Below are 72,089 nucleotides of genomic sequence, written 5' to 3'. Positions count from 1 at the left end.
TCATGTAGTTGTTCCACTTCATGAAAAACTGCTTGCTCGAAAGCAAGGATTTCTGGAGGGGCTGTGTGTGGCGGAGGTGTGAACGAGGATTTTAATCTAAAATCAGTGTCACTTTTAGTCATTTCTGTTTGATCATTCTCCCTGTTTTCCCAAGAATTTTTGAGCCGTAGTTTTCTGAAAAATTCATTTAGTTCACATTGCAGTTTAAACCTATCCAGGCGGGGGGTGGGTATAAAGCCCAGACCTATTTCCAGAACATTATTTTCGGCCACAGTAAGATTGTGGGAAGATAAATTGGTAATTAGGGTTTCGCACTGCTTGGGCCTGCCCTCTGATCCCCCTACTTGCTCCGGGTGTTGTCCCCGACTGCCTCGGGTTGCTCCCAGTGAACTTGGATATTGCCCTTCTGTCTCCCCCTTCCCCGTCTGCCTCTGTCTAAAAAAGGAGGTACATAAGGAGGTTGGTTAAACTGTAGGTGTGGCACAAAATGTTGGTTCCAACCCATCATTGGGGAAATGGCGATTGAAAGCCGATTTGATGATATGGCCCCATCCCTTGTTGTGGGAACGGAGGTTGCCAACTCTGAAAGGGGTACTGCTGTTGCTGTTGCTGACCCCGTCCTCTTCCACGACCCCTACCTCTTCCTCTTTTGCCCGTGCTGTCAGTGCTTGACCCACTCGTATTCGAGTCCACAGAGGTATCCGAGTTATACCCCGAGCCTGTTGAGGGTGTATACTCTGGACAGGAGTAGGGGTAGACCTTAGCATAGGACCAACGCTTAAGGTCTTTCTGTAATTTCTGTGACTTGGATTGAGCGAGATTTTCTTTGGACTCATTCTGTTCCTTATTAAGCTCATCAAGCCTTTTCTTATACCCAGTGATGGTGGCTTTGAAATGGGTTTCTGTGGTTTGAATCTCTACCAGGAGAGCCTCAGAAAGACGTAAGGCAGTTTTTATGATTAAAATCCCCCAATCCCACGTGCAGTGCCACGCAATCTGCGCCCATTCCTTGCGGAATACTGCATCATCAAGGAATATCCTTGGGGCATTCTTAACCAGCAGCCCTTTAGGTGCCGCATTGTTGTTCAAATATTCTTTTATCATAGTTCCATGTAAAATGGCCCTAATCCTGCTATGTTTAAGGTCTCCTAATTTCTCCCAGTCACTGGTTTGTGAGATAGCGTGTGCTAATAAAGGGTCAGCAAATAAGGTGTTGTCATTTAATAATGCTTCCACTTCCTCTTTAGAGAAGGAGAGGCCCTGGTCTTCCATGGTGAACTGTATTTTAGACAAAATGCAACTGCTACTTTCAAACACTAGTACTCTCACAGCTGCGCACTGCACAATAACTGAAAATATCAACAAGAGAAAGAGGGCAAGGGTAGGCACTCATGTACCCCAATCAATATATCATAAACAACTAAGGAGTGACTCCGTGGAGAAGGATGAAGAAAAAAATATTTTTTGTTTTATTTGATTGATAATGCCCCCCAAAAACAAAGGTGAATCCAATAAAGGAAACAACCACTAGAGGCAACCAATGCCCCGGTGTGTTTATAAAAAAGGGAAAGTCAAGTCTTTCTCTTTATAAAAGGACCCTCACTCACCACTAGTTGGTGACATGCTTCATCATTGGCTGGGGTGGCCGAGTGCCTCCGCAGCGTGCTACAACACCTGAATTACAGCGGAGCAGGATGGTGTTGAGTGCAACAGTGCTCTAACTGAAATGTGAATGTAACTGTGAGTGCAAAGTTAAAAAATACTAGGTTGAAACCTATACAAAAACTTTTAATAAAAGTCAACCCGTATTGGATTAAAAACAGTGTGAGCGAACAGTCTAGGTTCTATATTAGGAAACCTGCGTCCTCAATAAAAATAGATGGTCAACATGTTTCTGCTGCTAGATGTGCAATTTCGCTCAGCATTCGTCAGGACCTAAAATATGGTAAGAAGATGGTCCTCCGGTGGTGTGCGTGCGCTAAGGCGCACCCTCCCGTGAGGCTCTTAATGTGAAAAAAGATATAACTCACGGTTGTTGCCCGTGGCAGCTCACTGAGATTCACAGGAGCTAAAAAACCTGTGGAGATGGGAGGAAGAAAGACAGAACACAATAACATATAATGACACATGTAGACATATAGTTAATTTTCTGATAGTTGTCAGTTATTCTATAGTCACATGTTACACTCGTTATCAAGTAGTGTTTATAAGCCATTGTAATGTCTTAATAGCCTTTGGCAAAGTCTCCAGTTTAATTGAAAATGGAGCAGTAGGTCTCCCCCTTTATTTGGTTGTTATAAAAAATATAGTCTCCAAAAGAGGGGTAAGAGACCAGTATTGCTTAATTCCAACAACGTCATATTAACATAGGCAAAGTGTCATAGGGCAAATCCATACTGATCACATCGTTATGCTGCCTACCGTATTAAACATAAAAAACCAGTGTAGCAAAAGCATTAAGTCTTCAGAACAGTCGGGCCATCCCAACAAAGTTAAAGAAACAAGGACGTCTCTTAATGGAGGGTACAAAATCATTGTGAGCACATAAACAGATGGACTCACATAGTGAGAGGAAAATACTTTCTCCTTTGGTTCTGACGACGCGGGAAACCTTCACGCGGTGTCAGTTCTGACCAGAGAAAGAAGACAATGTTACCCTACAAGCGGCATCCCCACCTCGTTAATGTAGCATGAAAACCGCTTGATCGTATATGCGGTAACTCGTTACTTACTTGAACACACGCGACTCCCCGCCCGGTACCTACACTCTGGGTTGTGGTCAGCCCGGAAGTGCAAGCTACCAGCCAGGGTCGCATATTTCAATTGGCAGCCGTCCCGATCACGTGCACAGCGTGATCCTACGTCTTTGCGTTGGGATTCTGTTTCTTAAAGGAGAGGGATCTATTTTCCACTCCTGACCGGGGTTCGAATCCCCGAGCAGGATTCAGATGTGCCAGACCGTAAAATAGGGGAGTAATGAAAAATATTTTATATATAGTGGTGGCATACCAAAAAACGACAACTCATGTCGAGCATGTTTGTAGACCAAGCTCTCAAAACCCCAATGTTGCTATGCTCAGATATTTATATCGCAGTAGTATCCACCTGAAGTAATAATTTAAAAGCCGTGTAAGAAATGAAATTTTAATGTGAAAAGGTAGAAACAGAACAGGCTAAGTGTCTATACAAGTGTTCTTATCTCTTCGTATAGATCAAAAGAGCCAGGAAAGCAGATATCTACAGAACTTGTATAGAAAACCTGTATAAGAAACAACAATACAGGGAACACATCTATTGCAAATAAACCTAATCAGAAAACACGGCACTCAGTATTCAAAACAACCAAGGTCTGTCTTTAGTGGACAAGGAGAGTATCTCCTATTCTGCTTGATAGGCTATATATGTCCAGGACACGAACATTGTTTACGCCGCATGACTGAGCCCCATGGGATTTCATCATTCAGCCTATTTATATTAGTGGCCAAATGATAAACCCAGCGCTGCTCTTTCTCAAACAACGCTGCCTCAGAACCTGCTTCCAAATGTTCGAGAATTGTCCAATGCAGATCATTGGGGGTATGTTTTTTCTCCAGAAAGTGTGCAGACATCTTAGTTGTTACTCTTTGACATTGGATATTACTGCGATGTTCACATATCCTTGTCTTGATGCGTCTGGTTGTCATGCCTACATATTGTAGGCTACATGGACATGTTATTACCAAAAAACGACAACTCATGTCGAGCATGTTTGTAGACCGAGCTCTCAAAACCCCAATGTTGCTATTCTCAGATATTTATATCGCAGTAGTATCCACCTGAAGTAATAATTTAAAAGCCGTGTAAGAAATGAAATTTTAATGTGAAAAGGTAGAAACAGAACAGGCTAAGTGTCTATACAAGTGTTCTTATCTCTTCGTATAGATCAAAAGAGCCAGGAAAGCAGATATCTACAGAACTTGTATAGAAAACCTGTATAAGAACAACAATACAGGGAACACATCTATTGCAAATAAACCTAATCAAAAAACACGGCACTCAGTATTCAAAACAACCAAGGTCTGTCTTTAGTGGACAAGGAGAGTATCTCCTATTCTGTTTGATAGGCTATATATGTCCAGGACACGAACATTGTTTACGCCGCATGACTGAGCCCCATGGGATTTCATCATTCAGCCTATTTATATTAGTGGCCAAACGATAAACCCAGCGCTGCTCTTTCTCAAACAACGCTGCCTCAGAACCTGCTTCCAAATGTTCGAGAATTGTCCAATGCAGATCATTGGGGGTATGTTTTTTCTCCAGAAAGTGTGCAGATATCTTAGTTGTTACTCTATACATTGGATATTACTGCGATGTTCACATATCCTTGTCTTGATGCGTCTAGTTGTCATGCCTACATATTGTAGGCTACATGGACATGTTATTAAGTAAATAACATTACTGGTGTTACAATTTGTGCTTGCTTGCTATGAGCCTAAAAGACTCATTGGTCCATACACGTCCTAGGGATGTGACAACAGGAAAACGGGAAGCGACTGTCTGGAATGTGTGGGGCCTACCTGCAGTTACTGGGCACTTTCCCTGCGGTAATTGCAATGTTTGCCACCTCACATGCCACACAAAATCATTAGATCTGACCGATGGTAGGCAATGGGAGCAGCGCAAGCACACAAATTGTAACACCAGTAATATTATTTACTTAATAACATGTCCATGTATCCTACAATATGTAGGCATGACAACCAGACGCATCAAGACAAGGATATGTGAACATCGCAGTAATATCCGTTGTCATAGAGTAACAACTAAGATGTCTGCACACTTTCTGGAGAAACAACTTACCCCCAATGATCTGCATTGGACAATTCTCGAACATTTAGAAGCAGGTTCTGAGGCAGCGTTGTTTGAGAAAGAGCAACGCTGAGTTTATCGTTTGGCCACTTATATAAATGGGCTGAATGATGAAATCCCATGGGGCTCAGTCTTGCGGCGTTAACAATGTTCGTGTCCTGGACATATATAGCCTATCAAACAGAATAGGAGATACTCTCCTTGTCCACTAAAGACAGACCTTGGTTGTTTTGAATACTGAGTGCCGTGTTTTCTGATTAGGTTTATTTGCAATAGATGTGTTCCCTGTATTGTTGTTTCTTATACAGGTTTTCTATACAAGTTCTGTAGATATCTGCTTTCCTTGCTCTTTTGATCTATAGGAAGAGATAAGAACACTTGTATAGACACTTAGCCCGTTCTGTTTCTACCTTTTCACATTAAAATTTCATTTCTTACACGGCTTTTAAATTATTACTTCAGGTGGATACTACTGCGATATAAATATCTGAGCATAATAACATTGGGGTTTTGAGAGCTTGGTCTACAAACATGCTCGACATGAGTAGTCATTTTTTGGTATGCCACTACTATATATAAAATATTTTTCATTACTCCCCTATTTTACGGTCTGGCACATCTGAATCCTGCTCGGGGATTCGAACCCCGGTCCGGAGTGGAAAATAGATCCCTCTCCTTTAAGAAACAGAATCCCAATGCAAAGACGTAGGATCACGCTCTGCACGTGATCGGGACGGCTGCCAATTGAAATACGCGACCCTGGCTGGTATCTTGCACTTCCGGGCTGACGACAACCCAGAGTGTAGGTACCGAGCGAGGAGTCGCCGGTGGTCAAGTAAGTAACGAGTTACCGCATATACGATCAAGCGGTTTTCATGCTACATTAACGAGGTGGGGATGCCGCTTGTAGGTTAACATTGTCTTCTTTCTCTGGTTAGAACTGACACCGCGTGAAGGTTTCCCGCGTCGTCAGAACCCAAGGAGAAAGTATTTTCCTCTCGCTATGTGAGTCCATCTGTTTATGTGCTCACAATGATTTTGTACCCTCCATTAAGAGACGTCCTTGTTTCTTTAACTTTGTTGGGATGGCCCGACTGTTCTGAAGACTTAATGCTTTTGCTACACTGGTTTTTTTATGTTTAATACGGTAGGCAGCATAACGATGTGATCAGTATAGATTTGCCCTATGACACTTTGCCTATGTTAATATGACGTTGTTGGAATTAAGCAATACTGGTCTCTTACCCCTCTTTTGGAGACTATATTTTTTATAACAACCAAATAAAGGGGGAGACCTACTGCTCCATTTTCAATTAAACTGGAGACTTTGCCAAAGGCTATTAAGACATTACAATGGCTTATATACACTACTTGATAAAGAGCGTAACATGTGACTATAGAATAACCGACAACTATCAGAAAATTAACTATATGTCTACATGTGTCATTATATGTTATTGTGTTCTGTCTTTCTTCCTCCCATCTCCACAGGTTTTTTTGCTCCTGTGAATCTCAGTGACCTGCCACGGGCAACAACCGTGAGTTATATCTTTTTTCACATTAAGAGCCTCACGGGAGGGTGCGCCTTAGTGCACACACACCACCGGAGGACCATCTTCTTACCATATTTTAGGTCCTGACGAATGCTGAGCGAAATTGCACATCTAGCAGCAGAAACATGTTGACCATCTATTTTTATTAAGGACACAGGTTTCCTAATATAGAACCTAGACTGTCCGCTCACACTGTTTTTAATCCAATACGGGTTGACCTTCATTAAAAGTTTTTGTATAGGTTTCAACCTAGTATTTTTTAACTTTGCACTCACAGTTACATTCACATTTCAGTTAGAGCACTGTTGCACTCAACACCATCCTGCTCCGCTGTAATTCAGGTGTTGTAGCACGCTGGGGAGGCACTCGGCCACCCCAGCGGGGACCCAATGATGAAGCATGTCACCAACTAGTGGTGAGTGAGGGTCCTTTTATAAAGAGAAAGACTTGACTTTCCCTTTTTTATAAACACACAGGGGCATAGGTTGCCTCTAGTGGTTGTTTCCTTTATTGGATTCACCTTTGGTTTTTGGGGGCATTATCAATCAAATAAAACTAAAAATATTTTTTTCTTCATCCTTCTCCACTGAGTCACTCCTTAGTTGTTTATGACATGTCAGGGACTGTATCAGGACTGAAGTCCGGAAAATGTTGGAGCTGGGAGTGATTGAACCTTCAGATAGCCCTTGGGCTAGTCCAGTAGTCCTAGTACCCAAACCTAGCACCCAGGGTGGTAAGAGAGAGATGAGGTTTTGTGTAGACTACAGAGGTCTCAATGCAGTCACTAGGACTGATGCCCATCCAATTCCAAGAGCAGATGAGCTCATAGATAAGTTGGCATCTACCAATTATCTGAGCACATTTGATCTAACAGCTGGCTACTGGCAGATCAGACTAGCTGATGATGCGACGCCAAAGACAGCATTTTCAACCCCTAGTGGACATTATCAATTTATGGTAATGCCCTTTGGTCTGAAAAATGCACCTGCCACATTTCAAAGGTTGGTGAATAAAGTCCTAACAGGCCTGGACGACTACTGTGCAGCTTATCTTGATGATATTGCTGTCTTTAGCTCCACCTGAGAGGATCACCCGATCCACTTGAAAAATGTTTTGGAGGCCCTGCAGAAAGCAGACCTAACTATCAAGGCTACTAAGTGCCAGATAGGGCAGAGTCAGTTTGTTTACCTGGGCCACCTTGTAGGTGGAGGCCAGGTTCAACTATTGCAGCGCAAAATCCAGACCATAACGGACTGGGTTTCTCCAACCACCGAAACTCAGGTCAGAGCTTTTTTGGGCCTGAATGGGTAATATAGGAGATTTGTCAAGGGGTATGGTTCCATAGTGACACCCCTGAATGACTTGACTTCTAAAAGGATGCCTAAAAAAGTTCAGTGGACAGTCAGCTGTCAAAAGGCATTTGATGACCTCAAGTAGGCCATGTGCACTGCTCTAATTCTGCAAAGTCCTGACTACTCCAAAGAATTAATTGTACAAACAGATGCTTCTGAGTTGGGGGTAGGGGCTGTGCTTTCACAATTGAATAATGAAGGTCAAGACCAGCCAGTAGCTTTTATTACAGAAGGCTGACTTCTAGAGAGAAACGTTGGTCAGCTGTTGAGAGGGAGGCCTTTGCTGTGGTTTGGGCTCTGAAGAAGTTGAGGCCATACTTGTTTGGTACTCACTTCATAGTTCAGACAGACCATAAACCCCTCTTATGGTTTCCAAACTGCTCTGGTGGTCCATTTCCCTACAGGGGAAGTACTATACAGTGGAACATAGACCTGGGAGTAACCATGCCAATGCAGATGGACTCTCCAGATATTTCCACTTAGAACATGAAGACTCAACTGGTTAAGGTTAGTTTAATGTCCCTATATTTGGGGGGGGTTGTGTAGGAGAGTAGGGTCTGCTTCCTATGGTTACCCCCACGTTTTGCTGTGTTTCACTGGTGTTTTTACTTTAGTATGGCTGTGGCCCTGCTGATGAAGTCCACAGCCCAGCTGTACTCTTTCTAAATTGATACCATGTACTTCTGGTACATCTCAGATTGGTTACTGGGTCACCCTTGTGAGACCCTGTATATGGTACCTTAGGTACCCAGGGCATAGGTACCCCAGAGGCCTACCAAGGGCTGAAGCATGTATTGTGCCACCCCTGGGCAGCCTTCCAAAATGACACCACAGGTCTGCACTCGCAGCCTGGGTAAGGTGGTGTAAGCACCTCTTACTTAGATATAGTATACCTATATCTACCTTTCTATATAGGCACATATTAACCTATAAGTCACTCCTATGGCAGGCCTTGACAATCCTGGAGACAGAGTGCTTGGTGTTGTGTGACAGGGTGCCCTAGTATGAGCTGAGCCCCTCTACAGCTTTCGGAACCATCTCCTTATAGCTGTTCTATGATATAGCCATACCATATACTCTTTCGTGCATTATAATCCTCGCGGTTAATGCTAACTTTGAGTTGGCTTTATCAAAACATGCTGTGTAAAGTGTCAAACACTTTGGAATACTACCCCCCCCCCGCGCCAGTTCTGGCGGCAGGGGTAGAATTCCACCCTTCTAGAGGGAGAAGACATGGACACACTGGTATGCCCAGTTAAAGTTTAACCTGTATGCTGCTGCTGTCGGCCAACTGCCATCGCGACATGTCCGTTGGCCGACGTGGCCCCGCCCGCTTAATAGAACATTCCGCACTGGCGCAGAACGTTCTAAGCAGCAAACGGGTTAAAAGGGCCTCAGCATCACAAAATGGATGCTGCTGCTACAGACACGAGTCTGCCCTCCTGCTGCTGGATGAAACTCTGGCAGGGGAGGCCTGGACAATAAGTTTCCTCTCCAGGGAGGTAGTGTTTTGGGGCAGGGTGGGTTGCATTCAGTGATGCTTTTCAGACACTGCCTGGGGCACACAAGGTGCTTCATGCATTTCCCAGTTCCAACCGGTTGCTGGGGCACTCAGCCTCAGCTCTGGCGTGAAACTGGACAAAAGGTAAGGGGTATAACAACCCCCTCCCCAGGTCCTCCATAGGTGGGACCCTAGAGTTAGTCCAACCCCTAAACGTACTAGAAGAATAGGAGCACAGTCCCTAGGACTTTAGATTACCCTGGATGAAACTCTACATCTTGCATAGGTTGCTTTTGCCAAGGCGTGTTGGATCCAATACGGATTCCGATGCTGCAGCACTCTACATCCTGGGACAGCTTGAATCCATCTCCTGGACATCGTTGACGCCTCCTGGTCCTCGTGGCTGAAGAGTTAAGCTTCACCTCTTTCACATCTTTCACCTGAAAACACCCGACATTGGCTGGCATCTTTTCCTCGCCATCCTGGTCACTGGCTAGTGACCCAGACTCTGTCCTCTCTGCTTTCCGGCTCTTCACATCTCCGATCAACCCTTGGATCCACCCGGACACTTTTCCTCTGGTGGCCTGCATCATTTCTTCGCAGCTCTCCATTGGAATTGACTACGAAACCTGACACCAAAACACCTAGGCACCCAGCTACCCTGGGTGAGGTAACACGAGTACTCCGGTGGTCCCGTGGGTCTTGACTCTCGAAGTGTCCTAGTCTAAAAGGGTTCCATCGTAGTTCACCTCTAAGTGCCCTTAATCTTTAAAATTGGAAGTTGTTCGTTCTCCATAGTAAGTCAATGGTGATCCGCGGCTGTATTTAGACACTGCACGCATTCCCCGTGGGTCTCCTGTTTCCCTACCTTGGGTATTTCCTAGTCGCCCCAGCGGTTCTACAGGTGATAGGCCTGCTTTCTATCCCTCACGTGGTTCTCATACCAGTATTTTAGTATATGGTTTGTGAGGCCCCTAGGGCAAAACGTATACTGTGCAACTTTTTGTATGCTAATTAAGTTCCTTGTATTGTACTTTTACCTCTGACCTCATAAAGAGTCCAGAGGGGTTGTGTTTAGATTAAATACATATATATTTGATATATACCTTGTGTGGTGTTGCTTTCATTTGATTAATCAAGAGACTGTATCTAGTAAAACAAGTTGCTTAACTCACCTCTATGTCTTAGCCTGAAGGCTGCTCTCCACAGCTACCACTAGAATATCTTTCTATAAGGTTGACTTTATAACCTACCATCAATAACGGTCGTTTGGACTGGTGCAAGGTGCCCACTAGAATAGTGGACATCATATGCCAGGCCAACTAATCACACTGGATATTTTCGATAGCGTGTACCAACAAGCTTTTTCAGTGGTGCAGGATGCTCTGATGTTTGCCAAATTGCAGGTTCAGTTTTATAAAACTCGCCTCATTTTATATTATACACCATACCGAATTGCAAAGTGGGGAGAAGGAAAGGGGACATGGGGCCAACGTTGTACCCTTCATAGGGCAGATATAGTACATATGTTTGCAACCTGCAATTCTCTTACTCTGGTAATAGGGCAAATTGACGATTTTTTAAGAAACAAGCTGCTGCTGAAAATAGTCAAGCTCCCTGCCCTCATTCTATTGGAAATACAAGAGAATGGTAGTATCAAGGAAGGAAGACGGTTGGTAAGCATAACAATGACTATATTTAGGTTACGTATATCCTCAGCATGGCTAGATCCAGACCCTCCCTCTTTTCAGCTGTGGTTGGCCTGGTTGTTATCAGTTTATAATTTGGAAAAATCTACATATGCTCAGAAGGGTCTTAGGGCAAGGGAAAAGGATGAAAAATGTGGAAAGGTCTTTCTACTTGGGTAGAGCAAAAGGAAGGTCAAATTGCACATGCACTTTATCTAAATGAACTGTAATTTATTGCAAAGGGTATGCATATATTTTTCACCTTTTAGATCTAGTTTTAGATGTATCATAGAATTTATGGAAGGACCTTTATACTTTAATAGAACAAAAGGAAGGGTAAAACTGCATGTGCACTTTATTTTAATAATCTGTAATTTATTGAAAAGTGTATGTATGTATGTATTCCTTTTTTCTTTTTGATCTAGTTTTATATGTATTTCGCCATTGTATCCCAGCTCTAACTTTTTCTTTTGTTTATAATACTTCTGTATGGGGTAGGGTGGGAGAAGGTTTGTATGAAACATTGGATATATAAAACTTTAATAAAGATATTTGGGGGAAAAATGAAATTATTAAGGAGCACCTGTATGGGCAGTTTCTGAGATATGTTTTGAAACACCATTTTTTCTCAGGTAAAATTTGAATAAGACTCAGTTACATTTTGAGAAGAGGCACAAATGCCCATTATAGATTAAGTCACTATTTATTATTACTATATATCTATTTGTTTGCACTAAATATAGATTTATCAAAGGGATAGAGCAACACCACTTGAATACCCAGGCTGGGCAAGATAGCTAAGATTGTTGGTATGGTAGGTGTTATTCTTATATAGAGACGTTATTGTTAACAATGAAATAAAATGTTATAATTATGATATGAACAGAATATTATTTTTATGATGTTTTATGTTCAATGGTTCTGTACGGCATGTTATCTCTGAATTATCTTAATATTTGTAATGTATCTGTTCAAAAAAGTCTGATATCTCTGTTTTAAGAAATCTGATGCTTTTAATTTTCATGATTGTAGTGCATAGCTTAGTGGGTCACTGTTTTTGTCATAAAGACCCTTTTGTGTTCTGTGCAGTTCATAAGTTACAATCATAATCTAGCACAGTGAGCAATCAAGTGTCATCAAAGAGCTGCATGCAAACTACATGGTATAGGTAAGAAAGTTATGTTTTTTTCTGAGTCTGTCATTATACTGATGTTGAAAAAATGTTTTTTGTTTAGGTACAAATGCATTCCTATTAGTAAATGCAACTCTAACCACTGTGTTATGTTCTGAATCCTGAGTTTATGCTTCTCCAGTGCTTAATTTGAGCAGGTGGTTTCCAGTGCTTGGCACCGGCACTTGAATGTCAGCACTGGCACTTATGGCAGTCTGCTGCTTGGTGGTGCTCTTTATCTTATTTAGAGACTAGCATTACAACAGTTGTTTATTAATTCAATGCACATAAAAAGTGACTAATGCCTGCCACCAAAGTTAATCGTATAGCTTTGGGGGTCTGTAATAGTCAGAACTGTCACACTTGTAGGTGTGTGCTTGTTAGTAGTTGTGTTGTTCCTGTTATTGGCAGCGCTGACAGCGGCAGTGGGCTGTGAAAGCAGAAGTGACCTACTGAATAGGGCCCTGGTACTTCTATTTTTACTAAATAAACACTGTGCTTCTCCAGACCAACCACTCTTAGTAAATGCCTACCAGTATGGATTATTTACAACAAGGGGTGGTGATGGATGACATGAATCCTACACCTTGTAAACACCATTTGTCTAATGTAACATTTTCTATACACTGATTTACACATCTATGATTCATTGTCTCTGTATTTGTGTGTGATGTAAAGTGCTCCGGCACCCTACTCTGGTATGAGAGGCGCTATAAAACAAATGAAATACATGTGAGAGAGGGGCTCTGGAGTGATGAGGGGCACTGTTGGAAACTAATAGTGAGGGAATCATTGAAGGACCCCAACTATGATTGTCCTGGCCAGGTGCACATCGAAGGGCCCCACCTATGATTGTCCTAACCTGGTGCACATTGAAGGGCCCCACCTATGATTGTCCTAGCCTGGTGCCCTGTAAGGTCATCATTTACCATGCTTTAAAAGGTAATATAATTGCATATATCAAGAAATATGTGTTGTAGAATGCACCATCTTTGGCCAAATGTTCTTGGGGTAGGACCCTCCCTAAATCCTAAATCCTCCAGGCTTGCTCGCTCCGATCACTATGTACCGTGTTGGTGCTGGTCTGACAAAATTTGCCTGGGCTGCTTTCGGTTCCCAGTCTGGCCCTAGCAAAATATCAGGCATGTAAAGTGCAACTAAACATGACTATTATGAGTGTGGCTGATAATCAGTGCGAACAGCATCTCGTACAATGCAAGATGGCACTGCTTCTTTCTGCTGCTCAAGTCGAAGTTCAACTCAAGCCGCAGCTTCCGCAACACGAATAGAAGGTTTCTCAACATGAGTTGTAGCCAACGTTGAAAAATGGAAAGATGGGAGCACAATGTGCTTGTTAAAATACCCCTCACACTCTAAAAAACCAAGTAGAGTCATGCTTCATCATAGGGGTCTTCCCGCCCCTATAACGGGACGGGACGTGCTACGACCAGACGGAATACGCGGGAGCACTCAGATGTGACAGAGGCTATGTGTAGGTGTATAGGAGTCAGTGAAAGTGTAGGGACCTAACACTAGTGAGTGTGCAAAAAGTGAAAAAATGGAAAAGATTTAAAAATTCCCTGGCTTTGACAAGGTAGTAGCTAATGCTCTACCACACAACCCCTTCTTAATGTTCCCAGCTGGAGAAGTTAATAAATGTTTTTTTCTACTAGCCAGGGAATTTTTAAATCTTTTCCATTTTTTCACTTTTTGCACACTCACTAGTGTTAGGTCCCTACACTTTCACTGACTCCTATACACCTACACATAGCCTCTGTCACATCTGAGTGCTCCCGCGTATTCCGTCTGGTCGTAGCACGCCCCGTCCCGTTATAGGGGCGGGAAGACCCCTATGATGAAGCATGACTCTACTTGGTTTTTTAGAGTGTGAGGGGTATTTTAACAAGCACATTGTGCTCCCATCTTTCCATGTGTAAGAGAGAGCCTAGCACCCTGGTGTAAACGGTAAAAAGTATATATACAAAAAATATCACATATTCACTTTTTTGATAGAATCTCTGTGGTTATAAAAGCTTACTTTGGAGGGTGATTCTATCAGTACCTCTACGCTTCTCCCTTTTGGTTTGAACGTTGAAAAATCCCAGAGAGAAGTGGTCTAGCGTTGGATTTGCCTCGCTCGTGCTCGCCAACTTACCATTGGTGAGCGAGGACAAAACTCTGCTACTCAGAGCAGAGTTGTTTGGGAACTCCGCGAGCTCCACGGAGTGCGACAAACTCCTCAAACTCCACGAACGGAGCAGAGTTTACCACCCAAGCTTAATAGAAACACAGGGGGAGTGGAGTGGAAACATTGATTCCCACATATTATGCCCATAAATCTTGTAAAAGGGAACATTTCTGATATTTCCCTTTCTCCCACTTTCCCCTACTAGAATACCCAACATTGTAAATTCAGTTGGGGAGAGATATTGGGGTAAAATCTGCCTGCTTCAAAATCCTGCACTATTACATGTGTAAGCTGTTCTTATGAAATTTCACTGGACGAAATTCATACGAAAACCAGACATTTTAAGGATCTGATCACACTGGACAAGGCATTATGAAATATGGGGCCCACCAAAGCTGTCAGGAAGTGCCAGGATGTTACGACATATATAGGAATAGATAATGTCATAACAATATTGGACTTGTTGATATTGATATAAAGTAAAAGGGCAGGGTTTGGTCATTATGAAATAGAAAGTGGTTAGGTCCTTTATAAAATATAAACCCAGAAGAGGCCTTTTTCTGAAATCGAATATTATGAAATATTGGTTCAGACAATGCATCTTATAAGATATCAGACTTGGTTTTCGTGAAATATTGCTCCAGGAAAGTCTGCTATGCCATATATAGCCCAAGCTAGAAATATAGGACTAAGTAGGGTTCTTTCAGAGACGATTTAAGGCGTGGGCAAAGTGGGCTGTGGCTCAGGGCCCCAGCCTTTCAGGGGCTCCTTGATAAAGCTAGCGGTATTCTGCACAGAGTCTTGCCCTGATGACCTTGAAAAATTATTAAACAAATAATTTTGAATACAGTTTTCTTTTAATATATTTTTTAAGTAAGTGATGTGTGAGAGTCTATGACATACATTTTGCAGAGAAATGTGTTTATTCTTCATGCAACATTAAAAAAAGGTTTGTTTAAGGTCGCAATAGGCCCAAACATGAGAAATGCGAGGGTGTCACAGATATTATTTACAATAATATTAGTGAACTGCTAATGTGTTACACTATGGAAAACATAAGTCACTTTCCCTGAATATTAGATGTAAACACATTTAGAATTTCGGACAATTGTGCCTGTGCACTGTCAGTGACCTGGCCAAAGAGGCATTTATTTTAAAGAGGTCAAATTGAATCATAAATTCGAACATGTTCTTAACAGGGGGGCCCACAGTAGGTTTGGCCAAGGGCCCCGAAAATCCTTAAGATGTTCCTAGGTTCTTTTAACACATCTACGGGACAAGTTAGCAGCGACATAACGCAAAATAGCAAATCTCTCCTACAGAACATGATGAGGGCTCCCTTTGTCTCACATATCTCATAGATATTTATGGGTCTTTTACCGAATGGTGTCCCTCTAAAGGGTTGCTGGGACCTTGAAAAGTCGAAGGCCTCAATGTGCTCCAGGGGCTGCACGTTCCTGCAGGTTAGTCATGAAATAGCGCAATGGACAAGAGTGAGTGACGAAATATCGGACTGTACAACGTTGTTACGTAACATTGAACCAAAGGAGGCCTTCAGAAAATCCCTAACGATGATGTAACGAAGGACTCGCGGACGACACAAACATAAAGCATAAAATATCGAGCAGGAGAGCCCACTGCGGAATATCAGACACTCCAGACTGTTATGAAATACCAGAACGGGCGAGGCAGATAAGAACTAATGGAGCAGACGAGTTGTTATGAAATACTGAATGGGGATGAACAACAGTGTGCTCAGCTTGGGCCACTAGCTCCTGCACTCAATAGAGGGAGGGCACCGGGTTGGGGGCCTGCCAGGCGGGGCCGTCAAGGGGAAGAGGCGATGTAGAAGTCGAGCACTCGGGACACATGTATAACAATTATAGGCAGTCGATAAAAATAACCTCCTTGGGAGGAGACGCGGGGGCACAGCCGGCCCCTCTTGGAAGAAGCCGACCATGCCTTGCCGTATTTTTGAGTGACACCCGTGTGTGCGTTCGACGCTCCTTTTACTAAGTCACCTCTCTGTACCCTCCGGGAGCCCCAAGTCAGCAGAAACCAAAAAACAGTCCTCCCCACCCCTGCGGCCAGCCATCGCTCCTTATGTGCGCTAATGTGGGCGGTGATGTCAGCACGGCCAGCTGGCCAATGGCAAGGCAGCGGGGCAGCCCAGGTATTGGCCCGTGGGCTCCCTCATAAGGGACCAGGCTGGGCACAGGGTCTTCTGACAGCTTCTGTGCAGCGACAACGGTGGGGGTGGTGAGACCTTCCACTCCAGGACCCGGGCACGGCTGGCGTACCATGAGCTGTTGAACGCCAACACATCGTGTTCAAGAGTCGACGTCGACACACTGCCTTTGCGCACCGACGCCGGGTGTCGGGGTGTCCAACTAGGGAAGACGCTCACAAGACTCTCGGAAGAGGGGGGTCGGACTCCTATTTAATTTTACGAAGCAGCGCGTTCAGGTGGGAACATGGACAACGCGCACACCAAGTCCACCGAAGAGTGCCTGGCGTACTTCGGGGTCAATGAGACCACCGGCCTGTCCCCCGACCAGGTGAAGAAGAATTTCGCAAAGTATGGATTCAACGGTGAGTTGGACTGACGGGAATGCATTGGAACCAGGAAGCAGCTCTTCAGAGGGTAGGGAGGAGGCGCCAGGGGTCTTGGAACCATACCCCAACACCCAGAATGGGACAGGGCATATGGATAGCACCCAGGGCCAAAGTGAGAAATTGACATCAGCCAGCCAGGGGAGATAAAAGCCCAGAAAGACAGACATGCTTGGGGGTGAAAGATGGACGGACCAACACGACCGTGAAATATAGTTATTGATGCTTAGAAGAGCCTTTAGTCTGTAATGGGGGAGGAAGGAGCTAAAAAGGGACCACATCACTGAACAGAGGGAGAGGAAGCTCTGAAGGGCCAACTGATCAGGGAAAATACATACATAATCTTAGCATGTCCATTAGATGAAGGAAGGGTCGTGGTCCTAAGCCTTAGGAAAAAAGACGGTGAGGAGATGTCATGTTAGAAGGACACAGAGCCTAAGGAAGGATGTAGAAACTCAAAGAAATCCATACCTCTGAAAGCGAGAGAGAAATGTAGAGAAATCGACAGGCTTGAGGAGGATAAAAAGAAGCTAGGAAGGATTGACAGCCTAACGGGGTTGGGAGGTAGAAGTTTAAACTCCTGTGGGTGAGTTGACACCTCCCACCACACCCACAGGTGAACGAACTGCCTGAAGTAGGGGTACACGTTTGGAAAAACTGAGTTCTGGGGATTTCCAGTGAGGGGATACTTGTAACCTAATTGTCTGGCAGACCCTCTCTGGGTCAGGCCAACAGTCCCAGTGAAAGAGAAATTGCAAATCTCGAATGGACCGTTAGCTCTGGGACGGAGGGAGGGAGAGTCGAGCTTGAATTCACACCGAGGCGAGGGGAGAGAAAAGTCGAAAAGTCCTTTCGACACAGGAGGCCTAAGATATTGTTAGACATAAAGTACATTGTAAAGTAGGCAGAACGGCTGGCGGAGGTCGGGCTAAGGAAAGTGGAGGTGACCCGTGATTGGGAAAAGAGACAAATATTAAAAGAAAGCTCTTTAGCTAGTGTGTGTGTGTGAGAGAGATAGAGATAGTGATATGCACGTCATCGGTTGTAATGCCTTATGCCACGAAGCTTACTTTTTGCTTTCATCCCGATTTCTCATCGCCTGCGTTTTAATTCAGACGTGCAAAAAATGAAAATATATTTTCGGTCATTTTGTTCCAAATGATACGCTGATAAACGTACGATTTAATAAAATGCGCAGAGTGCGCATCGTATGCAGGGCGTGCTAGTTTTCCGAGGCCTGGTTGAGCAGTTTGGCTCCAGTAGATGGCAAATGTGTGCTGCAATCCCTAATAGTAGTGCTGTTGTTTGTGGTTCCAATGCTCCGTGGTAATGCAGCAACACCAGGACGCCATATTGTCTGACACAAGTTCCACTTTGCTCCGAATCCCAGTAGAGGAATTCTAACAAAGTCTATTTTTACAGTGCACAGTGGGATTATAGGTACTGATTGTGCAAAAGATGGGCATGTCATTCAAAGTGGAAAGGCCGGGGAGTTTTATGGGTAGATACAGGAGTGAGTGGCTTACTCAGAAACTGACTTTAAATTGGGCTACAGGGGTGGACAGAGTGTGTACTCTGCTGAGGCAGAACCCATAGGACGGGTATGTGAACGCTTCCCAATCGCACCGCTTGAAATAACCAACATAAATCGACCTGCATAAATGGACGAGTAGCCCTGAACAGGTTGGCCGAGGAAGAAGTATCGTGTTGCAACTGGATTGCCCTCGGGCACTGAAGCCTTCTATGAGAGAATACATTTTGTAAATTAGTCAGACACTATCTGCTAACCTACTTCTCTGATACATTTAACACAGTTGAAATGTTAAGAATTTAGTCCTGGAAGAGGCGGAGTAGTAGTTGTATTATGGGCTATCGAGGAGTTGCAGTGATGCTAGCAGGTGGTGACCCCGGGTACTCCTTGCCAAGGTCTTTTCCCACCCCCCACTTTAAGTCAGAAGGGGAACTATTTAAAGTGTGAATGTGACTCAGGCCAGGGCAGCTGTTCCCTGGTGGGCGCGAGGGCCCTGCTCCCTCCCTTCTGAGAAATCGTATCTCCCTTGGGGGTGGCAGCTCAGCTTTCACCCTCGCCTCAGAAACTGCAGTGTCGGGGAATAGCTGGGGCTAATTCTGGACACAGAGGGTTAAAAGAAATGCCCTCTCTAGCTGTCCATCTGACGAGCCTGTGTCAGAGGCCCATCTCAGTGGGAAACATCCTTTACAACGCAACTTTTACCACGCAGTGCCTTTACGACGCAAATTTTACAACGCAAACCATTACAACGCATTGCGCTGGGGGGCGCTCTAGGATAGGGAATAAGTTTAATTTACTGTCCAACACCTTCCCTAGTGTCCACGGGGACTGGAGTTGGAGTAGTAAATTAAACTATTCACTATCCAGCACCCCAAAGCGCTATGCGTTGCGATGTAAAAACTGCGTTGTAAAAGCATGCGTGGTAAAAGTATGCGTTGTAACGTCATCCATCCATCTCAGTGCATTATGGTGACCGTAGTAGCTGTAGTAGCCCTTTCAATCAGGGCACTGCACTCCTGCCACCAGAATGCATCAAGCAACAGCAGTCTTGTGTGCATGAGTGGGCAGTAGTGAGCCTGCAAGCAATTCCCCCACGAGGGAAACAAACAGGAGATATGACAGGTTGCTCCCCTCACCCCAAACACAATGTACTAGGTTAGAGGTGGACCACGGCATCATGCTGCTTGCCCACTTATGGCAAGGACAGTCGGACAACGGTTAAAGTGATACAAGGATCGAACGAGGTCCCAAGTGCGCCAGAGTACCAGGTTGCCTTCCACTACAACCCGACAAACTTGTGAGAAGGACAGCCGTGGGCCAGAGAGTCAAGAGTCACAGGAAACAGAGCTCTCGCGTTTCCAAGGGATGTATGACATCACAACGCATGCTTTCACAACGCATGCCTTTACAACGCGGTTTTCACAACGCATGCCTTAACAACGCATAGTGCTTTGGGGCGTTGGATAGTGAATAGTTTAATTTACTATTCCAACTCCAGTCCCCGTGGATAGTAGGGAAGGTGTTGGATAGTAAATTAAACCTATTCCCTATCATAGAGCGCCCCCCAGGGCAATGCGTTGTAATGGTTTGCGTTGTAAAAGTTGCATCATAATGGCACTGCGTAGTAAAAGTTGCGTTGTAAAGGATGTCTCCCGTTTCCAAGGTCCATGTTTGAGACGCTCATCCAGGTCAATTTTTCCTTTGGATTCTGGTACCCTTTGACCTTTTGATCCCATTATAACTTCAAAGCAACAAGCACCAGAATGCCAAGAAAACGGACTAAAAGAGCTCCTCAAGTATACAGCCAGGTACCCCGAAACCTCTGTGGGGGAGGGCGCATGCTCTGTACTTGTTAGTGCGGATTGTTATTTCCCTCTTTCCTGCTTTTGTAACTCTCCGGTTGAGGAGTCAAGTCCAGATGCTGCAAATATGCTGCCTCCCGAAGGGACCCATAAAAGTACAAGATGGGGTGCCTGGGTATGTATCATTAGGAGTACGGTGGTCCCTAAGGCCCTAGTGCCTTCTGTTCTATAGGGAGGTCCACAACGGCTACAGCTGGGACAGCTGCAGAATGATTGGCTAAGTAAAATTGGCCGCAGTGAGGATGCTGTCTGGATCATGAGCTTCAAGTGCATCCGCTTTCCCTCCTTCTGAAAAAATGTCTCTGGCGCCGATGAGCCGTCTCTTTGAAGTCATCATGGAGGTCAACGGAAGTAGGGATGCAAACTGGCGCGGGGTGTGGAGTAAGGCAGATGGGAACATCACCAAAATAGGAAAGATCCCCAAGGTGGAGCTGTGCCTGCTTCTTCTTTCTCTGTATCCCCTTGATGGGCTTCTTCAATGACATGGCTGTCTACCAGTCAGTGAAAGGCTGGTCCCCTACCTGTGAACAAGGTTGAAATCAGTCTCTCTTCAGATGTGACTGCAATTCAAATTCCTGTCCCAGACACCCTGGCAGGATCAGCTGCACCTCTGCTCATATCTCTTTTCTAACTGGCCTCCCACTGCTCTGAAGATTTGTTGTATCTTGCCCCCCCCCCCCGGCATATAGCTACACTTAAATATACTCTCCCTCCAAACTTGATCCGATGTGCAGGGCTCTTGAGGTTCATTAATAGGTTTTCCGCCATACTTTCTTACAGTTGTTCTGGGTGTGTCAGGAAGGAGGACTTGAGCCTCTGGTTCTTTGGATATAGATTCCTATCCTGTGCAAACCCGCCAGGTATAATCTCTGAGCTCAAAGCAGAAAGATGGATATTCCTGCTTTACAATGTGCTTTGAAGGTATATTTCTTCACTAGAATGTTAGTTTCCAGAAACAAAGGTCCTCCAGGACATCTAGGTGGGGTGAAAATAGTTATGTGACATAGGTAGCTGGAGGCCTTGAGCCTACTCCAAACAGCACAGGTGAGGCAAGTGGAGAACCAGTCAGCTTTCCATCTCATTAAGATTAATTGTACTAGTACACAAGTATGTCCGAGGACTAGACCAACTCCCATCAACAAAGGATGTTCGGCAATACAGGTGTGTAAAAGGTTCAAGTGCCACCAACCCTAACCAAAACAACAGCGCGATTTAGATAGGGAAGCGCCAGAGGACCAGGATGTTTGCCTCTCCTATCCTAATAATGGTTTTCAGAGGTGTGCCAGAGAACCTTGTAGCATCACATTTAACCCCACCAAAGAAGGGGCTTGCTTGACAGTGGTGAGCCAGAGGACCGGGCAGCCTCACACCTCACCCGATGAAGAAGAGCTTAGGACAGTGGTGGGTTAGAAGAACAGGCAGTCATCAGTCCATCGCTCAAAGAATGGACTGGCCCAAATATCGGGCTGTGCACTCAGGGACCTTGGCCCGTCTCAACAATCGACTGCGATCGATGGAGGTTAGCTTACGACGATATTCTTTTAAATGTATATATTTCTTTACCCAAAATATTTACCTCAATGTGTTAAAGACTGTCTTATAGTGGGATGAGTCTGATAAGAGAAAGTAAAAAAAGGTTTAGCAGTCTGATGGTGAGAGTAAGAGAGAGTCTTGCTGGCTTTGCTGTATTATCCACTGCCTTGATATTAGATTTGTGTCGCTAATATTCTCTCTTTTGCTGTTTTTTTTCCTGCTTGTTGTGGGGCCCTCCATCATATGCTGCAGAGTTGCCAGCTGAAGAAGGTGAGTGCCTATTGTCGGGTAATTAATGGGATCTATAGAGGTTTGAGGTATCTTGGGGACAGGAGAGATCAGTGGCTGTTTTGAGGAGCTGGACTGACAGACCACCACCTTCATTGATACCCACTGAAGTGGTGCTCTCAACAAAAATATTAGAATTACCAATTTTTGAGTGAGGACTGACATTACAGGTCAGAGGGACTGAAGCTCAAGTTTCTTCCCAGTCCTCGGCAGGCCTTGCACGGTGGGATCTTCTACTCTCTGTTGATGGCTGTATCTTTCAAAGGGATGGGTTAAGACTTAACATGTATTTCTACGGTTGGGGATGCCTGTGAATTTTCCAGGATGGGATGAGTTTGTATGCTCCTGTTAGTTTGGAAACAAAACGTGTTTTTTTCTCCAGTGTTGGGGGTTTGGTTGTTGTTTTCTCCTTGGGTGGACATGCGCTGGACATGGTCAAATGCCCTCCCCCCTCAGACTGGTGATGTGCATTTTCTTCTTCATGGTTGGCATGTATGAGCTGTCCAGAGTTGTGGGTGAATGTCTGTTAGTGTCTGTATTTTCTTCAGGGAAGGGTTTTATCTATGCCTGTTCTCTAGCTTGACGGATGTTGAGTGTGTGTCTTCACATTGTTTCTAGTCCTGTTAGTGTTCTGTTGGTTTGGGCTTGTGTGGATATATTTGCAAGGTCTGTTGTTCTCGCTCAGCAGAGACCTGACCCCGCCTCCTCTTTTCTCCTCTCAGGAAAGACCTTGTGGGAGCTGGTGGCAGAACAATTTGAAGACCTGTTGGTGCGAATTTTGTTGCTGGCTGCCTGCATCTCATTTGTAAGTATAACTTCGTACACTTGGGGTGTAGCAGGAGGTATGGGTGCTGCTGTACAGCAGGGGGCTTCCTTAAAGCGTATGTGACCGCAGTGACCAAGGATATGGGAGGAGTGAGGATTTGTGGAACACAGCACAGGGTTTCTTGATAAAGGGGCCCACAAATCCCTAACTGGCTCAGACCCAAAGACTAGCTGTATGACATCAGGGTTCAGTGAGCATGCTTGAGGCTGTTAAGGCACAATCCCTTGTAAATAAGAGGGCGGAGCGAATGTGTTTGTCTGTCCATGCATTATTACCCCACCGTGCACAAGAACCTGCCCCCAGCGTGACTGCCATTCTCGGATACTTATGAATATAGAGCTCTTGAGCACGAAACAAGGCACTTTGTTCTCACTTTCCTTATCTAAGGGCAGAATGCACACGTGAGGGGAAACCTCTCAGCACATCGAGGCCTGCATTCCTTCTGGGGGAGGGGTCTCCGCGCTCTCAGACTAATGCAATCTGGCACCAACCAACAGGCATGCCCATAAGCACATTATATTCTTTGAAGGCCATGACGTTTTTTACATGAGTCTGGTCTTTTGTCAAAAGCTCAATACACACACGTATATTTCCTTTCTCCCTCACACGCCCTCACACATATACTGTCAAATACTCTTAGACTCATCTCACTCACACATCCTCTCACAAACATGCACAAGCTCTCACACAAAGAGGCTCTCGTGTTCTCCCACTTACACATGCTCTGTTACATTCACAAACATATGCTGTCTTCTATACCCTCACAGATACTCTTAGCCTCTTAAACATTGCCCTATACTACATTTGCCCCCTCTCTCCCTTTTAGAAGCCCACACTCACAAGCGATTCGTTATCTCTCTTTCCCACCCGGACTGTCTCTTCTTTCACCTGTTTTCCAGTGTTTCTCACTCTCTCTTCCCTTGATGTCCCTCTCTCGGTCAGCCCGCCGCCCCCCCCCCATTGAAAAAAATCTCCATGGTGTTTGTTGACATATCCATGGCAGGGAGGACAGCTGGGCTCCCTCCGTCACTCAGTGTAACCCTATCTATAGAACGCAGGGGCACACACTGTGTCTGGATGAAGTTCTGGTTTGAGGTTCACTGACAGAGCTGTATTTGGGATCTAGTACTGAAGAGCAGAGGGTGCTGCAGAGCAAGATTGAGGTGCAGTGGCACAGCCGTGATTTTTGGGCCTCACCAGTGTAGCACGAGGAATGTGGGGAATGACAGAGGAACGCCTGCACAGCTCTGTTTGCGCCCTGGTGCTAGAATAGACCGGGATGCTGTGTAGGGTAATGCCGAGGTGCACCACCAGAGCTGGGTTTGCGGTTCAGTGCTGGAGTGTCATGGGGTCTCATTTATGAGGCTGTGCGTCACTTTTACGCCACCGGTGCGTCACTTTTTGTGACGCATCGGCGGCGTAAAACATGCCTCCTGTTGCGCACTATTTACAAAGTGACGCATCTAAGCAGATGCATCACTTTGTAAACCCTTGTGCTGCATTATACCTGCGTCGGGTATAATGTATGCAGAGGGGGCGTTCCCCCGCAAAAAGCCTTGTAGAAGTGACGCAGTGAAATCTATGAGATTTCACTGCGTCACTTCTAGGACACTGTTGCGTCAAAATCTTGCGCCTGCCTCACAGCAGGCATAAGTCTGACGCAAGCCCTTTCACATGGGGCTTTCTCCATGTGAAAGGACGCATTGCTGGAGTTGCGTCACTTTTGTGACACACTCCAGCAATGCGTCACTTTTGCGCTTACAGATACGTCAGAAATACTGACGTATCTGTAACTCCTTGCGCCATGATGCGTCATACTGTAAATATGACGCATCATTGGTGTTGCAAGGAGGGCGCAGTGAAAAGTGACGCATCGCTGGTTTCACGCAGCGATGCGTCACTTTTCATAAATGAGGCTCATGGAGCGCAGTTATCTCAAACATATACATCAGCGTTATTCGGCGCAGCTGCTACATCCACTATAGACTTCTGTCACGCTGAAAGCAAACATTTCTAAATCATTAGGTATGCAACTCCTGCTTTCACAGTTTACTGCAGACTGTGATCGTGTGTAAAAATGATCGCATTATCCAGGAACGGAGGTTTCTCCATCGGCTACCTGTAAGAGATGGTACCTTTGGAACCGAACTGCCTTACACTGACCCAGTACCTCTAACCCAGGGATGCCCAAATTCAAGCCCATGAGGGTTTTTAGAATAACCACTCACTATGTTAATGATTTCCTAAATTGTATGAAAATATATTTAATGTAGATATCCTGAAATTGTGGCATATCTGAATCGCCTGAGTCCACCTTTGACCCACCTACTGTAATGTTTTATTTCCATGTAGGCCCTGCACTGTCCTGTGCCAGTTAAATGTTCCTGATTGCCGTGCATTTCAGATTAAAAGCTCAGAGTGAAATAGGGTTTTTGTTTAAGGGAGAAAAACAACAGTTGCATAATTTCCTTACGTGTAATTGCGCACAATTTTGGGGAAATTATGCAAATCTGCCACTTAGCAAAATCTCAGCATGAAATGCACCCTCTTGTCCATTTTAGATGTGAGGATGCATTTCGTGCTGAAAAAAATAATAGCAAAGAAAACACGAGTACCGCAAACAACAGCCTCTTTTTTTCTTTTCTTGTGCTCCTGCAATAGGATTTTTACCCAAACGGGTTTGAAATGATGCGACATGGCGTACTTGGCAGTTTAGCTCCATGCACCTCTCCTCGTAGGCATTCAGGTTTCTCTTCAATAAAACAAACTTGTCCTATGTACATTGCATACAGATGTATGACGTTACAACGCATACTTTTACATTGCATGCCTTTACAACGCGGTTTTTACATCGCATACCTTTACAACGCATAGCGCTTTGGGGTGCTGGATAGTGAATAGTTTAATTTACTATTCCAACTCCAGTCCCCGTGGGCACTAGGGAAGGTGTTGGACAGTAAATTAAACTTATTCCCTATCCTAGAGCGCCCCCAGCGCAATGCGTTGTAATGGTTTGCGTTGTAAAAGTTGCGTCGTAAAGGCACTGCTTGGTAAAAGTTGCGTTGTAAAGGATGTTTCCCATTGCATACACTTTGTGTCCTTGAAACCCTGCATGAAATGCATTGGCAGAGCTGTCTCGCTGCATAAGCTTTCTCTGTTCCTCCCCTGGACAGGTGCTCGCCTGGTTTGAGGAAGGTGAAGAGACTGTCACAGCTTTCGTAGAGCCTTTCGTCATCCTTCTGATCCTGATCGCCAACGCCGTTGTCGGTGTGTGGCAGGTAAGTGTGCCTGCCAGGTCCCCCTCCGCAAATTCAGATGCCTCCAGCTCCAGCCCACAAAAGACATTGACCCTCTCTTTATGTCGCCCACCTTCTATAGGAAAGGAACGCGGAAGATGCCATTGAGGCCTTGAAGGAGTATGAGCCCGAGATGGGCAAAGTCTACCGCAGTGACAGGAAGTCAGTGCAGAGGATAAAGGCCAGGGAGATCGTGCCCGGAGACATAGTGGAGGTGTCTGGTGAGTGGTGACTTTTTGGCGTGACTTGTGCTTCGCAAGGCGGTTGAATTGGTGTGATGTAGGGTCACCATTCGGCAGGACCCACCTTGGAAGTTAGATTCAGCCCGTTTGCTATTCAGCGTGGAGAGGAAAGCAGGGGATCATGAAATGGGCGGCCATATTGGACCAGGGGTTCAAATTAGAGTTATCCTGGCGTGTCATGTCTGGCTAAATGTGGCTTTCAGGCCTAGGGGATGGCTGTAAAAATAGTGGCATCTGATTCTTGTGAGAGGGCATTAGTGTGCGAACTAGGTCAAGAATAGTGAGAGAGGCCACTGTGACATTCACCGGTGCCACTTCTGTAGCAACCAGAGCACAGGATTGGTGTACACCACCATAAAAAAAGACACACATGGTCACTGTCGTTCAATGTCAGTCCCTAGACCGTGCTAAAAGTGAAAGTTACAAGGAATCACATGCTGGGACTCTCTTTAGACTGCTAAGAAAACAACACAATGGTGACTTGATACTGGTGGGTGTTTCAACTTAGTTCCAACTGCAAATCCAGGGTTTACATGGAATGGAATATAACAAAGATAACTTTTTGGGGGATTGTCTTGGATGTGAGTGGGTTGTTCAGCTTCCAGATATGGCCTGCCTTAAACTTCTCCTTCCCATCCGACTGCCCCAAGAAGAAATCTACAGGTACATGCATCAAAGGATTTTGCGATCGCAAACGGTGCGAATCGAAAAAATCGTCCGTTTGCGATCGCAAAATCCTTTTTTGGAATGCATGAAGGTACAAGGCCCTCGCAATTTAAGAATTCGCAAATATTTGCGAATTCTCAAATTGCGATTGCATTTAAGGAATCGAATTTTGCGATTCCTTAAATGCAATGCATGAAACATTTAAAAATTGTGATTTCGCAATTAAGGGGAGCAAATTACCATGAGGTTGAACCTCATGGTAATTTGCGAAAACTTAGAAAAATTCACTTTTGTGCATTTTTCAAAGTTTCATGTTGTGCCCACACATGCCCTAAGGGCATGTGTGTGCACAACATAGGTGCATAGATTGATTTCAGGGGTGCAACAGGGTGTCCCCTGCACCCTTGAAATCGCAATCTCAATTTGCGATTAGCTAGTTGCGAATCGCAAATTGAGATTATCTTCCCATTCATTCCTATGGGCCTTTTGGCCCATAGGAATCAATGGGAAGGGATTCCTTAATTGCGATTCGCAAATTGTGAATCGCAATTAAGGAAAAATAAGGATTCGCTAAAAAAAATGCGAAATATTGATGCATTGCCGTTTGCGATTCCTTAATTGCGATTTCTTAATTTTCGCAATTAAGGAATAGCAAACGGCAACAATGATGCATGTACCTGCTAGTTCTAGTATTGGTGCATCAAAACATGAACTTCATGCTGCATAGAGAGTCCAAGGCAGGGCCAGGAAGTGGCCAAGGTGAACCAGGCTGGGTGGAGAGCATGAAGGTCTGGCCTGGTGCTTTGGTAAAATGTAACAAAATATCTCAGAAGGGACAACCCAGTACAGTAACCAGCTAAGTGCACTATAATCATAAGAAATACCACAAAGGGACATGCAGAACCGTTCAAAGGTGCTAGCTTACAGAAAACCACAAACTGCACGCATGTCTTCATCCATCACACAGCTAGGCTCTGAGTCGCAAAAACATGATAACCGAATGTCTGTGGTCATCATGCACGACATAGAAACACTTCCCACAAAGGATCAAAACAAAGACAACAGACTTCCAACCACACACTCAAAATGGTGTAATGTGCTACCCATGTAGGCAACTACTTCAGTGCCCCACACACAGGTGTAAAGTGCCATGTAAATGTTGCAATACAGCAAATAGACAGACACGTCGTTTTCTCCTCACCGTGCCCTGTTTTCTGCAGCTCTACGGGTGGTGAGAAAGTGGGGAGGGAAGGGGCCGTGGATCAGAGGTGTCTGAGACAGGCTGCAGCCCTCAGCAGAAGCTGTTTATATCCTAGAAGGAGGAAAGACGAGCCTCTGGCATTCCAGCACCCAGGCTCTCCTGGCTGCTGCACTTGTTCAGTGACAGGTGTCTGCTGGCTTAAGTCTGTCAGGGACAGCCCCCCCCCCTTTCACTCATTCCCGCATGACGTCCCTCTGTTCCTCCCATCACAATCGTCTCCATATTGCCCCTATAAACAAGGTCTTGCCCTCACTCTCCAGCTCTCTTTGCTCCCTTTCACCCCTCTCATTCCCTCTCAAATATCCCTCTCTGTATCCCATTGTCCTTGTTTTTGCTTTCCTCTCCGATTCATACTTCTCAGTGTACCGTGACACTCACCCCCTTTTCCCCTACTTCACTTCTTTTCTATCAGTCCATGTCCCTCCCTTACTCCTCCTTACCATTCAGTCTCTATTACCTCGTCTAAGCTCCCCTTTTCATCTCCATCTTTTTCTGTCCCTGTCCATCTACCCTCATCATTTCCCTCCACCCGCATCTCTCTATCTAGCCTTTGCTTTTCTGTCAAGCATCCATCTCTGCATCCCTCACTTCCTTTCCTTTCTCAGCCTCACGGCCCTGCTTTGTGCCCCGCCTCTCCTTGTACGTATTCTCCCAGGACCCTCACCCATGTGCCCAGTGCGTATTCCCCTGTACAACCTCCCTTTGAATTTGCCCCTTGCTTCCCCGAACGTGACAGGCTGCGCGGGGTCTGAGGTGCGAACTGCGAGCGCTGACACCAGAGCCCTCCCTGGAGGCCGCCGAGGGGCATGGAGAGGGAGAAAAGCCGATGACGCTTAGAGGGCGAAACCAAGGAAGGGTGATGAGGAAAGGAGAGGGAAGGAGCGGGGAAGACCTCAAAGGAAGAGGTTGGTGCGAAAAAGGGAGGCTGATGGTTGAGAATATGGGGAAAATGGCGGAAGGCCATGGCGGCGAAGAAGGGGAGAGAGTAGGAAAGCCGGCGAAGGAGAGGCCGAACCCTGAGTAAGGCGGTCCGAGACTTTTCTCACCATGTAAGGTCACTTCGACGCCTTCGCGTGGCCGGAATCTGATGACACTGGGTAATGAGGACCCTTCCACAGGGCCGGGAGGCAAGGAAGACTGGGGAGGGGGGGGGGGGGGGAGAAGCAGCTGGGACCTGTCTGGACTTCAGGGACACTTAATGCTGGTATTAAAAGACGAGCATCCCAAAGCTGCAGGGTGACCGCTTCGTCTTGCAAAGTGGTGAGCCAAGGGGTAGGATTACTGGACTCTGAGGCGGCCCAGGCAGCACGTCGCCACTACTGAGAAGACGGCCAGACCTATTCAGCCCACGGCCTTACCTACTTGGCACACCAGCCTACCAGTGCCACTGCAGGTGTTCTCCAGGAACACTGGTACCGGATTATTCAGGTGGCAAGGGATGGCTTGACACTTCAAAAAACGTAAACAGGCCTAACGCTGCTGCAAGATAACCCAGTGATATTCCAACTTACCCAACCCGCATGCCCCCTTGTGGTAGAGTTATTAGAGATGGAGAATGCTCAGTTATCTATCTTCAGCTTTACGGATTGGGTCTCAAGGCCAGTACAACAATCAAGGACAACTTCTAGCCTGTATGGAGCTCAGGATGAGGTGGGGTCAGATTGGACCAAGAGCCACAGAGTGACTCAACCTCCAGTGCTTTTCAGTGGCAGAATGAGTGACAGGTTACTTTTTAGGCTCTTGATTGAGAAATCTTCCCCCAAACCAGTGTCCTGGGGACAATAACTGGTGTAACACAGGCAGCAGCCCCGCGGTGCGGGGCTCCCTCAAGCTCCAGGGCCCCCCTGAGCGGGAAACATACTTTACAACGCAACTTTTACCACGCAGTGCTTTTACATCGCAACTTTTACAACGCAAAGCATTACAACGCATTGCGCTGGGGGGCGCTCTAGGATAGGGAATAGATTTAATTTACTATCCAACACCTTCCCTAGTGTCCACGGGGACTGGAGTTGGAATAGTAAATTAAACTATTCACTATCCAGCACCCAAAAGCGCTATGCGTTGTAATGGTATGCGTTGTAAAAACTGCGATGTAAAAGCATGCGATGTAAAAGCATGCGTTGTAATGTCATACATCCCCCCTGAGCACAATACTCTTGCTGGAGAGCTCTTGATTGAGTCCGGAGGGGGCCCCTCCGCGTACCTTGCAGGGGGGGCTCGTGTCGTTACACCAGTGTAATCAAACACAGTGTACATATTTTTTTGGGGGAGGGTGTTTTGGAGAAGCCCCTCTTCCTGTATTTACAGATAGATTTTTCGAAGATATAAGGGAATGTGTAAGGAGGATGGCTAAGATGTATTAATGGAGCTCTTTGCCTAAGGTCCGTCTTTATCAAGGAAATATTTTGCCATCAGAGATATATCCTGTCTTACATCTCTTTAGGCACTGCCTCAATCCTCAAAAAGAGGCAGCCTGGCCAGGGGTAAAATAGTGACTTCACCCTTACAGCTTTTCTCCAGCACCTATGGGAAAAGTTGAGCTGCCCTTTTCCCTTTACACTCACTCCATTCCGTTTTCGTACTACTTGTAACCCAGGGGTGCCCCTAGTGTGAAGCTGAATAGTTGTCACTACCCCATCTACCCACCGCCTTAGCCATAAATCAATTTCTAGCTTTCCTTGAGACAGGGTATGGAGCCCTCCAAAATTCATAAGTAAGAAAGGTGCCAACTGGAGCTGGAGGAGGACTATAAATAAAGCCAGGGGAACTCTATCCTGGGTGGATAAGTTTTCAGGTTGCCATGTGATAGACACATCTCCTTCCCATGCTGAGCCACAGGCGGGCTGGCCTATTGAGAAATCAGACATTCAGGTCTCATGCCAAACCCAGCCTGAGGTGTGCTGAAGACTAAGGGGCATATTATCAAGAACGGCGTTAAAATTATCGCCGGTTTAGCGTCAGAAAACGGCCGCTAAAGCAGCGATAATGGGCTTGATAATATGCCCTGGAGAATTCCCATAGAAGCCCATGTTCACACCAGAACATGGACTTCTATTGGAATTCACAAGGGCATAGTATCAAGCCCATTATCGCCGCTTTAGCGGCAGTTTTCTGCCGCTAAACGGGCGATAATTTTTAACGCCGTTCTTGATAATAATTGACAGTTGTAGATAGGGAAAATTGACTGTTTGACTGGACTTTACTGTTCCCAGTTCTGTTCTTTTGCCTTCACTTTCTTGGGGTTGGACTCAAATTGGGTTAATTGCAGCCAAGACAGAGAAGAAGGCCATGGCTCAGGTGAGGTGACAATGATGCATGTTTGATACCAGTGCTACAGTTTTGATGCAGTGGCAGCGCGTTTTACAACAACCGTGCAGGTCTGTTAAGAGTGGTACCTTTTGTGGTTATAGACTCTGAATGGAATAGCGCTGGTCTCGGTTTAAAACACAGTAGTCAGGTTTGAGACCCATGGGACAAGAGATGATTATCTGGAGCATACAGTCGTTGCCCATTTAGGCTGCAACTACTTCCCGGGACATGCGTCCCAGATCTTGTTTTGATAGAAAGGTCTTTCTCTCTCTGAAACACCTCACTTGAAGCATTTCAACCACTACTATAATGTAAGGCTCAGAGGTTGCAGGAGAACCGAGAACAACACCCAAACTCTTAGGCAACAGATTTTATCTCTTTGCTGAGGCATTATCTCTGCTAATCCTTATACACCCCTACACTGAGATAGGGAACAGGGAGGGGTAGATGTTCATATTAGATGTGCCTAGTGTGGTGGACAGTGTCTGAGGCTAGGCAAACCCTAGCTAATAAATAGCAGAGCAAGCCTGTCGTGCCCTCTGCTTGCAGGAATGTTGTGCTTCAGAAGCCTGACATCAGTTAAGTGTTGCTGCCCCTTGTAGGCTTCTTTACTCTGATAACTAGAAAAGGGATTCTTAGTACAGTTCATTAAAAAAGTTCTAGGTCACTGAGGTGTCTGATGTCCCAGGGTCAAAGGCTGGAATTCAAGCACCGATTAACCAGGTGAGGGGAGACTTAATTAAGGTAACTTATAAAATCAGAAAGCATTGTGTTGCCTCTCAGGTTTTGTTTGTGCCTCACTCTGTCTCCTTATGTAACTCATTCCCTTTTTATTGTCACTTCCCTCTCTCACTCTAACTCCCCCTGTATCCAATCTCTTCCTCATGCCCTATCTGTCTCATAAACAATACATGCCACATTTACACCCTCACTCTCTTTCTTATTTCGCACCTCTTATCAAAACCTCTCTCCATGTTCTTGTCTTGTTCACTCCTGTTTTTTTCCTTTAATTCTTTCCACAGTGGGTGATAAAGTCCCAGCTGACATCCGGCTCATCAGCATCAAATCCACCACCTTGCGTATTGACCAGTCCATCTTGACGGGTAAGTAACCGGTCCCAGCACGGACATCTCCACATGGGGGCACAGAAGCGGACTGGCTCTTAGGGACACAAGGAGATTTCGCAAGTCTTGTTGCTCTGAGATGTGGATAGGACTGGACCATCCCAGTGACTTCCCTGTTCCTATCATTCAATTCGAGAAACATTCTCCTGAAGACCCTGTAGGCCTGCACCTCTGGGAGTTATGGGATGTGGACCGAGTTCTTGTTTGAAGTTAAGATGGTATTACGTTCGCCCACTCACCACTTTAACAACCTCTCTTCCCTTCATCATTTGTCTCACTCCAGGTGAGTCCGTCTCTGTCATCAAGCACACAGAAGCTGTCCCTGATCTCCGGGCTGTCAACCAGGACAAGAAGAATATGCTCTTCTCGGTAAGTACTGGTCTGCCTGGAGCCTCTCTCGTGGCCACTCTTCCAAGGCCTCACCACAGTACACAGGGACTCTCTATCTCCTGAGCATATCCAGTAACTCTCCAGTCTGGTCAGGATTTTTCCTGGTACTAGCAATCAAATCAGTACATTGATCCCTCCCTGATCTCTGTCAGTCCATTCATGATCTCAGTTGTTTTTCTTTGGCTGTACCTGGAAATCTTTGGCTCTAAGCACTGTTGTAGCTTTCACTGGAAAGGCTTCAGTCCTGAAAGAGATTCAGGCCCCTATCACTGTCACTGGCTCACAGAGAGAAGTCATTATTTCCCCAGGTTCGGTAGCATAACTTGAATGCCATGAGCTCCAGTGCAAGGTGGAAAAGGCCTCCTTCGGATGCTGTTGAGGTACTAAAATGACAGCAAACATCAGGGTTTAATGGGCCCCTCTTGACCCCAGTGTCCAATGGTAGCTAACCCCTGTCCTCAGATGTGAGGCATCTCCTGCTTATTTTGCCATCTGGCTTGACTGCATGTGTGATTCTTACTCATAGGGTACCAACGTGGCCGCTGGCAAGGCCATCGGTGTTGTGATTGCCACTGGTGTCAGTACTGAGATCGGCAAAATCCGTGACCAGATGGCTGCCACAGAGCAAGAGAAGACCCCACTGCAGGCGAAGTTGGACGAGTTCGGAGAGCAGCTATCTAAGGTCATCTCCCTCATCTGTGTGGCCGTATGGATGATCAACATTGGACACTTCAACGATCCCATCCATGGTGGCTCCTGGTTCCGCGGTGCTGTCTATTACTTCAAGATTGCTGTCGCTCTGGCTGTGGCTGCAATTCCCGAAGGTGAGTGCTTTAGTTCCAGGAGAAACTTGTGTCTCTGAACCAGTCATTGGATGTAGCCCCAAAAGACCCATACGCAAGTGCTGAAATGTCCCTGAATGAATAGTGCTCCACATAGTTATTATTCCCAAGTTGTATAAGAAGCAGTCACCTTCCTCAGGTTGGCGTAAGTAGAGGCATCAGGACACACCTGGAACACTGTCCTTTTAGTGTATCTTGTTCACTCAGCGTGGTTTAGCTGATATTAGGCCAGGGCTAGATGGTATGAATCATGTGGTAAAGGCCAAAGATAGTATTCTATTGGTTACTTGAGTAGAATGGCTGGTGCAAACCAATGGGTTAGATTCTCATTTACTTTAGAAACTAGTATTTCTTGCAGGGACTACTTTTCTACCGATTAGCTAACTTGTCTGTCCCAGCAGTGTTAAATCACACAGAAGAGATAATGGAGGGTGTACTATTAGTATGAATTACTGATAAAGAACATAGGGGTAAACTCGCAAACACGCCCTTTCATGGCACGTGGGTGGCACTAGCACCATGTTCAATACTGCCACTAGCATTCACTTGTAGAAGGGAGCAGTAATCCCTCGTTGAAGGATTGTAGTCCCTTGAGACAAGTTTAAAATATAAGTTCATTTGCATTCTTTTTCTTTTAAGCTGACTCTTAATGAGACATTGTAGGTAATTTCAGTGTCTTACTCCTCCAGGTCTGCCTGCTGTCATCACCACCTGCCTAGCTCTGGGAACCCGACGTATGGCTAAGAAGAACGCCATTGTGAGAAGCCTGCCTTCTGTGGAGACCCTGGGGTGCACCTCTGTCATCTGCTCCGACAAGACTGGTACTCTGACCACCAACCAGATGTCCGTCTGCAGGGTAAGAGGAGCCAAGTTACTCTGTGTACCCCTTAAATTCCCGTCTGTAAATCAACACTAGGCCTAGAGCAGCATAGCCCATAACCCGGTGCTTATATCTACTCCAGACTCTCATGGACGGACCCCAAGAGTACGGACCACAACCTGAAGCAGAGTTCAAACAGGATTGTTAGGGCAAGGTTGGTTTTCTACACTCTTTGTGGAAAAAATCCAATCACACACTGAATCCTTTTGTAGGTTATTTATAGTGGTGTTGTCACTATCCGTGATAGTGAGTGAACGGAACAGTCAACTCGTGTTTCACCCCTTTACACGGCCATTCGGCCTGGGGCTTCTTCAGGGCGGTTAGTAGAAATAGTGTTTAGATCAGGATCTCCACAAAGTGGTCTCCACTTTGACTGAGCACATTATCGACAGCGCATTATGCCTGAATATTAGAGAATCCCAAGAATCGAATCGACCAATTTCATCCTGATCTATACAATACTATACTGATCTATACGCAAATTATATGTTCAAGCCAGTATTTGTTTCAGAATCTCTGTAGACTGGTTCCTGCTTCCGAATACCTGCATTTTAACAGCTCTCCTAAAAAGATTATTCCCATCCGACTGCAAGCTATAAACACAAGGTAGAAATGCCCAATTGGTGGTGTCCAGTTGCCTTGCAACTGGCATTCAATGCATACCTTACTTGTACCCAGCCAGCACTCACCAAATAGTCCACTGGCACTCATGTAATGAATACTCCTGGACACTTGAAGATCTTGATTGTAGTGAAGCTTATTCGGCAGCAAACCCTGCGACATCCAAAGCCAGGCACCACAAGCAACTGTCAAAACCACAGACTAAAAACAACCAACATAGAACACACTAGTCATATGCTAATACATAGCTACCAATCTAATACATGGCTAACATTCCTTCAAAGCTATGACTAACATCCCTGAAAGCCTATAACCTAACGCCCTACCCATGTATTCTTCAAGTACGTCACTAATATCCAACTGGTGCTCAACAGCTATACATCCATGCACCAAACTGGTGCCTGAAACATCAGTGCAATGCATCACAATCAATGCCCTTCAGTACATCCATATACAACTGGAAACCAAAAGGCAATGTTTGAACAGTCTGCACAACCTGCCCACCATCAGATTCCATACCAAGCTTTGAGAGCCCAGGTCTCCCTGATTACTGGCTCTGACACGTCATGTCTTCTCTGCAGATGTTCATTCTGGATAAAGTTGACGGAGATGTCTGCACCCTGAACGAATTCAGCATCACTGGCTCCACATATGCACCAGAGGGAGAGGTGTAAGTACTGCTGCCTGAGTTCTTCTGTTACACTTTGTCTCTCTGCTTCTTGCTATTCTTTGGTGCTTCTTCTCTGTTCCTCGTTGATTTACTCTCCAACCTTTAGTGCTTTTATCCTGTCCCTTGGTGCTTTACTCTTTGCCTTAAATCGCCTGTCACTAACCTCTTTTCCACTCTTTGGGGGATATTTACAAAACAAATGTTAGTGCGCTGTGTTTCACCAAAATAGGTAACACTGCGACTTTTCTAAGACGCAGCTATGCGCCATATTTACAAAAAAAACGGCACACCCCTCTGTTACTGTAGCACTGGTAATAATAAAGCTGCCTAGCGCCAGAGCAGGCACCCTTGCGCCATGTTGCAAGGGGGCCTACCCTGCAGGGGTGATTGTTTATGCGGTCAAGGGGGCCTACGCTGCAGGGGTGATTGTTTATGCGCGCAAGGGGCCTACGCTGCAGGGGTGATTGTTTATGCGCATGTAGGGACACTTTCCTGCACATAAACAATCAATAATAGCCAATTGCTCTTTCTATGTGTGCTGCAGAATGCAGCACACATGGAAAGAGCAAAAAAACTAGGAGAAATATTTTCTCATTGTATTGCCAGTCTAAGACCAGGCATTCCTTGGTCTTAGTTTTTGGCGCTGCCCCAAGCTTGTAAATATGGGGTTGCGTCAAAAAGCAATTGGTGTTGCGGCAGAACGCCCACTGCGACACCCACTGCAACACCCACTGAATGCCCCTTTCACGCTAAGTGAAGCGTTAAAAGTGGCTTATTTACAAGGCGGCGTTAAGCCACGTTAAGGAGAAGGGGTTATCGCCACCACAAGGTTGCTAAAAGTGACATTCTGGTGGTGATATCTCCTAGTAAATATGCCCCTTTGTTTCTCTGTTCTTTCTCTCTACATCTCCTTGAGATTTTCTTTATATTTGTTAGTGCTTTTCACTTTATTCCTCAATGTTTTTGATCTTTCCTTTGTTTTTTCACAAATGTCTAGGTCATGATTTTCTCTATTTACATTGCTCTGCCATCTCTGTTGCTTAATGTTTTTCTCTGCCTTTTTCTAACTGTTAGATAGTACATTTCCCTTTCTGTTTCTCAATATTTTTCTAATTATTTTGTATTTTCTCTTTCTTCACTAACTTTCCTCTTATGCTCATCGCTCTATGTTTTGCTTTTTTTATTTTTAGCACCGACGTATGCACTTTTCTTCCTCTATTCTTTCTTGTATGTATCTTTTTATGATCTTGTATGCTTTTATCTCTAGTTTCAGTTTATTTTTCTGATACTCACTGTTCTTGTGTCGCTTGACATATCTGCTATTCTCTCTGTTGCTATGAGCTCTTTTCTTTCTACTCGTACACCTCTGTTCCCATTGCTTTATTCACTGTTTTCTCATTGCTTTACTCACGCAGATCCTCTGTCCATCTTTATCTCTTTGCTGGTCCTCTTTTCTCTCTGCTCTGTAGTGATTTTTACACCATACCTCTGCAGTCTTCTGTCTGTTCTTAATTGCTCTATCTCTTCCTCAGTGCTTATTTCTCACTTCCTCTCCCTTTCCCTTGCTCCAATTTTTCTATTCTTCCTCAGTCTGAAGAACGATAAGTCAGTGAACAGCGGTCAGTATGATGGTTTAGTTGAATTGGCCACTATCTGTGCTCTGTGCAACGATTCCTCCCTGGATTTCAATGAGGTAAAAAGAAACGGTGTGCTTTTCTCTGTGCTCTTAAATGCTCCTTATCCTACCTTGCTATCTCCTTCCTTGAGACATGCTCAGATTATATGCATCTTTATTTTAGGGGCTGAATACAGGCCGTGTTATCATACCTCCAAGGTGTGCACTGTTATTCCTCATTTTGAGCTCTGTGACTGCCAGAATGTCTAGGCACTCATATGCCGAACACATTTCCATTGTTTGCAAAGACCATCAAAAACATTGGAGGAACACATCCCTTGATGTTTGCTCATTGCATATATTTATACATAGTCCATCAGGGCATGCTAGGTACAACTTTTTTGCTTGTTTATATTTTCCAATAGGACAGTCATGGGGTTTAATAGTACGGCTACACTTTTTGTGTTGTGTGAGATCAAGCACATGGCTTCTTGTCAGCTGGTTACTACACGTGTAATATCAGACTGAAGAAGTGATATAAGTGACTAGCACTATGTGTGCGATATCTGGCCAGAAAAATGATCCGACTCATGATCTTATGTCAGATGACGACTATTATTACAATATCTGTCTTGAGAAGTACAAGAGCAAAGAAGTGATGGAGAATGGTGTGATATGAGACAGGTACTAAGTGCTATATACCAGGCTCAGCAAATAGTAGTATTTTTTTGTAATATGAGAAGGGAACTTCAAAGCATATGTGATAGCTTTGTTTGTTTATGTACTTATTGGTGCATTTTTATGTAACCATCATTTATGTTTCACCACTGTATCTAGCAAAAATGGTAGTACAAAAGGTCCTTTTGACCCAGGACCTTTTTACCCTTTAAAATGAAAGGAAATTATTTTTTTATTGCACAATTACTTAAAATCATTTGCAATATTTCCTGAATAAATAAAACAATGGTTAAAATTCGTTAGAAATATGAACAATGCCTGTTCTTCCAAAGGGGCTTTTGCATGTGTGACTCCCATACAAATATCTCTTCGCAGCCGTTTGTTTAAAAGTTAGTGTTGGTTCCCAGTCTTGATGCCCCCAGGATGCAAGAAAGAAAAAGGCTGGTAGCATCCATTTGTACCACCGTATTATCTAACAGACTCGAAGCTTATGGTGCCAGTGTGCCTTTAATATCATAATGAAGATTGTGTTGTAGCTGCCTGACAGGACTCTTCACTACGTGCTTATTTGTCGTTCGTGCTATGCCCAGTTGTATCATCAAGCCCTTCTTGTTCAGATAGCCGGCCACGCACCTCTGCCATATATTTCCCAAATTTGCCCAGTTCCATTGGTGTGGTGCTAGATGACAAGGCAGATCCTGCTTCTTTGTATGTCCAGACACCTTTAGAGAGACACATGTTTTTTTACATTTTTTTTCTCTTCTAATATCTTTATTAGTTTGAGAGAAAAAATATAAGCAAATAAAATACCATAATAAGCAATAAAACCAAAAAGAGAGTTACACAATAAATAAATAGATAAATAAGCATTCATCAGTATTGATATAATCAATGTCATATATATCACCGATATATCAATTAATATGGTGGAAAAAGCAATAAAGAAGCAATACGAGAGAATCAGTTGTATCACTTGTATAAATCAATCAGCAAGATAAAGAGAGAAAAGAAGAAAAAAGAGAGAAGAAAGTATCGAGGAAGAGAAGTAAAAATAACAAACAAGAGAGAGAGAGAGAGAGAGAGACATTGGTTTTAACAGCTTTCGACTTTGCAGTAGCAGACCTGGGCAACAAAACACCAGATGCAGCAGGGACTCTTCTTTGTACTTGCAAATTATGCATTTGGTTGTATGGGCCAGACATTTTCATCCAGTATTTAGCTCTTTCACTGGCAGGGACAGAAGCCTTGCCCATTGAATGTCATTTAAGCAGTACCTTCCCAGTGCTTGGTTCAGATATGGCTGTATTCTATGTTCCTCATATGATGTAATTAATGCAGGCTGGTTGCCCCTGGTTAAGTAGTGGAGTATATCTGCTTCTCTTGTTAGTTGCTGGATTTGTTTGTTTAATGTGTTTTTAATTGCCACGTAACTTGTCCCTTCCTGGCACCAATTTTGCATTGCTAGGCCGAGTACTGCCACAGCTTTTTACATGTACGTGTTCCATGGGTTGGCCGTCCCTTCAGAAATTGGTTTGAGCATGTTTTTTCAGCTTTCAGCGTTTCCTTCAAGGACTTGGTAGTAGTATTTTGCCTGTGTTCCCAAGCATTCATAGTTTTGCTGAAACAGGCCAAACTCCAGATGGATTAGGCTGTTGCGGGTGTATTTTGATAAATTAAAAATGCATTTGTACATTTGGCACTAAGATTTTCTAAGCAGGATGTCCATTTGGTCTGGCACCGCCTGTTGTGCATCGCCCGCTATTGCCATTATTTTGCATTGCATGTTCCTTCTAATTGGTACCTTCATTGGGCTGTGCAGTTTCCTGTGGAGTTTGCTTAAGGCGTAAATTGTCGAATGAGCCTTAGACTTTGTTGGTTTGTAGTGCCTTCCCAGTGTCGCTAAATTATGCCCACGGTAGTTGTATGTTTTTGTGGTGGAGTTTATCTGGTCACCCACTCCCCATTTGGGTAAGGCTTTTTTCGCACAAGGCCCAAAAACCATTATTATGGTCTTGTTTGGGTTTACAAACAGTTTATTACCTTCATTGTAGTTTTTAAGAACGTTCAGTTCCAATTTGTAAACCGATGTTGGTGTGATCCATAATTACCAGGTCGTCTGCATATTGTTAATATTTGGAATCTGTTGGATCCGATTTAAGGGATTGCAAAGTTTGCGTTTTGGAGCGTCTATCTGCTGTGTATAAATTGAAGAAAGTTGAGGTAAGGACACAGCCCTGTTTTAAGCCGCGATCTGTATAACGTGTTTTTGAAATCATGTTTAGTGCTTATTTGATTCTTACCTAGGTGCTTTCAAGAGGCCATCTGGGATCCCCAATTTCCTTAGCTTGGTCCAAAGATTATCGAGGGAGACCCAGTTGCACGCTGCAGATTATTCAACCAATCAAGCAAAGACAGTTTTTCTTGTTTTTGATGTTTGCTTGCTGGCCCAGATAAGATAGTGCCATTATGTTGTCTACTGTCGACCCACCTTTGCAGAACCCAGTTTGATATGTGGGGAGAATATCTTTCTCCTCGATCCATCTGTTCAGTTCTACTAACAGGGTGCCAGCGTCTGCTTTCCCTTCAATGTCCAGAAGGTCGATTAGTTTGTAGTTTTTTTGATCTGTATTATCTCCCTTCTTGAAAATTGGCTGTAGAAAGGAGCAACGTCATGACTCTGGGACGTCGGCTTGCAATCTGCATTCAGTGAACAAGGTGGATAAGACATCTCCCCAGTATGCTGGCTGTCCTTTTGGATACAGTTGGAAAGTATTCAGTCAGTGTCTTGTGCTTCTGCCCCTGTTGGCCCTCCATTTTTCCAATGACCGGATATTTCTGTTTGATGTGGGAGTGGCTAGGGACTTGTATTCTGTTGCCCCTTCTGTCTGTGTGTTGATCTTCATTGATGGGCACACACTGGCCTTTGTGTTAGTAAAGAAAACCTCATCTGGGGACTTATGTTCTGATATACCTTTCATGTATGTGTTGGTCTTTGTTGATGGACGTTGCTGTCCTTCGCTGTCCTTTGAGTTTGTGGAGGCAACCTCGTCTTCTAGGGCTGCTACCGTATTTGTTTGGTTTCTTGTTTGTGGCTTCCACTTATTCGCTTTCACCATTGACGCTGCTCTCCTTTGTAGGAAAACTCTGTGGGCTATCTTCCAACCCTCTGTAAAGCAGCAGCTCTATCTTTTCCTTAAGATGGTATTAGCCCTTCTGTGCCTGTGATCCTGAGTGATCTATGCACTGTCTCTTAGATCCACTACAAATGCCTCTCTTCCTCCCTTTGAAGCTAAGAGTGAGGTGAATGCAGGGGTCCTGGGGTTGTGGTAACATTTCTCCCTCTTTTTGTAATATCTTTAATAGTCTGTGACTGTCATTGTCTTTTGGCCAAAGTTAGTACACTTTTAATTGGGGATTGGTCGTCTATCAGTTCCGTTTATGGTTGCTGCTACTGCTTTTTGAAAGGGATGCCCTTGGCGCCTGAGAGTGCCTCAGTCCAAAGACTTTTGGGGGTTTTGGACTGTTTTGGGCCATAGGCTGCCTTGGTGCTCTAGGCCGCTACAGTCCGGTTCCAAATCCACATGGAGAGAGATAAGAAACTTTCTGTTTAGCACCGCTCCATGCTCTTCAAATATTTACTTTCAGTCTTGTGCAGTTAATGCCGAGATGGGAGTACTGCAGACCCAAGTCGTGGCCCTCTTGCAGGGAGGTGCCAGTTTGTTGCCAGCTGCGAGCAGGGCACAGCGAGGAGTCCTACAAGCCGCACCTGGCACCTAGCCAGGCTGCTTCCTCTGGTCCTTTACAGAACACACTCTACAGTGGCCAGCTAGTGCCACTGCTCTCTTTTTACGGGCTTTTTTTGGCTTTTGTGATTGGAAGCAGAGCCTCAGACCCCCGCCGTCAGTAGTCTCCAGCCCACACCTCCAAATCAACACCCCTCCTCCAATCAGGGCAATGTCAACGCCTGTGTTGGACTTGCCTGGGAGAGTGGCTGGGGGTGTTGCTCCTGCTGCTGCTCGAGTCCAGGTCCACTTGAATCTGCTTGGCTGTCGCTCTATGCTCTCTGCTCTCTGCGTGCTGATTCCCCTTTCTCTCTCTGCCCTGCATTTAGAGCTAGATTCAGGATATTCCCGGTGGACTCCCACTAGGGCTGGTGCTACTGTTGGCTGGTGCTGGTGCTACTAGCGCTGCTGCTGGCTGACCAGTGGCAAGGGGAAGGCCAGGCTCTGCTCTGCTGCTGGCTGGTGCTGCTGCTGGCTGACCCTCCCAGAGCAAGGACAAGAACAAGAGCAAGGCCAGCTGAACACCCCCTGCAACCCACACCTGGTCCACTCCATGCCAGGCTGCCTCCGGGGGTGTGGGGGGGGGAGGTGCAAAGCAAGATACTGAAGGCCCTCCGGGGCCTCAAAGCGTGGTAGCAGGTCAGCGGGTCGGCAGAGGGACCGCAGCAGGGCAAGGACCCCCACAAGCCTCACCCAATCTTCTCCTTGCCCAACTGCCTCCACGGTGAAGGGCACCAGCGAAGCAGCACAATCAGGAGGAGCAGGGAGACAAGAGCTTTGCGCACCTCAAGTTGATGACTGACGTCTGGCGTGAAATAGTGTTTCCGAGGGGCAGAGTTAACTGGCATTGACCATAGTTCCTGGAGTGTGGCCTATAGACTTAATCACCTTTTTAAAAGTTCTGCTGCTGTGTGCTTAACTCACCCTTGGCCTACATCAGGTAGATGTGTAGAGCTGCATAGCACCCGGTTAGTGACTCTGCCTTGGTTGTATGTGTGCCCAGGAAGGGTGTAATATAGGCATAGAACCGTACTGTGTAAGACATGTCAAATTAGTGCATGTCCTGAGTGTGTGCTGAGTGTATGTATGCCTGTGAGGAAGACATGGCAAGAAACAGGTAGTGCTGAGCACTGTGCGTGCAATGAAAGCATGTGCTGGGTGTATGTGTGCTTGCGTGAAGTACAATTCATGAAGGGTAAAGTTATGTGCAACGCGCACATGGTGAGTGTGTGTGCTGGCACTGTGTGTATTTGACAATAACACACCCTGGTTAAATATAGAAAAGCTTCAGTGCTCAACAGTGCACACAGACTGAGTGTGTGCACTAAATGCATATGTACATGTAATGGTACAATGCATGGAGGTACTAGTGTTGGAAAGTAAGTGTGCTGTGAATGCACACTGGGTAATTGTGCCTGCAATGGTACATTAAATGGAGAACCCTGGGTTCCATTTTGGGAGTCCCAGGCCTACCTGATGAATACATGAGGAGGAGAGGACACTCCCCCCCCCCCAGAAATATTGTGTATTGCTGCATTCCTGTGAGCTGGGTGGGACACACACTGGAGGAAAAAGAAGAATCCCTTTAAACTTCAAACAATGGCTCTTTGATTCAGTGAGAGCTAACATTGTTGGGGCCTAGACACATCTCAGGAAGAGAGATGGGGCTGATAAGGGAAAAAAGTAGGGCTGGGGTCTGGGATTAGCTTTTGATGTACAGATAACTGTGACTGACATCCAGGTGTGAACTCTGGACTCTCCCATAAATGATGATGTGAGACAATCAGCTTTGGAGTCTTACCTGCTATGACAGATATTTTTCATGAGGAAAGAAAAAAGAGAGAAGTGTCCACATCAAAAGAAGCAGAGCCCCAACATAAAGAACTCCAAATACTCATATCTAAGTCACATTTGGTGTTTGGAAAAGGACGGTAAGAAAGGGAGTTTGAGCGGCTAAAAATGTGTTGTCTGCTAAGCAGCCAGACTGGCTGTGTAAGAAAGGGAAGCTCTGCAAGACTTCATCCTGTGGCCAGGACTGAGGACCTGCTAGTTTCCCTATTGGGTGAGGAGACATCACCCAGGACACCAGGATCACCTGCAGTGTACCTGTGAGGGAGAGCGTTGGAGGGAGTGAGGTCCAGCCGGGAGCCCTGCATGAGGATTTCCTGAGTGAGATGTTAGGCTGTGCATCGATCAGGCCGTTGCCCTGTGCAGTATCGGCTCTGGGACCCTGGTATGTAAGAAGAGGGCCACCTTGTTCTGTGCGGGCAGCACGATGATGCACAGCCATGCCACGTGGCATTGTATACCACAGGGGGTCAGCACTGAACTGATTTTGGCCCATGAGTGACCCTGTATGCCAGTAGAGGCCACCTTAGTGAGAGCAATCGCATAAGGAAAGTCTGCGCTTAGATTGTGAGTACTGTGGCAACCCTGGGACTGTCTGTACAACTTTGGCCAGGGTCTGGGTCATTATCTGGACTGAAGGAATACTGCTGTGATCAGCAGGTCAAGTCTGCAGGCTGTGATCTGCACCTGATGGATTCCCAGAGTATTACCAAGATGACACCGAGAATATTGTACACTCATTGGAGGATCACACAAGCACCCACCCCTCCTTGCCTAGGGGAAGGGCAACTTATCACTGTGTGCTGAGCAGGAGCAGAGCCACCAGCAGTGCTGCTTGACATTGAGAGACTGCATTGCTTGCCAGGTGGTGCTGCGTTCATGGCAAGCGGCCCAACTGCGCTGTACAGGATCTGGCCTTGTGAATGCCCAAGGAGAGGGTGCTTGCTCCACCTCTGAACACTGTCATACCACCAGAGTGGGAAAGACTGGAAATGGGCCTTTGGGGTCCCGGGGAACATGCTGCTAACAGTGCTGAGGCACCACTGACACTTGACTAATTCCTAAAGAGAGAACTCTTGAGTACAGCCTAATAGTTTGTTTTCCCTGGATGCAGCCACAAGTAAATGGGGAATAAACTACAACACGTTACATGAAGGAGGGTGGGACAAGGATTTGCCTGACAACGACTAGAGCCCAACCTTAAATGGGATTGAGTTATTGCTTGTGAATGTCGTATGCCGTTGCATGTGTAGAGTTAGAAATAAAATACTCTTTTATTCTATAAAATCAAGTATAGGACTGGACATTGATTTATTGTTCGTACTATTTGCACGTTGAGTTACGAGCCAGGTTCACCGACCTGTATCGACACCCCCCAAAGGATCCTTGACGTTTAACCACAGCTACCACTGAGAGTCAAGAGCAGAAGGGGACTTGGCGTCGTTGCTCAGGACCCATAGTAGGTCGGGCCCCTGAACATCAGAAGTAAAAGTCCTCAACCACCAGGATTGGGTCCAGTAGACCCTATGTGCCCTGGGCCCTCTTAAAGGGGTTCTGACTAAGACTTAAAGGCAAAGAGTTAAAGTCGTCGAAAGGAGCAGTAGTCAAGGAGTGAGAAATTCAGGGTAAGAATGAGAGTTATAGCTGGGTTGAGGGCAATAAGGGAACATAACTTGCAAATTTCCTAAAGTGTAAAAGTGAGATTTGTAGAGAAATGGTCATAGGAGGGTCAAATATAACAAAAATGTTTTGGGATAAACATGGGGAATGGAAAGACAATCATAGCAGTAAGAGTTAAGGATGCAAACAATTAGGTGTTCATTCTGGAAAGCCTTATATGAAGGAGAAGACACCCATGAATTACTAGCTGATAGGCAGTTTGAAATGAGAGGGATGAAAAGGGGAATAGCAGGAGGGAAGGAAGATCTAGATCTGAGAATTATCTGGCTAAAAGAGATGAGGCAGAATAAATCTAAAAGTCATAACTGAAAGAGGAAACCTGAGGCTGGAAAAGCATAGGGAATCAAGCACACACCAAGGCATATCCCACAATGTGAATATATAGGAAATTTGATAAAAGATTGTTAGAATGTGAGCTAAAAATAATTGCATGGTGAATTATGGTATATAAATAAAATATGTGTTGTTAGACAAGGCACAACACATATATCACATGAAACGCTTTACTCAGTAAGAATAATCCTTTTAAAGAGGCGTTACTGTTACTCACCTGATGATTCCATCTTTTCGTTACAGTCTAAGGGAGTTTTCGAGAAGGTTGGTGAAGCCACAGAGACTGCCCTGACCACCTTAGTGGAAAAAATGAATGTGTTCAACACCGAAGTGCGTAGCCTGTCCAAGGTGGAGCGTGCCAATGCCTGCAACTCTGTGAGTATTTCTTAGTACAAATGCAACATGGAGAGTGTTCCTAGGTCTCAGAGTGTCTATAGATTTTCCGGATCTAGAGGGCGTCTCCATGCTCTTTCCTCTTGCCACCAGCTATTCATCAACATATCTGGTATATTCTCTGGAAATTAACTAGTTCTTGCAGTGTTTTTTGACTAGTGTTTTCTGAGGTGTTACCCTGAGTGTTGCTGTTTGGTTGGGAAATGGCTTTTATGATAGTTTCCTTCTGATGTTAGTTTGATGGTGGATTGATTGCCCACTCTGTCTGGGTGGTTTTGGTTGAAGATGTGTTGGCTGCAATGAAAAACCTGGCATGACTGGTTAAATAATGGGTTGGCGTGTGTGGTATCCTTGTAGGTGGCATTGATTTGAAAATAATGTTGCAAGAATAGTAGTTTGGCTGGGGTTTGTATCTTGGTTGGGTTGGTTTGATAATAGGTTGTTTTGAGATTGCATTCGGGCACTGTTGGCTGCAAAGTAGTTCTGTTAGGGAGGTTGTCTTGTAATGTTGTCTTAGATGTTGGGCTTGTTTTTGGTAGTACGCATGGGTAATTCTAGAGGTAGTACTTTGGTTTGGGTTTGTATCTAGGTGGTTTTAGTTGGATTATGGGTTGCTTTCTGGGAGAATCCTCTTTGGGGTATTTGGATAGTGTATTATATGGGTTGGAAAGGTGCAATGGTAAGGATAGATAGATGGATGGTAGGTTAGGTTATGATGGTATCCTGCTACTGTTAAAGGTTGAATTTGATGATTGGGCTGTAAGGTTGTTTGTGTCATTTTGCATTTATGGTGTGCTATATTGGTAGTGATGGGTGCATGTGCGGTGGTTGATTTGGGTGCTTTCCAGTACCTGCTTTGGCTAATGATCATGGTCAGATATACATCTTTATACTTATGTCTCTAATACCTCACCCTCTTCATCTTCTCACAGGTCATCAAACAGCTGATGAAGAAGGAATTTACTCTGGAATTCTCCCGTGACAGGAAGTCCATGTCTGTGTATTGCTCACCTGCCAAGGCATCCAGAGCTGCAGTTGGAAACAAGATGTTTGTCAAGGTGGGTCTTTGGCTCCTGCATACTCAGCCAAACTCTGTCTCAACAGGGGCAGTCATATGTGAATACTTCCTAGTGAATGCTGAATTTTTGTGTTCATGTGTGTGTGGGCGATGCTGAATATGTGCACATGAGCTGATTAATATGCACTGATGTGTTGCTGTAGGTCTATGTTTAAGCTAGTCTGAATGCCTCAGTCTCTTTGTCACCATGTATGAGCACAGATACATCTCTACGGCCACTAAACAGAGCTTTGTACCTAAGGGTGTCCCACTGTGTGTCCTTGTGTTCAAATTTAGTGTGTCACCACATCTGCAGCATTGCTGAAATAATAATATTTGAAAATGTCACTGTTTCTTCCAGGGTGCACCAGAGGGTGTCATTGATCGTTGCAACTATGTCCGTGTCGGAACTACCCGCGTTCCCCTCACAGCTGCAGTCAAAGACAAAATCATGACCGTTATCAAAGAGTGGGGCACAGGCAGAGATACCCTTAGATGTTTGGCACTGGCTACCCGTGACACCCCCCCCAAGAGAGAGGAAATGGTACTGGAAGACTCCACCAAGTTTGCCCAGTATGAGGTAAGTTGGATACCTTTACAACAATGTATACCCCTTTCCTTCATCGCTGCCACTTCCACATCTGTGGCCACCATCATCAAATATGTTTCCTTACTAACTAACAGCTGTTAACTCCCATTACTAGCACAATGTTTTCCATTAGTTGTGTCTCTGAAATTTCAGGTTGGAGATATTTCCATTTAACATGTCCAAAAGGGTTGCATGACATCCTTGGAAGGCAGCTAAAACTTCAGTGAGTCCCAGTGCAAGGCTTTGAATTAAGTTACAAAAAAACTTATGCAAGACAGTAGTGCACAATCAAGATGCTGCAAACAACCTGGCATAAAAGAAACAAAACACAGTCAGTACATAAGGGCCAATTCCAAATACAGGAAATTGTGAATAACCAGGATCCTTTAGACTTTGCAATTTTGAGGTAATTGCACCCTAGTGAACTTGGGCCCCCACAGAGTGTTCTTAATGTATACTTACGGCTCTACCTCCTGTAATGAAATTTGAACTGTGTCCTCTTTCTTTTTCCCACAGGCTGATCTGACCTTCGTTGGTGTTGTGGGCATGTTGGACCCTCCCCGTAAGGAAGTCACTGGCTCCATCCAGCTCTGCAGAGATGCTGGAATCCGTGTCATTATGATCACTGGAGACAACAAGGGTACTGCTATCGCCATCTGCAGGCGCATTGGCATCTTCACTGAGGATGAGGAGGTCTCTAACAAGGCCTACACCGGGCGTGAGTTTGATGACCTGCCACCTGCCGAGCAACGCGAAGCCTGCAAACGTGCCTCTTGCTTTGCTCGTGTGGAGCCTGCTCACAAGTCCAAGATTGTGGAGTTCTTGCAGTCCTTCGATGAAATCACAGCCATGGTGAGTCTATGACACCAGGGCAATTTGGTATTACAGAAGGGGCGGCAGACACTTGTGCAGCCACTTCTGTAACACAGACTGCACTGGCGCATATGCTGCGCCAGTACTATCTCAAGAGGGCTTTCCCTCATTTGCATAGGGGCGTGGTTTCATGCAAATGAGGAAATCTCTTTAACTCTGTCGTGAAGCGGGTGAAGAGGTAAAGAAGCTGACAGGAGGTGCATTGTTGAGAGCCCCCGGATGCCAGTCCTTTGGAGGGGATCAAGGCCCCCAGCCATTCATTGCACCCTCCTACAGGGGGATAAAGTTCAGGCAGGTGTTTGCCAATGCTGGGCTGGGAGCGCGAACCGGCCCTGGCAATTGTGTCGGACTGGCCATGGGGGGGGGGGCGGTTTGGCGGAGGGAACACTGCAGCTGCTTTTGTCACAGTGGGCTGATATTGCAGCTATGCTGCAAAACCGGCCCCTGGTAACAAAAACGGCCCTCTAGGGATCCAAAACCGCCCCCCACACTGGCGTCCCTACAGAAAAACGCCTGGTGCCCGCTGCGGCCAGTTCGGTCCTGGGTGCTGCCTGCACAGTGAAACACAGAGCGGCTTTAAAGCAACTGTTCTGTATTTCACATTATTGCGCTGCCTCCAGTGCAGCACAAAGTCGCGGCTGCCCTGAGGGCAGTGTATTCAACCAATGGAGCATACTGCGCACAGCACACCTGTTTTAAACTGTGCCGTGAAGCACACAGGGAAAGTGCGCCCTATACATAGTAGGACCCCAGGGGGGGATGAAAGACCATGCGTGTCTGTGTAGAATATTTCTAGGTGATCGATCACTTGGTGGTGCTATGGAAAATTATTTACTGCAGCAAATTTTTCAGATTTTGTAAGCATGTGTCTCACAGATGAAAGGGCCCTGCAGTTACTGTGCTAATTGGGTGTACTATGAGAATGCCTCATGCTCCATCAGTTATGTGGCCAAAAAAGGCTGTATTCAGTTACAATGCCCCAGGAGGTGGTATTCTAGAAGGTATTACAAACCATCATTTCTTTTGTTGTTAACTTCCCCATATGTGTAAGTTTCATAGCAGTCATATTTCTTTTAGAAGTAAATATGTTTACATCCAATTAAAAAAAAAGTGATTATTCTGTTAGTAATACATGAAGTCTGTATTAATAAGCATGGTTAATGAGAGGGTGGGAAATGGGGTACTTCAAGAAAAGACCCTGTTGCTACAGAGCAACCACCTAAATGTCTCTACCTTCTCTCTATCCTCTAGACTGGTGATGGTGTGAATGATGCCCCAGCCTTAAAGAAAGCTGAGATTGGTATTGCCATGGGTTCCGGCACAGCAGTCGCCAAGTCTGCCTCTGAGATGGTGCTGGCTGATGATAACTTTTCCTCCATTGTGTCTGCCGTAGAGGAAGGCCGCGCCATCTACAACAACATGAAGCAGTTTATCCGCTACCTGATCTCCTCCAACGTCGGTGAAGTGGTCTGGTGAGTGCTGCTCTCACCAATCACTGGATTTTTTGGGAGCTTCACACCTCTGTCAGCCAAGTCTTATCTTACATTTCGGTCAAGCTCATTACAGTACACCCCTGTCTAGACTCGTATTCATGTGCACTTCTAGTTTTTTCTAGACACTTAGGGCCTCATTTACGGCATTTTGGCTTAGGGCAGCTCATCAAGGCACCTAGCTGTGCTGCCTTCCACCAAAGTGAAAGGGCAGGAATGTGCCATATTTATGGCAAAGGGGTGCATTTCTGCCTTTTCCCCTGCGCTGGTGCCCTTTTGGCAGCCCAGCGCTACTGCTGGCACCCTTGCATCATGGTGCAAGGATACCTCCGTTTTTGGTAGGATTGTTTTTGTGCAGGAAGGGGAACCTTTCTGCACAAAAACAACCCTAACGGGCGCTTTACCCCAGAAAGAGTAAAAAAGAGGAGAAATAAAAGTTATTTCTCCTTGTTACACCTCCCCTCTGGAGGCGTATGGATTTGGTGCTTCCCCAGGCTTTCATGCTTTTGTAAATCTGGGGCAGCATCATAATTCCATAGGTGTTTCTTTGGAAAACCGACTGCAACGCCCATGGAAAGCCTATGGGACGCAGAGTAAGGCAACGCAGCAATTTGTGCTGTGTCGCCTTACTCATGATTTATGAGGCCACTAAAAGTCACTCACGGGGGTTTTGTGTGGCTTCATAAATCTTTATGAGAGCCCTGCGCCACACATGTACCACTTTACATGGTGCAAATGTGATGCAGGGCTCTCATAAATAACCCCCATTAAACCTTTGATCTGTCTGCTTCTTAATCTGAGTTGCTGACCATTTCTTGCTTCCTTTTCTCACTTTTCTGCGCTCTCTGTCTATCTTTCTTTTTATGCCTCCAGTATCTTCTTGACTGCTGCTCTGGGACTGCCAGAAGCTCTTATCCCTGTCCAGCTGCTCTGGGTGAACCTGGTGACTGATGGTCTGCCAGCTACTGCTCTGGGCTTCAACCCCCCTGACTTGGACATCATGGGCAGGCCCCCTCGCAGCCCCAAGGAGCCCCTCATTAGTGGATGGCTCTTCTTCCGTTATCTGGCTATTGGAGGTAAGATAATGGCGGATGGTTGCAGAACATTAACAATGCATCCTTCTGTTGTAGGCACTGATCTTCAGTTTTGATCTAATCAAGGCCTTCATTGGTGGGGTGGAAGCACTTGAGGATCTGCTTCAGATCACTCACTAAAACACAAGAAGTTTCACTTTGAATCTTCTGACATTGGCATCTACAAAATGGTTGCAGCAGGCCAATGGCAAGGGCTCCCCCGTGAATCCAAGAGGATAACTATGTCATCTACCCTTACACACAAACAAGCTCTTTCTATAAGAATTTCTCGCCGAGGACCTCACACAAACATAACAAACTACAAATGTGTTATGGCATCAAACACCCACCGGACAATTATATGCTGAATCAAACAGACATACATACTTAGCCAAACAGAGGAGCTTTTAATTCTTTCCAAAAGGGTATCAACTGATTCAACAGTCTCAGGACATCGGGCAAGGCATTACACACTAGTTACTCGCAATTACCACAAAGGATCTATCTCCATCTTTATTTCCTAAGACATTTAGGAGGGACTAACAGATAGTTGTACACAAATTGCCTCTAACTACTGAGGGTACCTTAAACCTCCTCATCACTGAGCTGATGTTATTTCCACTTCCAGCATCTTGATCCATGTATGTTTATGCCAAATTCCTTTTACCATTTAGAACCCATGACTGACAATATGATTCATTTTTATAGATAGTCGGGCATTTGGGAGGCTTGCATCTTGTATCTGGTTTGCTCATTCATAAGATTGTCCACAGGCAGCCAAACTCAGACCTAGCTAGACATATGAGAGACAAATTGGGCCGCAGTTGCCCCCCTGAATGCACCTTTGGCCCACCCAAATAAAAATTCCTGGAGCCCGGCCTGGTGACAAGGTGGGCGAGTCCCTTTGGCACTAAATACATTCTGCTTAGCTGCGTCATTGGCAATTTTCCCTTCTACTTCAGGGCGTGACTTCTGCCATATGGCATAGCTGGTGAGGTCCACTTCTTTTTGTCAGACCCGTGCAAGGTTGATTCCTTTCTGAGTTCTGAGGCGGCTATGTGCCATGGTTGCCTTGTTATCGACACTGATGGTGTCCTCTCCCCTCAGGATATGTTGGTGCAGCCACAGTTGGTGCAGCCGCCTGGTGGTTCATGTGCTCCGAAGAAGGACCGGAAGTCACCTTCTATCAGCTGGTAAGACCGCGCAATGTGGCTTTTGGATATTGTGTCACAGATTTAAATATGTTCTCACCAGACAGCCAGCTCCTATCTGCAGGGAAATGATTGTGAGTGTCTAGCGCGAGCATGATTCAGGAGTTCTCAGCTAGGCCTGAGGTGAAATTATAAAGTATATCTAGTTATAATTACGAAAATGGGTGTTTAGCAATCGTACACGGTTGTAAATTGTGAAATCTCCTCATTTATCTTATAATGGTCCGAACAAATCGCAATAGTGCTGTGTATCTCTCCGTAGACTGCAGTTAGCACCCGTTGTGAACTTTGTTGGCCACTGATGTGATGTGTTCTGGGGATTATCTGTTTGTAGCCACACATTTCACGAGGCCTGTTTGGCCATTTCTGCTGCTCTAACCCACATGTTTCCTCTTATCAGTCCCACTTCATGCAGTGCACAGAGGACAATCCCGAATTCGAAGGGCTGGAATGTGAGATTTTCGAGTCTCCTGTCCCAATGACCATGGCTCTGTCCGTATTGGTCACCATTGAGATGTGCAACGCCCTCAACAGGTAAGCAGTCTCCTCTTTTGCCTGCTTCAGGTTATTGCCTATGAAGAGACCACTTTCCTTCCCATCGCTCACTCTCTATTTCTGAATGGGCAATGTACCCTATCAGATATTTTGTGCGCACAAATACTTGGGGAGAATTGGTTTAGCACATGTAATTCTTCTAGCTTGTTACCGAACTAAAACTTACAGTTACCCTACTTTTTTTTTTTTTTTAAATCTATTTTAACCCCTTCCATGCTGGTGACGAACCCCAGCCGTCACGCTCTGCGGTGCTCGTGTGCGGATGACGGCTGGGGTTCGTCACGGCCCGCCCTGTTCGTTTGTTTACCGCACAGCGGCGGAAACGGGCCAGCATCGAAGGGGTTAATGACTTTTAAGTTACGGTACAGCATTAGGTATACAGGTCCAAGCACTGTTTTTTTTGGGAGGGGGGGGGGGGGACATCTAGAATATATGGTTCAGTGCATACATTCAGTAGAGTAACAGTTTATGTCTAGTGCAGTAGGCGAAATAATCAAGGACAGAGCTTAGAAGTACTTCTGCGAGTTGACAGTAGCAACCAGGTGCGTGAAGGAAAAAAATGGATAATGTAAGTGGGTAAGTACACACAATGATCACATCTTTATCCTGCACATTAAGAGTCCTCGAAAGCAGGAGCACTGGCGAGCGTCTATTGCTGCATGCCACTGCTACAGTTCACCTACCCTTGATAGCTTCACAAAGGTTTTCTACCCATCTCACCTTTCTGAAACTGCAGTCTGCAAGAAACTGTTGTCTACCGTTGCCCTAATAATGTCCTATACAGTCACATACCCCATTTAAGTCACTGTGAGGGCACGAGGACATGATTCTAGCAGCTTAACATTCATGCTGTGGATAGCAAGATTGTGTTAGGTACTGCAGGTGGTTCTAGCTCTGTGAATGACTGCCCTTCTTTTCCTTTCTCTCTAACAGCTTGTCAGAGAACCAGTCTCTAATTAGGATGCCACCATGGGTAAACATCTGGCTACTGGGCTCTATCTGTCTCTCCATGTCCCTCCACTTCCTGATCCTCTACGTCGATCCTCTCCCCGTAAGTACTGACTAACCATCGAATCCAGCCTAACAGCAAACTAATCACACTTCCCTTCACCAGCTTGGTGTAGCAAAGTGTCACAGGTAGCCCATTAGGTGCCGAAAGTCACCTCTCACATTAGAAGATGGTCCTGCAGAGAGCTTAAAAGTTGTGACACAGTCCATCTAATATAGAATCCTACTGTTGTGGGTGTATTAGTCTCAGGAGCTATATATACTTCGTATCCACTGACTTAATTAGTGCGGTGCTCTCGAGAAGGGAGGACACACCCTTCTCCCCCCAATTATCAATCAAAAGATTGAAACAACAATTCACCACATTCAAAGTATATGCTAATACAATCAAAACAGTAATTCGTAGTTATTTTTTAGAAAAAAAATGCTGTTATTCTTGTTCTTCTTTGTGTTCTTTTTTTTTTTTTTTAGCCATATGCAAACGTGTTTCATCGCAGTGAGAGTGTTACCCTTACAAGTTGCTCAGGGCTCTAGACCTCCCGTGTAAGCGTATCTCCGGCCCGATTGATACACTTACACGAGAGGTCTGGAAACACTGGAGGCAATTTAAAATCAGGACCCGAAGGAAATTATAGTTTTCCTTTTAAGTTCTCGTTAAAATTTCGAGGGATCAACGTGCTTGCATACCTTATGTGGTGGATATTACCACTGGGTAGCTCACTTTGAAGTCCTGATCCTATACTTTTAATTGATTGGATTACGCTGAATAGCGATTGGATTGATCTTCCAAAATCGTACTCGAATTGAGAAGCATCCTTTGTAGAATCATTTAAATTCTAGCAGCCCTGAGGAAGTCGTAATGCTCCAGCTGAGACAAAACGCGTTGAAGTATGGCTAAAAAAAAAAAAATGAACACAAAGAGAAACAAGAATACCAGCATCTTTTTTCTTAAAAATAACTATGAGTTACTGTTTTGATTGTATTAGCGTGTGCCTTGAATGTGGTGAATTACAGCCCATCTAATAGTCTGAGGAGAGGGCTATTTTTAAGTGATGTGAGAGCTAGATTACAAATATCTCCAAATGGTTTGCCTCTCCGATCATCCTTTAGAGGCAAATGTGGTCATTTGGGGCCAGGTTTACAAAGATGTGATGCAGCGCAATATAGCAGGATGACTTGCTGCGCTGCACCACATGGAGATGGCAGGAATGTACCGTGTCTACTCAGATATTGCACATTCCTGTTCTCTCCCTGCGCTGCAGCACACAGTGCAGCCTAGAGTCAATGCAGGCACCCTTGCACCATGTTGAAAAGGTGCCTGAGTTACAGGTAGGATTGGTTAGTGCAGGAAGGGGCACCTTCCTGCTCAAAAACAATCCTTACAGGCTTTTTCCTATTTCTGCGTGTGCTGTAGAATGCAGCACATACAAATAGAGGAACAAACAAGACTAAAAACGTATTTCTTTTCTTTGTACCTCCCCTGGGATGGCATAACTGTTTGACAAATTCAAAGGTTTACTATTGGTAGTTAATCTGGGAATGCCCCAACATCCATGGGTGGATGAGTAGAGAAAGGCGGCTCTGTGCGGCATAGTAAATCGTATTGCGTTGCCTTTGCGTCACCTTACGTGACACAAAGACAACACAATCCTTTTGTAAATCTGGTACTTTGTGTGGTTTCGGATTGGTTCAATTCCTCTATTAAGAAAAGTGGAATGCCCCCTTCCTGGAGTCTGAGTTGTCTTTCCTATAAGAGTCAATAAATAAATATGATGATGAAATTACACTATTTACATATGACATTGTTTGTGACCTAACTAAAACATTGTCATCTCTGCTACTGGCCCAACTGAGTTTATTTTTGTTTTCCATAATACCGGCATTAAGGGACGTGGGAATAGATTATCTTCTTTAGTACAATCTTATTTCTAAGCTTGTCAAATTGATGTGTTGCCATTCCTATAGAATGAGATTTTTTTTCCCACCAGACCCCATTCAACCCCCCATCTGATTCCTATCTTTTTCTCCTTGGTGATAAGCCTTCACCCTATTGATATACTCTTGACTGTGACTCTCGCGACAGGTAGACAAGCTTCTATTGTTTTTTCAGTCTCCACTGACTTTTGATCACCAGTAGGGGCCAGCAGTTATACTATGTCATTTCCTATCCCATTCTCACTTCGTGATCTGCTATGTGGTTGCCATCTGTCTTCTACTCTGCTTTGGCTGTATCTTTTTTATACGTTCAGTAAACAAGAATTTATCCCTTCGGGTAAGAATTATACCATTAGGTACCATCAACACACTGAACCATTAGTCATTCGGTTACACCCATACAACCTGATGGACTACAGTGAAATACTCACAAAAAGATTTGATTATCAAAAAAAATTATATGAAATATATATATATATATATATATATATATATATATATATATATATATATATATATATATATATATATATGTATATATATATATATACTGTTTATTAAACGTATATTGATGCTCCATTCCCTTTGGGTTCACAAAGGAGTAACTCTCATTGTTTTTTGAGTGTATCTTTTTTATGCCAAGACTCATTGTATCTCTTTCTCAATGTTCTTCTAGATGATCTTTAAGCTCACCCCTCTGGATGTTACTCAGTGGATGGTTGTCGTTAAGATTTCCATTCCTGTCATCCTCCTGGATGAACTTCTGAAGTTCATTGCTCGTAATTACCTTGAAGGTGAGTTGTGTTCGGTCTGTCTCTCTTTTTCTCTATTTGCCCCTTATCTATTTTCTCTTTCTTTGAGGTTCTTGGAAAAAAGACTTCCTTGTATATTCCTCTAGACGTTTGAAGAGATTGTTGATCCTGATTCCTTGCCTGGACTTTTGAGCAGGGTGTGAGTCCTTGCCAGAGTCCCTTGCACACCATTCTTGGATGGCAGCTTCACTCGGCTCTAACCAGACATGCTTTTAATATGCTAGCTGTCACATTAACTGTAAAATCTCTTAACATCATGTCTAATCTTAACAGAACCCCAATGCTTCAATCCAGATCTGGGCAGAAACTCAAATTGTGAACACAAAATATGTGGTGATTTTGGAACCTCAGATTTTTCCAAGGGCACATTTTCCAGGGAAAACCTAGCAGAATATGCCCTTAGAAAACAGCACAGAATTCAGAAAAACATACAGAAATTGGTGTGGAAAAACTAAGCAATACCACACATAGAAATTACTGCATCCCACTGTGCGATAATATTGGTTCAGGAGTCCTCCAAAACTTATAATGAGGACTAAAGAGGGTTTCTTGTGCATCAATCATTTACCCTATTTTAGCTTAACAACTTTGAGATGTCAGAGGGGAGAGGTGGCTGTTACAAAAAAACGGGATTTCTTTGTCAGCAGTCTGCCTCTGAGCAGATACATCTATTCTTAACTGGAAGAAGACAGAGAGGAGTGGGTTGCAAGTGCACATGCATTATTGTGGAGAGACCTACAGAGTATGCACTTAGGGGTATGTTTATGAGTCCCTTGCGCTGCCAGAGCATCACTTTTTGTGACGCTGCGGTAGCGTAAATCTTGAAATCATATCTATACGGCCACACAAAGCCACTTTGCATGGTTTTGAATGGCCTCATAGATATGGTGTAAGGCAAGGCAGCGCAGATCGCTGCCGTTGCCTTACTCTTCGCTCGCGATGCGTTCCATGGGCATTGTGCTGGGTGTTCCCATGCAACACCCATGGATTTTGATGCTTCCCCATATTACAAAACTATTTAAACCTGGGGATGCGCCAAAACCTAACGCCTCCCGAGGTGAGGAGTAAGGATAAGAAATAACTTTATTTCTACTTTTTTATTCCTCTTTCCATGTGTTGCATTCTGCAGCACACATAGAAAGAGGAAAACTCCTCTCAGGATTGTTTTTGTGCAGGGAGGTGTCCCTTCCAGCAGAAAAACAATCCTGCCGACAACACAGGCACCCTTGCACATGGTGCAAGAGTGTATGCGTTGGGGCAAGGCGGCTGAAATGACGGCACCGCTGAGGGAAAGGACAGGAATGCCAGATATCGGATACATACGGTGTATTCCTGCCCTTTCACTTTGACATAGGGCAGCACAGCAAGGTGACGTCAAAACCTCATAAATGAGGCCATTAATGTGTTAAGTGATCTGCTCATTCATGTCACTATAATGAATTAATAATAGAGTTTCACCGCATAAGCTTCTTACGCCCTCATTGTAATTGTTACACAAAAAACGGGATATGGCGCAAACAGTGTTTCTACCCAAGTCTGGTCTATTTATGTGTGCAGTAATATCGCACACAAGATTCCCACTACGTGCATTATTCATAAACTGTCTTTTGACGTTTACTTTGGGAAAAAGGGTCGCAGTTAGTGAAAATGTGAGTCATTCAAGTGTGGTAACTCTGGTTCCTCACATTATCAGTCATTTGGATATGGACAACTCAGGATTCAGCTGTTAAATTGCTCTGGGGACAAACCGATCAAATATATTCAAAAGTGTTCTGGATTACTACATTCTTTAGCTTTTGCTTAGTCACCTCCGAGAGGGGTTGGCGGACTTTGGGAAACCATTAAAGTTCTTTATTAATGCTGGTTCAAGGATTATTTTGTTTTACATCGTGACCTGAGCTAATTGGTGGTGTAGGGGCTGCGCCAGCTGAGACAATCCAAATAGGGATATCATTCATGATTTTTATATTTATTCCTGTGTCGTGTAGTAATTTCTAACAATCACTTTTTCATTCTGACAATAACAACTCATTATCATTTTCTCCATTGTAGCATAAGTGTTTACCCCTCCATGCCTCCTTGCTCCCGTCTCACACAGGTATCCCATATCCTGCTACTAAAAATCTGAGATGCATGACTCCTTGTACACTTTATGTACCTCGTCTGCATGCACATGCTTTTCCCTTTGCATTGTTTACCATTCCTGGCCCATGCACTTTCGTTTTCTGTTATTGGTACGAGTACCGCTCGTTCTTGTGCCACACATTTCCTGTTCTTGTTTGTACAGCCTTTTCCCTTGCTATTGTACTGCCATGTTCTGTTAGTGAAATTCCTGTCTCAATAAAAGAGAGCGGCCCAACTTCTCCAGGAGACAGGGTTCCTTATACAGTCAATGTATCTGCAGAAAAGATCTCTTGGAGAAATCGACACAAACCTATATCTCACACTCCACTTTCTTCACAGTCAAACACTCCTTAGTATCTGTCTAAAAGGGGACCCAAAAGGCAATTATAAAAATCCATTGAATGAAACAGTCAATAAAAAGCAATTGTACAATTATATAAAATTCTAAAAAACATTCTGACTTTCTGATAAAATGTTGCACATCATTTCACAAAACTGTTATATCAAGAGAGACAACAACCAAGAAATACACATTTGTCATTGCAACTGTGTTAATTTGAAGGAATCAATAAAACAAGAGTATTTAGGCAATTCCTTGTTCCTCAAATTTAACAAAACAGCAGAGGGGGCATTGATGTGTTTCGGTTGCAAAACAGTGTAGGACCACCTTCTTCAGGCCAACAACAATAATTATGTCCCGCTAAGTGAAAATGCAGTGTACGCCTATTTCTATAAATGTTAGGTACACTGATGACCGAAAAAAGCTGGTTGTTGTAAGATAGTCCTCAATTACTTATGTGAGACTTTTTTATTCTGTTGCTCCCTTAAGTCTCGGACCCTGTAATGCTAGATACCAATACTGCTGTGATATTTACGTGAATATTGTGTGGGAAATTGCCCTTCACTTTTTCACTAGAGAGCGTAATTCCTGTAGGAATGGGCATATCCTAACAATGATGAACAGATTGTCTTTTTTGGTCCAAAGTAAATAAAAGATTCTATATCAGGGATTCAAGCTTCAAATTTCGGGACATGGTAATGAGGGCTAAACAGCCCTCCAAATCTTTCATGGTGCCGACAACCGCACCTATAGCATTTCCATCAGTTATGGTATTTTTAAGCATCCATGATATCGGTGTCCCACTTCCTCCTTCAACTTCACGTTCACATGAATTTTCTATGCCATCCATTTCCGATGGCTGATCAAATGTGATCTTTTTCTAGCATCTTAACGCTCACCTGCTAATCCTCTAATGTCTTCCCACACTTGCCCCTTCTAAAAAGTAGTTCACACCAAATGCTAGTACAATTTGAAATGTGAATTAGACTGAAGGAATCAGTTGGAGAGACACTGCAGGGAAATAGTAATTGCTGACGATTAACAAATACCAAGTGCAGGTGAGACCCTCTAGATAGTGGTCACCTAAGAGTTATGCTAGACCTTTTTAGGTCGAGTCTAAACAGCGCTTGCGCTGTCAGGCGATCTATTGAAGGTACTTTGTGGAAGTATGATTCATCCCATACCTTGGATTTTCTTTTTGGATTGTCCTTCAAAAATCGGAGCCTGCAAATGGCTAATGGTGACTGTATGTCACACCTTTTTGTAAAAGCTCACACCCATGGAGTATTGCCACGGGAGCAAACATCAGGGCACAAGGTGGCAGTTGGTGCGTGCCTTCATCTAACTATTTCTCCTTTTATACACTGCATTTCCAACTTTCTAATATTGAGAAGGGATTGCCAATTTCACAAAAATATAGAAAATGGGCAAACTCTATAATTACCTCTTTAAACATATTGAGCCTCATTTGTGCAGGCAAAGTCAGACAAAGGATCCACTGAGACAGCAACTTCCGTTTTTGCAGCCAGCAGCTGGGGTGTGAAGAGAGAACAAACTTTTCAGTGGTGTCAGATGCAAAGATGCGCCTACATTCAAGGGGTCTTGTCAACCAGAAGGTCCTTGTGCTGCTACTGGAGGGGCCATGGAGCGGACAAGAGCTGGTGGGGAATATTCGACCCCCTTCACATCAGATGGGGAGTAAGACTTCCCCGGAGCTTGTGTGTCATTGATTATGAGGAGGCAGAGCTGAGGCTGTTCAACCCCTCCCAGCCTGGCCCACACTGCGGCTTCCTCCCTCTCCCCCTACAGCTATTTTTTCTTCCCTGGACCGGAAACAAGCATCCTGTTAGGGGATTATGGACGGAGTGTTGAACATTGCAAGCAGACGTGGGTCCCTTGCTCACTTTGCTACTGGATTCAAGCTAGCCTAGCTGATGACGGCTGATTAGCCAGAAACCGGTCCCAGGATGCTTGTTTCTGGTCCAGGGAAGACATGGCTTGGCAGTTGGGGCTGGACTGTTCCCATGAGGCACAGGGTCAGACTGATTTGCATATGGCCATGTCTGAACTGGGGTGGCGGAGTGAGCTAAAGAATGATAATGAATTAAACCCAGATCAGTTGACTGGGGGTGAGTGCTAGCAATGTTCAACACTCCGCCCATCAACTCCTTTGGTTTTGGTTTGTTTAGGTGAGTTATTGAGCGTGAGAGTGTCAGATTGTGCAAGTGTACCATGTTTTCAGTGTGCTTGTCCTATTTTGCATGATTTTGTGTAGCATACATATATGCTTGAATCAGCATTTGTCATCCTGTATTTGAGAATGAGTGAGTCAGACTGTTATATTTGGACACTTTGCCAATTGTGCATTTGGTGTCAGACACTATACATAAGTCTATGTTTAATTGTGTAAGTGACAGAGTGTCAGACACCATGCATATGTGTGGAAAGTATCGGATTGCGCGTTGAAAAGTGTCACTGGTATTGTGACTATTTCAGATTGTGTGCCAAGCACCAGGCCTGTGATTCATCAAAACCCCAGCCGGAAAGCGCTATTTTCTTTCTGGGCCAGTTAGAGCTCAGCCGTACTTTTATAGGGCTGTGAGGGCACCTTTGAATCTCTGCTAGTTGTTTTTTAGTATCTGTGACATATTTGAGTTCCCTGCCATCCTTCCATACCCAAATTCATCAAATAAGACAATACCAAGAACACATACATCACTGGGAGCACTAGCGAGCCTATGCGCCGATGTCATGTCGCTTTTCCTTTGAGAACAAAGTATTTTGAGCCATAAGGACTGGGTAGCAGTGAGTTACAAATCAGTTTCAATCCTTAAATGTGACATATACCAGAACTTTCATCACCCACCAAAAAGCTGCTTACGGCCCAAAGTTTGGGAAACGCTGCTTTACGCCAATGCCTCACCTTCCTGTGTCTCCTCAATCCAAAGTGCAGCATTGATGGTTTCTCATCCAATGTGAATTCAGACATGATTTAACATGTGTTACCCTGAGAATATTCTACCTCTTTCTTTTCTTTGACCATCTCCTAATTTATTTGGGCTGTAATCTCTGCATATGTGAGCGGCTACTCATCCTTGGTTGTTAAGGAATAGCCCTCAGGACCATTAAATCAGTGATAGTGGAACATCATAGCACTAGCTTCACCAGATGAAAAAGTTCAGAGTAAATGGGCATGCTTCTTTCTAAAGAGTCAACCAATGTATGCTAGTCACTGTAGCACTCTTTGACGTTTTACTAGAAAGGTAAAATATTAATTATCCCCTGTAGTTTACAAGAGTACATCCAGCCTAAAAAGAAGCCATACAGGTCATGCGATCTTATTTTTAACATGTGCTGAAATACTAATCAATAACCTGACACACCACGTAGTACCACTTTATGCAGCTATGAGGAAAACCCTTTGCTCAAACCCCTTTAGAGAAAAGGTATCCTGCTGAAGATGTTGCAGTGGCCAGGAGATGTAGCTTTGCCCAAGTTCCTGCCAGCTCTCCCCTTCTACTCTAGAAATATGGAGAACTATGTATTGGCATCTCTGTTGTCTGTGAGGGCAAGATGTCCAGCATCACATTCATTTCTGTGTGTTGCCGGTCTTCTGTTGCTCTTGCCAGTTCTGTTGATTGTTTCCAAGAAGTCAGTTTGTGGTTTTGAAGCCATCTATGTGACAGCTGGTCTTGTCATGGATAGTTATCGTTGCCAGTTTCCATTGCTCACGTTGCCTGTGGAATGTATGAGGGAAGATGGTCAAAATTCATCACTTTTAAAGCACATTAGCTTTCTGTGACAGTGTCTTGTTTTCAGGACAGTTGAATGCTAGTGCCACATTTTTTGTGCCGTGTTGAATGGGTAGGACAACGTGTATCTCATGAGAGTGTTAGTCCCATACAGATTGCTGAAGTTACATGTAAGAGAATCAGTAACAACGAAGAAAGCGTATTCATCCATATAAGCCTCAAATGTAGAGAAAAAGCCCTCTGGCACCCTATGTACACTTATTTAACTTATGTAACCAATAGGATGAATGCAATCTGAAAGCTAGTGCTGCTGTTTAAGGATGAGAGTGTATGTCCATGATATATGAGGATACATTTGCTTTCTCAGCATGAAATTGTTTGATCGGTTTAACCTAATTGATAGCTGTGCTGACTGAGTTCTGAAACCTGTAAGATCTGTATACCAGAATGTCTGCAATCTCAAGCATGACCCTGTGAGATCCTTGTAACCCGAAGATAGCTGTCTACCTAGGCATTCTCTTGTATAGGCAGCAATATTTTTATACTTTTAAAGAGCTTCACTTGAGGATCCAAATTCATTGCAATTACAAAAATATTGACTGCACACATGCTTCTCTCATAACTCACTGGCCCTAACATCTCTTTTTCTCTCTCTGTCTTTAGGTAAACAACTATAAATACCTGCACAATCCAGGAACCCACGTTACCGCCCGAAGTACAGACTACAATCTTATCCCAACCCTTCCCCTGTCCCTAGGTCCCCTACTTCTCACCCATCCTCTACAGACCCAACGCAAGTCTCACCACATCGCTGTCTGACCTACGACAAGTACAGTGACTCCCTTGCTTGATGGCCTCAACCTTGGGGGCGTTCTCTGGGACAGTAGTAAAGGGCCCCTGATTATTTTCCTTTCCATAAGGATGCCAGAAGGGGCTTTGCAGTTTTGGCCCCTAGGTATGTTCAGGGAAGTTCACTAAAGGGGAGGGCTCTGGTGTATCTACTTGGAGTTTTCCCAGATGACACTGGAAAAGGCAGCCCGCCCCTCAGAACCCTGGATGTTTCTCAGGCATGTGGGAAGGGTTCTTTCGCCTTAAGGCCCTGTGGTTTCATAAGGATCTTTGCTGGGGCTCCCTCAATCAATCTTGGGAGGTTATCACATTTTATATTTCTTTTATTCTGCTTTTGTAAATTATTTTGAGCTGCGAGTCTGTCTAACGTCAAACCTCCCAAAACCTGGTTTGTTTCTTCTCTGTTACTTGCCCCTCCCCACCCATTTCCTCTGGTCCTCCGTCCCACATAATCCGGCTCTGTCTGGCCTAGTGGCCCAGAAAAGAATCCATCCCACTATGCACCGGTCTCTTAAACGTCCTTCTCTGCATCCAACGTATCAAGCAGAAACCGGCAGGGTGGGCGTGATGCAATGTTTTGTGAATTTTCTTTTTCTAAAAAAAAACAAATCGCAAAAATGGAAAAACCATTCATGATAAAAGACAGGCTTCATAAAACGATGCCAAACAACAACGCAATGTAAAAAGATCTCTTCTAGCTGCCTATTTATTGAATAATAAAGGTTACAATTCTTAACTGTGCTTGTATTGTCAAATCCAGCCTGTCTTTTTACTCTGGCTCACAAGTGTTGGAGGAGTGGCTATTTCTATGCAAAGTGTGTGTGATGCTGGTTTGCAGGTTATCGATCTGGGTTCAGATTGACCTATTCGGGGAGACCTAATACGTTCCTCACAGACACGTATTTATTATCAGGTTCTATGCAGTGGTTAATTTGTAAAAACAACACATATTAATATTAGTAAGTGGAGAGATCCAAATAGTTTTTATTAGGAACCCATGACCAGTGTGGCCAAATGCCAGGGTTTCTAAAAATAAAAAAGTTGCAAAGCCTTGAATATACCTCATGCCTCTTTCCTCCCTCGCCCTACACTTTCCATCCCTTCACATCACTAAGGTGGGTTGTCTGCTTTCTGCCATTGTCGCAGTTATCCCTTCTTTCTGTTACATCTTTTAGCTCTATTTCCTACTTTTCTCTCCCTTGATGCAAGACTGATGATGAAAAATAAGCCCCGGTGATCAAACATGAATGCTAGTGCCTACTACCAGAAATCACTGGCATGATTTAAGTACTGGTTCTGGACCAATGGTGTCTTGAGTCACAAAGAACAGCAGCCGATACATGCTAACATTTAAGAACAGGAAGTTTGTGATTTTGAAAAAAGGGGCAGGACAATTTATTTTCCCTAATGACTTGCATGGAGATTAAGACAGTTTTAAGTGCGATAAAGCTTTAAATAAAGACAGGACATGATTCACAATCGTAATTGAATATATATAGGGCTTACTACCCCTGATGAGCCGTTGAAGTGCTCTGTGTTGAGTAGCAGGCTACTCTCGGTCCCACGGTTAATTGTTATTCTAGTGGTTATAAGTAATTGTTGGTGTTTGCTATTCATATTCCGCTCTCAAGGAATCTCTTCCATGTTTTTACTCCAATTTTCTTGTGGTAGATAAAAATAATAGGAATTAAATATGATCATTAGTTGGGGGGAGGTGGAGGTATGTGAGTTTGTGCGGCAAGTAGGTGGGGTAAAGACTAGGCAAGAGTAGATTATGCAATATTAGGGATGTTTTATCAATAAAAAAGGTGTGATCTGTGACATGAGGTGTGCCAATTTGCAGCAATACAATAAAAGAGAGTGAGGCAGATAACCATGCAACTTAAAGTAGGCCACACTCAGAGAGAGTTGGCATGCAACGGATTGAAGGGAAGGAGAGGGTCATTCAACAGAAAGAAAGGTGAGGAAAATAATCAATTGTGTTAAGTCAAGGGCAATGTTTCGTTCATGGTTTTAAGAATATATTGCGAGACGGCTTTTTGAGACAGCATGCAACCTAAGGATGCATAACTGTAGAAAGAATCAACTGCATTACAGGTCTCCATTATATGATTCCCATTATGAGATGCAAACTACGGAGAATGGCCAAAAAGACACTGTCATAAACATCTTTTTATTTTAATGGTTGTTGGTGTTCAGGATATATAACTATTTAGAGCAGGGCCGGACTGGCTGTAGCGGGCACCGGGCGTTTCCCCGGTGGGGCATCAGGGTGGGGTCGGTTTTGGACCCCTGAGGGGCCGTTTTTGTTACAGGGGCAGGTTTTTCAGCATAGCTGCAATATCGGCCCCTTGTAACAAAAGCGGCAGTGGTGAGACGGGAGTGGTGCTTTCAAGTAGCACCTCCCCCCCTCCCGGAGCCGACCAAGCTGTTTGCAAGGACCTGTTTTGATTACCAGCCTGGCCGTGATTTGGAACCTGCAGAACGAACTATGTTAGACTTGTCAAGTGACCAGTAATGTGTTGCATATCCCTCTAGCCTTTGCAAACCTGTCTAGTTAGTACTGGGTGGTTAGTGGGCTGGAATAGCGTGCATTTGTATCCTCCAGGTGCCATCAATGTGCCACTGGACCCTTCTTATATTGTATGCTTGTCCTGTTGAAGATGAATGATTAGCTAGTGAATTGGTATAAGTGAGAGATTACATCATTTTGGAAAACTGTTAGAAAAACTGAAGTTAGTGTCCTCTATCTTATGACTAGAGGTATGGTGGGCTTATCCTGTTGCTAGTGTATGACAATGTAGTAGATGTTGCAGCGGTAACTGTATTCTCTCTAGAATCTGTCTGAGGGGAGTTATACCTGGGGTGGCTACCTGCCTAGGTAATGTACTGGTGAGCTGTCCTAATGTGATACGCTCTTATAACCTAGAAGGCCAGCTTTCACCATGAGTGATCATCAGTTAGGACCAAGCAGGAGAGCTGTAGCCTGCAGTAATTATCAATTAACACCCAGTCGATGGGCTGCACACAGAGGTGATAGTACACTAGAACCCGGTATCAGCAATCCTCACTGTGTGATTGCATATGAAGGTTTGTACTCAGTAGTGCTACCCCCTAGTGTTCAATAGCCATTATCCTTGCAGTGGTCAGGTGCTGCTTACCTCGTAATCTGGAGGTAGAGGGGCAGTGTTGCTGGTTCTAGACCTTTCCATGGCCCAAACATGCCCCAACCTTAATCTGACACCCTTTGATATCCAGGCTGGATGCCCTAAAGGATCTGTTTAGTTAGGAGAGAAAACCCTAATTGTCAGGTAGCCTGGCTCAAAAGGCAGCACCGATTTGGCAGCCTAAAGCTATGTCCAATTTGAACCCTTTACATGCGTACACCCTTTGGTAGGGTAGGGACAGCATGAAACAACAGTGACATTGACCAAATCTGTACCAAAAGCATTTTAAACAAAATGCCATCAAATATTAACTGTTTTTTGGGTCACAGTAAACACCAAATTGTTTTGCTCATAAAACTTAGGTGGCACTTTGTTACACATGTTTCTTGTGTTCCTGCTAATAATAATAATACAGAGTTTTGTATAGCGCGAACAGCTACCTCGACTAGGAGGTGTCCCGGCGCTGAGAGAACAGGGCAGAGCAAGATTCGCTGAGAGGAGGATGTTTAACCTCTCTGAGAGAAGAGCCATGACTTCAGCTGTTTCTTAAAACTGGCTTCCGAGGGGGCTCTCTGGAGGGCAGGAGGCAAGGTGTTCCATAGCCGTGCCGTATTTGCCGAAAAGGTCCGACCCCCCATTCAAGCCCTTCTGACTCGTGGCACGAGTAATTGGACCCGGCAGTTAGAGCGAAGAGAACGGGCATGGGTGTATCTGGGCAGCCGAGTTCTTAGATAGTTCGGACAATTTCCATGTAGTGCTCTAAAAGCCAGAGTAAGAGCCATACATTTTATTCTGCTCGCCACAGGCAGCCAGTGTAGTGAGCGAAGATACGGAGAAACATGTTGTTTAAAAGGGATGTGCTTTATCAGCCTTGCCGCCGCGTTTTGCACAGTTTGCAGGCGCTGGGTCAGATATTTCGGGAGACCCAGGTATAAGCCATTGGCATAATCCAGCCTAGATGTGACCGTAGCGTGGATCACCGTTTTTCGGCAATTCTCTGGCAACAGCCTAAGACTTTTTCGCAGGTTCCTCAGTTTACTGAGGCAACCTCCAGTCACCTGCTGGATGTGGGAAGAGAAGGATAGGCTGTCATCCCATTTAACCCCCACATTTTTTGCCTGATGACTGGGGGGAGGTGAAGGCCCCATCTCAGCAGGCCACCGCAGTCTCGCCGGAGGGGGGGTGCCTTTCCCGAAGAAGATCACCTCCGTTTTATTCGCTTTCAACTTTAATTTATTCGTGTTCATCCAGTTTGCCACATCTTGGAGGAACCCCTTGAAACTAGCGAAAGCTGCCTCCGACACCTCTGAGTAGGGGAAAACCAACTGGGTGTCATCTGCGAAAGATATTGCAGTGACCCCCCAGTTGGCGATTAGTGTGAAGAGCGGGGCCAAGTAGATATTAAATAATAGCGGGCTTAGTGTCGACCCCTGCGGGACGCCACAGCTCAGATCCCTCGGTTTGGAGGAACTGGCACCCAGTGCAACCTTCTGCATTCTGTTGGATAAGTAGGAGTATAGCCATCCTAGTGCCTGATTTTGGATACCTATCGCTGCCAGCCGCTGTAATAGCCTACCATGGTCGACTGTATCAAAAGCGGCCGATAGATCCAGGAGCACCAGCATAGCTAAGTCCCCTGAATCCATCGACCACCTGACTGACTCTGCCACCTCGATTAGAGCTGTCTCGGTGCTAAAGCCGGGTCTAAAGCCCGATTGGGTCTCATGTAGAATGTTGTTGCCTTCAATAAATATGTTAAGCTGACGCTGAATCAATTTCTCCAACATTTTACCAGGAGCCGCCAGTAGAGAGATTGGACGGAGGTTATTAAGATTCTCCGGATCCCCGTTCGGCTTTTTTTTCAGGGGAAGAAGCGTGGCATGCTTCCAGCCCTCCGGGAACACCCCAGTAGAGATGGAGGTATTCCAAATGTGCTTCAGAGTGGGCGCAATTGAGTCCACCATCAGCCCCCAGAGCTTTGGTGGGCAGGGGTCGTCTGGCGATCCTGATTTGCAACGCTTTAATTCCTGCCTAACCATATCCAATGGCACTGGCTGAAATTGGCTGAGGGGCACTGGAGAAGAACCGCCTACTGCTGTATCAGCCTTCACTGTAGACCTTGGTGGAACAAAAGTATCATAGACTTTCTGTATTTTGTTATCAAAAAATTCAGAGATGTTGTCACAGAGTTCTGTTGATGGGGGGACCTCCCTCTCAATGCAGCGGGGTTTAAAAAAAGACTGAACAATTTTAAAAACCTCTTTGCTCGAATGTTCGGCTTGTTGAATAGAGGCTGCAAAAACAGTTTTTTTGCCTTTTTAATTGAATTCTGAAGTTTTCTGATGGCTTCTTTGTATTGGGCCTTCGCCAACGGGCAGTAATCTGACCTCCAAATCCGCTACAACCTCTTACAGGCTGACTTTTCGGTCCTAAGCTCCAAAGAAAACCACGGGGCCGCGGGAGATTCCCTCCGAGACATTGCCCATTTAGCGGGTGCAATCTGAGACACCATGTCCTCTATCCATTGACTGAGCGCCTGAGCATCCTTGCTAGCGTTTAAGGTTAAAGGCGGGGGGTTCTGGGCCAGGACTGGGCCCATAGCCTCAGGGGTCAATTTTTTCCAATGCCTCTGCATAAAGGAACGTTTCCCCGTCGCCCGCCCCCCCTTCTAGCACTACCACGAAAGGGATTAGCGCATGATCTGACCAGAACAGTGGCTGTGCATCTTCCACTGACAGATCGCTTATATTTGAAAATATGAGGTCAAGCGTATGGCCTGCATTATGCGTCGGACCCATAGTGGATAGTGTCAAATTCGCAGCACTCAGTGAAGCAATTAATTGCTCCGCCTGTGGACTGTCAGTCCTATCAACATGTATATTAAAGTCCCCCACTACAATGAAATGTTGATGCAAGAGGGAGCTTTGGAAATAAAATCCATTAGTGTTGTTGTGCTGCCTTCTGTGCAGTCCGTGAGACGGTATATAACTAGACCCGCTAGTGCCAGATGAGGGTCAATTTGAAGGCAAAAATGCAGCCCCTCCACCCCGGGAATCATGACTGGTAGGGCGGATGTAAGTGCATATCGCTCTTTAAAGATAAGGGCCACCCCCGCCTCTCCTACCATCCTCCCGGTTGGAAAAACTCATTTTGAAACCTAAAGGCACTGCTAGGGCAATAGCTGTCAGGTTGTGGTCGTTAAGCCAGGTTTCGGTTAGAAACATGGCGTCCCACTCCTGACCCTCCAATAGCAGCCAGATGTCATCTGCATGCCTTACCATGGACCTGCAGTTCAGAAGGCCGGCTCTAAAGCTGTTACAGAGCGGGCGTGTGTGTGCATTTGGTTTGTCCGTCGGGTGGGATGAACATCGCACCTAGATCTCCCACAATCCAGGCACTTGTGCGGGATGGAAGCGGGCTCTAAATCCGGTGAGTAGACTTTGCAAGGAGCTGCCGAATCGAGAGTCAGCAGGTCCTCCCTTGTCCAGACAATCCTGACGCCCGCTGTCCCTGCACCGGCAGCATGGCTGGCCCTGGTCGATGTCCGGTCGTGGACCGGCGCAGACGGGCTTGCCTTAGGCGCGGCTTTGGCGCGCCCGCTGCGCTCGTCCACTGCCCGGCCGAATGCACATTGTCCTTATAGGAGATACCCCGGAAGTGATGCAATGAGTGGGAGGAGTCGCGTCCCTCCGCTCTAGCGGCACAGAAAGCCGTGACGGAACGGGGACGGACCGGGTAGGTACAGAGGGGCCAGAGTGATTACAATTCTGCCTGCCAATTAACCCCCCAAAAGCTTTTAAACACGCAATGCTCCCAAAAACGAAACACAGGTATTTTTAAAAATGAACATACAGCTGATAGTTATTATTCAACCACAGTGCAGCCTAAAAAAGCAACTTCAGTCACCACTCGCACCCAGCGCCTTGCTCGCGCTGCTCTCACGCAAGATCGGGCAGGCATGACCCAATTGACATGCTTACCAAGTGGAGCGCCATTGCTAGAGCACACTACTTGGCTTGGAGGGAGAACATGGGGTGAAGTTGATCCAAAGCTGTACAAAATGTCTAGAAATACATTTTAATCACAGTCCCATCAAATATAATCTTTTTTTGGTTGAAATAAACTCTATATTGTTTAGCACAGATGCCCTAGATGGCATTATGAAACAAAGCACATTTAGAGCTTACCTACTTGCTCAGAATGAGGCAGGGAAAGTTTGTAGATCAGTCTTCTGTAGTATAACACCACCCCAAACTGGGGCCTGCAGGAAGTACAATTTCGAGCTGCCTGTGGTTGTGGAAGGATGGGAGGGGTCCCTAATGATTAGGTGACCAGGCTCCATTAAAAACCCTATGAGTCACACACTGAGATGCCTTAAGCTAGACCTAATTTGAACCCCATACACAGTTTACCAAATTGAGACTCGTTGCTAGGAAGCACTACATGGCTTTGAGGGTGGAAGAAGAAAGGGTGTGAGGTTAATCCGCATCTGTACATAATGCTCAGAAATGCATTTTACATGCCATGCCATCAAAAATGGTTTTTTTAATGAACTTTAAACTGTTTAATACAGTAGCTGTAAGGAAATGCCTCTTTTTGTATGGTCACCCCCAAGTTTCCAAATTGATGCTGCTGGTTTCTTTACTTTCAGAGTACACTGAGGC

General features: G+C 45.0%; 1 protein-coding gene across 2 annotated transcripts; it reads left to right on the top strand.

The window, feature by feature from the left end:
* The first annotated feature begins 16,528 nt into the window (after nucleotides 1–16,528).
* On the top strand, nucleotides 16,529–64,999 carry ATP2A1 (ATPase sarcoplasmic/endoplasmic reticulum Ca2+ transporting 1). Of its 2 annotated transcripts, XM_078652309.1 has the most exons (23): nucleotides 16,530–16,896; nucleotides 22,096–22,113; nucleotides 22,854–22,936; nucleotides 26,131–26,235; nucleotides 26,336–26,474; nucleotides 32,757–32,837; nucleotides 33,142–33,227; nucleotides 33,775–34,072; nucleotides 34,780–34,946; nucleotides 36,173–36,261; nucleotides 37,852–37,954; nucleotides 46,441–46,572; nucleotides 47,523–47,648; nucleotides 48,009–48,227; nucleotides 48,753–49,088; nucleotides 50,361–50,581; nucleotides 51,473–51,675; nucleotides 52,780–52,865; nucleotides 53,284–53,417; nucleotides 54,372–54,489; nucleotides 57,058–57,175; nucleotides 59,246–59,291; nucleotides 64,073–64,999. In XM_078652309.1, the coding sequence occupies exons 1-22, from the start codon at nucleotides 16,779–16,781 to the stop codon at nucleotides 59,248–59,250; spliced, it is 2,985 nt and encodes a 994-aa protein (XP_078508435.1). In that variant the 5' UTR covers nucleotides 16,530–16,778; the 3' UTR covers nucleotides 59,251–59,291; nucleotides 64,073–64,999. The 2 variants fall into 2 exon arrangements, with proteins under 2 accessions (XP_078508434.1, XP_078508435.1); XM_078652308.1 differs by lacking the exon at nucleotides 59,246–59,291 and having other exon boundaries at nucleotides 16,529–16,896.
* Nucleotides 65,000–72,089: the final 7,090 nt, after the last annotated feature.

Source organism: Lissotriton helveticus, chromosome 7, assembly GCF_964261635.1.
Source record: "Lissotriton helveticus chromosome 7, aLisHel1.1, whole genome shotgun sequence".
Taxonomy (NCBI): domain Eukaryota; kingdom Metazoa; phylum Chordata; class Amphibia; order Caudata; family Salamandridae; genus Lissotriton; species Lissotriton helveticus.
Note: the sequence above shows the minus strand (reverse complement) of the source record. Positions and strands in the feature narration are given on the sequence as shown.

Excerpts from the sequence above, each read along its gene's own strand:
- ATP2A1 (XM_078652308.1), top strand. The coding sequence starts at position 16,779 with ATGGACAACGCGCACACCAAGTCCACCGAAGAGTGCCTGGCGTACTTC. Across the intron at positions 33,228-33,774 it reads AGAAGAATATGCTCTTCTCG|GGTACCAACGTGGCCGCTGG; the intron begins GTAAGTACTGGT and ends TCTTACTCATAG. Across the intron at positions 34,073-34,779 it reads TGTGGCTGCAATTCCCGAAG|GTCTGCCTGCTGTCATCACC; the intron begins GTGAGTGCTTTA and ends TTACTCCTCCAG.